This window comes from Sarcophilus harrisii, chromosome 1 (assembly GCF_902635505.1).
Source record: "Sarcophilus harrisii chromosome 1, mSarHar1.11, whole genome shotgun sequence".
Classification (NCBI taxonomy): Eukaryota; Metazoa; Chordata; class Mammalia; order Dasyuromorphia; family Dasyuridae; genus Sarcophilus; species Sarcophilus harrisii.
In genome coordinates, this window is record NC_045426.1 from 133,733,961 (window position 1) to 133,806,049 (window position 72,089).

General features: G+C 33.8%; 2 protein-coding genes across 2 annotated transcripts; both read left to right on the forward strand.

Moving 5' to 3' along the window:
- Positions 1 to 254: 254 nt before the first annotated feature.
- C1H5orf51 (chromosome 1 C5orf51 homolog) lies at positions 255 to 18,815 on the forward strand. Its single transcript, XM_012541421.3, has 6 exons — positions 255 to 489; positions 3,098 to 3,204; positions 8,231 to 8,377; positions 11,433 to 11,564; positions 12,383 to 12,497; positions 15,714 to 18,815. Exons 1-6 carry the CDS (start codon positions 384 to 386, stop codon positions 15,995 to 15,997), a joined length of 891 nt encoding a protein of 296 aa, XP_012396875.1. The 5' UTR covers positions 255 to 383; the 3' UTR covers positions 15,998 to 18,815.
- Positions 18,816 to 22,513: 3,698 nt separating this feature from the next.
- FBXO4 (F-box protein 4) lies at positions 22,514 to 48,486 on the forward strand. Its single transcript, XM_003759919.4, has 7 exons — positions 22,514 to 22,784; positions 34,268 to 34,503; positions 35,674 to 35,894; positions 42,100 to 42,175; positions 42,297 to 42,466; positions 45,048 to 45,223; positions 47,661 to 48,486. Exons 1-7 carry the CDS (start codon positions 22,596 to 22,598, stop codon positions 47,748 to 47,750), a joined length of 1,158 nt encoding a protein of 385 aa, XP_003759967.1. The 5' UTR covers positions 22,514 to 22,595; the 3' UTR covers positions 47,751 to 48,486.
- Positions 48,487 to 72,089: the final 23,603 nt, after the last annotated feature.

A 72,089-nucleotide genomic window follows, 5' to 3' on the forward strand; every position in this document is an offset into this window, starting at 1 on the left:
ACTACCTCCCGGCCTCTTTTCTGGGCCTTTTGATAGGGCCAGGATTAGGGTGGAGCTGGAAACGGTTTCCTATTGGTGGAGAGGAGAAGGCGGGGAGGGGGTGTGTCCTAGCCCTTCCGCCAGTCGGCTCTCGTTTCAGTCTGCGGAAGCCCCTGGGGCTTGCTTGGGTTGGGTGGAAAGGGAGTGGGGGGAAATGGGGCGGGACGGAACGGGTTTGACCTCTAGGCTTGGGTCCAAGCTTTCTTTTCTCCTCCTCTTCCTCCTCTCCGCGTTCTCTGGCGCTTGGGCCCTTTCCCATGCAGATCAGGTGACCCTCGCCGGTCACCGCCCCCGCCGCGTGACGGACTCACGCCGGGCGCCCCTTCCCGAGCCGCGGGGTCGTCATGGCTGCCGTCGGGAAGGGCTGTCGCGTGGCCCGCCTGGTGGGGCACCGAGGGCACTGGGCCCTGGCTCGCCTCCTGCCGCTCCGCGACGCGGCCGGCGGAGACGGTGAGAGGCGGGGGAGGGGAGAGGAGCCGGAGAAAGGGGATGAAGCTGGAGGGCGCCGAGCGCAGCAGGGCTGGTTCGTCATCAGTGACGGAAACCTACGGAACTCGGCGCTCCAGGGGCCACCCAGACCACACTTCCCCGCCCCCCCCCCCCCCCCCTCCCCGGCGCTGTGACCGAGAGTCACTTGTTGTTTTGGGCCGCAAGTGAACGCTTTGGCCTAAATCGGGGGTTCTTAACCGGGCGTCCGCGGACTATAGGAGGACTTGGATGGGGAAAAATTAGCATACATACCCACTGGAGAAACATAAACCTATGCACATGGCTTATATAAATCTGTGTAAATTTTAATTATATATTATGCAAGTTTTTATATAACTATACAAATATGTGCGTGCATATATATGTATTATAATATATAATTATTATAATTTATTATGTTATATAATGTCATTATGTAATATAATATATAATAATTATATAACAATATAATATATATACGTATATGCAAATTTTAAAGATAGGGGAACCAGGCGACACAGTGTTGGGGCTGAAGTCAGAAAGATGAGTCTTCCTGAATTCAAATCCAGCCTCAGCTACTAATTAGCTGTGTGACCTTGGGCAAGTTATTTAACCCTGTTTGCTTCAGTTTCCTCATCTGCAAAAGGAGGTGAAGAAGAAAATGGCAAATCACTTCAGGATCTTTGCTTAAAAAAAACCCCAATTGGGGTCACTAGAATTGGGTACAACTGAAAATGACTCAACAGCAACAATTCATATATTTGTATGAATATACACACATATATACATAATTTTCAAGCATTTAAAAACATTCCAAGAAGGGCTCCTTAGGTTTTATTAGACTACCATTAGGCTCCATGACACCAAAAAAAGTTAAGAATCACTTAGCTGAAAGATTTTCAATGTGCCTTTTCTTCAGAACTAGGATTTTATGAATTTATCCAACCTAGTAGTCTTTAAATGGGAGTGGTGATGGTGGTGGCTCAGCTGAAGCAGAAGTTAGGCCCAGATGGATTGTAGATTGAATTGGGAAAGACTTTAGAGATGAATTAAACCCCTTCATTTACTGATGACTTTTCAATCTTCAGCACAGAGCCTTGAACATAATAAACTATAAATGTTGACTCACTCCATTAGGTGCCAAATGAATGTTTAATTGTTGAATTCAATAACAACATTATTATCTAGCATCAACAAGAACAGTTTAATCTGACTATAATTGTCTGCCAATGGTATTTTTCGAAGCTAGAAGTCAGTTTGAAAGAAAGGAAATTTTATGGAAGGGCTGAGAAATTTGTTTCAATTGATTATATATTTAAGCTAAATAATTCTGATTTTAACTGATTTCTTATAGTTTGGTTTAGTGTCCTTTTCCTATTTACTAGTTTTTGAAATTTGAATTATAAAAGTTTATGTGAAATTAGTGATAAATTGCTTCTATTAATAGAAATTCAGTACTAAATTATTTTTATTCTGAATTGTTACACATCCATATATCAAGTCCTGTTGGTAGTGATGCATTTTAAGTTGTACACTCTTGTTTCCAAAAGTTTTTTATTTATGATTTTTAATCACACAATGTATATTTCAAAGATATCAAAATATATAACAAAGGTGTCATTAATGTAATTGTTTATGTCAAGAGATAACAAGGGAACTACTGACTGCTGGACTTATTCTTGCCTTTCTCCCATCAGTCATCATTTACTCTTAGAGGCCCATAGTATCCATTTTATTCCTGGGAACCTTGGATGAATGGACAGGGATATACAGAATAGCAAGAAAAGGAATAAGGTAAGGGAGTGTTAAGTTAGGGAAACAAAGAAAAAATAAGGTAGAATGGAATGAAAAAATACCTTTATTGAGAGGGACATCACAAAGGCATTATACTAATTTGTTTCTCCTATAGTTTTTTGGAGGAAAAATGGTTACATTAAAACTAAAAAAAAGAGATTTAAAAAAAGTGCTATTTATATATTTATATATCTCCTAAGGAAATTTAGTAAAGGTTTTTATTTGATCATCTATAGCCTGGCAGAAGATGGTTTTGAGTTGTAAGAGAAATTTATTACTTTTAAATTGAAATCATCAAATGTAATTATTACCATGCTATTAAACTTTTTAACTATGATTATTAAACATTTTAAAATGGGATAATATTATAAAAGAAATATTGCAGAAAAATACCAGACCTACAAGAAAAAGCAAAATTTGAAATGTTTTGCTACTAATATTATCTTTATTATTTATTTATTTATTTATTTTTTGCTGAGGCAATTGGGGTTAAGTGACTTGCCCAGGGTCACACAGCCAGAAGGTGTTAAGTGTCTGAGATCGGATTTGAACTCAGGTCCTCCTGACTTCAGAGCTGGTGTTCTATCCATTGCACCACCTAGCTGTGCCCTCCTCCCCCTCCCCCCCCCCCCATATTATCTTTAAAGCACAAGGTGTAACTAGTGGTAGTCCTATTACAGAAGATAAACTATAAAACAATACTTTTGGGAGAATAAAGAGAGATAATTAAGAAGGTTTTTAAAAATTGTTTTGGCAAAGATACTGAATAACCATTGTACTCATTTCTTCTTAACAGATATATTTTTAATTCAGGCTTCTACTTCTCTTGAAAAATTAAAAGTCCTTTGTGAAGAAGATGAAGAAAATGTGAATCCATCAATTCTTATAAAGCTTTACACACAGGTAGATTAATTTGTTAAAATAAACTTCTTGTGTAGTGGGGATGGTGGGTATGCATGTATGTGTTCACGTGTTAGCTGAAGCTAATTAATTGGTCAAAATTTATGTTTCATTTTGCTTGTTCAAGTGCTCTTATTGTATGGAAATAATTAAGTATTTTCTAGGTAAGATGGGAATTGATGTGGGAAATGAACAAAAAGATAATTTCTAGCACTTTTCATTGAATGGAGAGAGGGAGGTTAAAGATAGCTTTGTTCTGCACCCCCTCCCAAAAAAAAAAAAAATCCTCAAAGCACAGGACCTGGCCTTACTTCTTAAAAAAGCTTCACTATCTCCATAGTTATATACAAAGTCTTCTTTTTGGCACTTGAAGCTTTTCACATTTTGATTCTAATTGATCTTTTTAGATATATTCTTTATTATTCCCCCTCACATAATTTTCCTTTCAGTTAAAGTGGCTTTTACTTGCTCTTGCTCTTGTATATTCCATTCCATCTCACACCTTGCTCATTATTACCCTTATTTCTACAACATCACTCAAGTATCTGCCCAAATGTCATCTCCTGTCTGAGACCTTTTCTGATCAGTCAATCAGTAATCATTTATTTAGCACCTAATTATATGCTAGATATTGGGCTGGGTGCTAGTAGGATACCTAGCAATAAATGAATCAGTCCTGCTTGCATGGGAAGCCAACATTTGGGAAGACAACATACATATATAAGTATATAGAGAGTAAATATAAAAAGAAGAAATACAAAGTTAATTTCAGAAAGTTTGAAAAGGAAGGCATTCCTATTAAGATCAAGAAAGCCTTCATGTAGAAGATGTTTAAGGAAGGAAGAAAAGAATTCTGTGAGGAAGAGATGAAGAAAAAGTACATTTCAGGCATTGAGAAGGGCCAGAGAAGCACTGAGATAGAAAGTTGTTGTCATGTTCCCACCCAAATTACTTTTTATTTTTTTTCCATAAAATAATATTTCATCTGCCTACCTCCCCTGGGTTGTGAAGATCAAATGAGATATCTGCAAGAGAGTAATATGTGCCAACTGCACCATATAATCTGATTTTCTTAACTTTACAAATGAGGAAATCAACATTTAGAGTGCTTAAGTAATTTTATCAAGGGTACACAGTAAGCAAATGTTGGAGCTGTTTGTTCAACTATTATATCATGCTATACTTCTTTACAAAGCAGAGTAACAAATGTTTTCCTTTTTTTTTTTTTTTTTTTTTAACTTTATGTCAAAAAAGGGAGATTAGACTGTGGAAGATATTCTAAAATTATACTAAAGTCAGAATGCCCATACTTAACTTTGGGAACAAATGACCCAAAAGCTTTTACAGCATTTAAAGTTTTAGAGTCACTTATTACAGAATATTCTAATTGTTTTGTATATAAGTTTATAATTAGACTAAAATATTAAGAAGTTAGAAAAGGTAAGAAAGGGAAGACACACTATCAAAGGAATATAGTTTTCTTTTTCACTAAAAAAGATTTTATATCTTTAAAAAGATTTGTTATTATCTGTATTGATCTTTTGTTAAAATGTTTTTTTATTTGACTTTTAATCACTTTTTTTTAATAAAGGGGGTGAGAAATTCAGGACTATGAAACTATGGGGATTTGGGTATTCTATCTAGACCCTTAGCACAGATGTTGTATTACTGCGTGGTTGAGGTGTTTGTGGCACACTGCCTCCACTCGGAGGCAGCATATCTAAATTGTAGGAATTGTATTTGTGAACTATGGATCAGAACTTCTCAGAGATGAATGAATCATATGATTGGAGGAGTTAGGACTGGAAGGAACCTTAACAGCCATCTAGTATCAAACCCCTAATTTTATAATTGAGGGAACTGAAACCGTAGGTATCCCGCCAGCACCTAGCCCAATAATTACAAATTAAATGTTTTCATAAAGACCTAACTGTCCAAATTTGACTTAAATTTAGTACTTTATATTTTTCTTTCTTATTCAGAATGCCATAAAAGTCATGGGAAAGAAAGAGTATCCAGGGTGAAAGTGAGGTAGTGTACTTGACAGACTGTGGGGAATGCGCAAAGTCTGGAGATGACTTGTCAGATTCAATAAACAGTAGTATTCTGGTTCAACTGGAATTGAAATAAAACTAGAGAATTAGTTGGAGCCAGATAATAGAAGGCCTTAAATATTAGGCAAAGGAGATTTAGTCAGTAGAGCGCTAATGAATGATTTTAGCAAGAGAGTGACATGTATTGGGATTTTTGGGTTTTAGAATTATAGATTCCTTAGTATTAGGAAGATTTTTTTTTTTTTTTTGGCAGCTTTGGTAAGAAAAGTTAAAGCTGTGGGATGACACCTGGAAGCAACAAAATCAGGTAGGAGAAGCTTGAAAGAGTCCAGATGAGAAGAATGAGAATCTAAAATAAAATAGTGGTTGAATGGGGAGAGCTGTGGAGCTAGAATTGAGAAGGTTTAATAGGTGGTTAGATGCAGTGGAGAAGGGAAGGCCCAAGATGTCTCAGGTTTTAAGCTTCAGAAACTGAAAGGTGGTTGTGGTACCCACAGTAGAAATAGGGAATATTTAGTTTAGAAGTTTTGAGGTGTAGGGAAATTTATATTAACAGTCATACTATTTGGGAGTATTGTTTAATTGTCTTCAAGGAACATATTGTATAGTGTGTTGGGAAGTGACTGTTGAGTCAAAGAAATGTATTTTTTTTTTTTAAAGGAAGAGAAGAACCCAGCCCAGAAGAGGAGAGGGAAGGGGAGAATACCTATGTTTAGGGCAAAGGGGGAGATAAAGAGATCAAGATCTCTTTATAAAGAGAGATCAAGAAGGAAGAGTTAAATAGATAAATGCTGTAGAAGTTACAGGGAAGAAAGAATCCAGGATTTGAGAATAGTTTTGTGGGGAAGGGGGGTATCAAATGCTATATAATGGTCAAGGAAGGTAAAGCATTTGCATTTAAGAGACCACCAGTTTTTGGCTTTTTGTTTTTTTTAATAGTAATTTTACTAAAGTGGAAGCCTGATTGTGAGGGATTGAGAAATGAATAAGTAGTGAGAAAATGGAGGTAGTTCTCTCCTGTGTATGTATAAACATATATAATAACTAAATATAAGCATTTATTTCAATTTTAATTGAAAATTTTTTTCTTTTAAGGAAGTAAAATGCAGATTAAATGTTTTTGTGACTATCCAGACTTGACTTAAATTTAGTACTTTACATTTCTCCTTCTTGTATTCATATCCTTTAATGAAAAAGAAAGAGAGAGAGGCAGAAATAGAAAAAAGAAAACATAGCTAGGGGAAAAAAAGAGAGGGAAAGAGAGAGAGTGAAGGGAAAGGAAGATTAAAATTAACTGTACCCAAATCAAGATGGTATGAAAATTTAAAGGAAAGAACTCTGAATTTTAATGTAACTAGTTGAATTAAATAGTCTTCTAAGATTCATTGCAGTGCTTAGTCTAGAATCCTATGAAAAGTGAGACTAGAAGAGGAAGAGATTACAACAGATGGATGCAGAATGTCAGGTTTTGAAGATTTATTTAGATAGAGGACCACAGTCAAAAGCAGAAAACCATTAACTAGAAAACTTAATCAGTTTTGCTGTGCAAAGGTACACAGACACTCATTTCTTACTACCTTCTTATGCAGTTTAGAGTGGTAGAGGAATACACAAATTGGGGAATTTCTAGCCCACCAGTGGAAATGTTAGGTGTTGAATTGTAGTAAACCTCTTGGATAACTTTTCAGGTATTACTTTATACTGCTGATATTTATAAGAGTCCTATTATTCTTCTTTTTTTTTTTTTTTTTTTAAATTTTTATTTTTATTTAATAGCCTTTTATTTACAGGATATATACATGGGTAACTTTACAGCATTAACAATTGCCAAGCCTCTTGTTCCAATTTTTCACCTCTTACCTCCCCCCCCACCCCCTCCCCTAGATGGCAGGATGACCAGTAGATGTTAAATATATTAAAATATAACTTAGATACACAATAAGTATACATGACCAAAACATTATTTTGCTGTACAAAAAGAATCAGACTCTGAATTATTGTACAATTAGCTTGTGAAGGAAATCAAAAATGCATGTGTGCATAAATATAGGGATTGGGAATTTAATGTAATGGTTTTTAGTCCTCTCCCAGAGTTATTTTTCTGGGCATAGCTAGTTCAGTTCATTACTGCTCCATTAGAAATGATTTGATTGATCTCGTTGCTGAGGATGGCCTGATCCATCAGAACTGGTCATCATCTAGTATTGTTGTTGAAGTATATAATGATCTCCTGGTCCTGCTCATTTCACTCAGCATCAGTTCGTGTAAGTCTCTCCAGGCCTTTCTGAAATCATCCTGTTGGTCATTTCTTACAGAACAGTAATATTCCATAATTTTCATATACCACAATTTATTCAGCCATTCTCCAACTGATGGACATCCATTCAGTTTCCAGTTTCTAGCCACTACAAAAAGGGCTGCCACAAACATTCGTGCACATACAGGTCCCTTTCCCTTCTTTATAATCTCTTTGGGATATAATCCCAGTAGTAACACTGCTGGATCAAAGGGTATGCACAGTTTGATAACTTTTTGAGCATAGTTCCAAAGGGAGTCCTATTCTTCATTAGATTAAATGTCCAGAGATGTAGAGACCATTTGAGTTCATATCTTACCCAGTGCAATCAGTGCTTATATATGATGGGAACTGAATGTTTGTTAATCTAAACTTTTTATGGACTCAGGCTTGTTTCTCAGTCAAAAGAGGCTTACATAGCTGCTTTATGGAGAAATTATTACTGTATTATTACTTTCCCTAAAAAGGATAGAAAAGATTATGGAATATGAAATGGATGGTTTTGATTACAAAATCTCTGCCTAATATGTTAGCTCCATTTGTTTTTGCTTAAGTCAGTTTCTCCTCATCAGTTACCAACTCATATTGTGTATCACACATTTAGAAAAATCATCTCTTTGGATTTGAATTCCTTAATTAAATATCTTCTTCCCATTCCACTCCCCTCCCATTTCTGCAGGCTATATTGGACATGACATACTATGAAGAGAATAAGCTGGTAGATGAAGATTTTCCAGAAGACACTTCTTTACCAAAAGTAAAGGAGTTAATCACTATTCTTTCAGAACCAGAAGTTGTAGTTAAAGAAACTGATCTGTATGCAAAAGTGAGTATAGAGCTACTCTGAACTATATTTAAACATGGATAATTCTTAACTTTTATTATTCTTGTCCCTATGTTATGTATTCTATTTTGAGTAAAGATCGAATAGGAAGACCGTATCAGATCTCAAATTATACTCAAATTATACAGATACTCAAAATATACAGAACAATATTTATTAAAATGACTTGTTGATAGTTAAAATCTAGAGAGGTTGGTCAGCAGAGCAGATTAGATACATAGCACATAAAAGCAAACAAAAACAGTAGTAGAATGTTGTATAAACTCATAGAACCCAGTTATTAGGATAAGAATTCAATATTTGACAAAAATTACTGGGAAAAAAGTCTGGCAAAAATTAGGTCTAAACTAACATTTCACCCCAAGATAAGTTCCAAATCAGCACATGACTTAGACCAATGCTCTTATAAAGAAATTAGAGGAACAAGAAAGAAAATTTTTTTCTGATCTTGAGATAGGATTACTCTCCCTGAAAAAGGATAGAAAAGATTATAGAATATAAATGGATGATTTTGATTACATCAAATTAAAATCTTTAATACATGCAAAATCAATCCAATTTAAATTAGAAGGGGAACAAGCAATGGGAGGAAAATACCTATGTAGGAAGTTATTCTGACAAAATTATTCTATCTAAGATATATAAAGACCAGATTGAAATTTGTAAGACTTGAAGGCTTACCCTAATAGATCAGTGGTCAAAGAATGTGAAAAGGCAATTTTCAAAGGAAGAGGTCCAAGGTAGCAAAAAAACCATACCAAAAATGTTCTAAATCAATAATAGAGAAATGAACATTGTAAGGATTCTGAAATTTCACCTCTTTACTCATCAAGTTGGCAAAGATGGTAAAAGAGGAAAATGACAAATATTGGAGGGTCTGGGGATGTGCAGGCAAAATAATACACTGTTAATGGAGCTGTAAATCATTCTAACCATTTTTGAAAGAAATTAAAGAGTCATGATAGCATATATACCCTTTAACTAAGCAAAATCACTACTAGGCCTATACCTCAAAGAATGAGGAAAAGGACCCATATATAAAAAATGTTTATAGTCACCCTTTTTGTAACACTAAAAAAACTGGAAACTAAGGGGTTGACCACTTACTGAGAATGACTAAATAAAGTAAGATATATGAATGTAAGTAAAGGTTATTAAGACATTAAATATGAAGAATTAGATGATGTCAGAGGAATTGGGAATAATAATAGGTAGCTTTTATATCATGCTTTAAGGTTAGCAAAAGATACACACACACACACACACACACACACACACACACACACCCCTATACATATATATATATTTATATATATATATATTTTTTTTTATATATATGTATATACATATGCTTACACACACACACATACACACACACACACACACACATCTATTCTCATTCCTAATAACAATCTTAAGAAGTGCATGCTATTAATATCCTCATTTTACAGATGAGGAAATTGAGATTTAGAGAGAATAGGTAACTTGCCCAGAGTCACACAGATATAAAGTGTCTGAGACAGGATTTGAACTGAGGGTCTTCCCTCAAGGTCAAGAACTTTGTCCTCTCACCTAGTTTCACCGTGAATTGGTAAAGAATAGGATTAAAAATCATTTATACGATGATGACAGAGTGATAAAAGCAAAATGAAGGATTTTAGAACTTTTATCCATGCAGTGACAAAGCATTCCAGAGGATAGAGCTGAAGCACTATGCCCACCTCCTACCAGAGAGATGATGGCCTTACAAAATACAAAGTGAGACATATATTTTTGGACCTGGCCAACATAGGAATTTGTTTGGCTTGAATGTTATTTCTTGTAGGAATTTTATTTTAAACTTGTTTTAATTATTTAGTAGGGGGATAGGGAGGAGAGAAAATAAAAATTTGTTAACAAAAAAAAAATTTAAATTAAAAAAAAAGTTAAATTTTTAAAAATGTAAAATGCTAAGAAAAATGAAAAAGCTATATTGCAACCTGATCATACAAGTTTCTCATTTTTATATTTTACATATTTTAGAATATTAGTAAAACAAAAATGCATTAGAACCATTTCTTAATTTTAAAAAATATGATTATTCATTATTTTGTAAATTTTAGTATTCTTTATTTTCTCACAAAGAATGCTAATTAGTGGTTTTCTTTTTTAATATAATTTTATTGAATGTCTTTTTATAGCTAATATCCTGCTTTAAGAAAATCCTTAAAAGTAGTGAAAGGATTTGTCCAAGATCACTTATTTAGTATTTGAGGCTGATTTTGAACCAGGGTCTTTCTGATACTAAGTCCAATACTCTTTCCACTAAGCTATACTGCCTCTCAGGTTTCATTTAAAATAGATTTATTTTAAAAAAATTTGTCCTCAAGCTTTTTTTGGTCACATATTTCATTACTTTATTTCAGAGGAACTGAAATAAGTAAACAATGATATATTTCAGTGGAGTTGGAATAAATAAATAATGATAACACACTACATTTTAGGCAAGGGATGAGTTCCTGAAAAGTTGAGTATATAATTATAATTGAGTATAAAATACAGAAGTGTATTTTAAGTTTTTAAGGATGTATCTCCAACTTCATTGCACAGAGTTGGCATTCTATTCTATACAGTTCTATAGGAAAATGTTTATATTAATGATGTTTCCCAATTAATATTTCATAGGAAAAGAGGCGTGTATGGAAATGGAACAACTACTGTTCCTACTTTTAGATCAAAGATGATCTATTCTTCCAGACCTCTTGCTCTTTCGCTTTTAGGTTTTTCTCAAAATATTTCAAGCCCCAAAGTATTTTGTTGACAACTTAGTTTTGGAAAAAGCTACCTTAGAAAAACTTACTGTAAATATTTTAGTAAGAATAATTGTTCTTTAAAGTGAATGAGTACTCCATATTTTACCACTGTGCAAAATGCATTTTTTGCATGTTTAACATTATGAGGTACAAGTGTTGATGTAAAATTTGGTTGATTTAAAAAAAAAAAATTGTAAGCCATGTGAAAATTAAAATTTCTTCATTCAATAATGTTTTTCTTTCAGCACTCTGATATGCTTGGTACAGAACTACTAGAATGCCTTTATTGGAGAAGAGGAGCTTTACTCTATATGTATTGCCATACTGTCACAGAAAGAGAAGAGTGGCAATCAACAAATATAGGTGTGCTTAGAAAGGTAAAAAGCTGTCTGTCATTATGGATATATTGTATGATGTTGATGATCAATTTCAAGAATACTTCTTTTTTTTTTCTTTTATAAGTAAAATGTATTAATCTTTATGCCTATATTTAGTCAGGCCCAAACGTGTTTGACTAAATAAGATTTATCCATTTTCCAGTCTTTTTTAGTGGTTCTAACAAAAGAAAAGAAGAAATGGATACTTTAACAATCAGGATTTAGATTGGCAATAAGTAACAATTTTTTGACATTTAAATATTGATATTATTTTTTATGGAGGTTGTAAAGTCTTCCACTCGGATTGTGTTTTTTAGTCTGGATTAGTCTGGATATGTGGAGGAAGTAGGATAGTCAAGGAACTTTATTGGGTGATCTCAATATCTCTTTGAGTTCTAGGATTGTGTGGTTTTGTTAATTTAAGGAATGTACCAAGTGTTGTTATTGTGAACAAACAAAACCATTTCTTGAGTGCTTGTTGTCTTGATGGCTAATGCCATCAAATATTTATGTAATTGCTATATATGTTTAGAAGCAATTATCAGGAAAGGATCTGGCCTAGCAATAAATCCCGAAAGTCAGTATTCAACAGAATTAGGTCTTGCTGGGTGTAGTCTTTTTGTTAATGGAAGCATTAACTTTTTTTTTTTTTTTTTTTTTTAGTAATTGCCATGGCTAGTTTTGTGTTATTATATCATGGACATTTTGCATAGTGATAAAATGACTTTATGCCACTAAAATGAGCATGAACCACCAAAGTTAATATCTAAAATTTTTGTGACTTGGCATATAACATACAATTTTTTACTTTACTTTAGTGCCTCACTGATGGAATCAATTACTTGCTACAGATGTTTAAGTTTCGATGCCCTCTTCAACTGAATGAAGATGTATCTTTTCAAGACATGGATACAGCAAAGTTACTTAGTGAAGGTAACATGATCTTTATGTGTTTATTTAAAATTTAAAAATTCTATTGATATTGCATTTTTGGGTATTATTGGGAGCCAGATATATAAAATTATGCTTAAGTGTAAGTTGATTAGACTCCAAAATATTTTTTTCTTAGAATTTAACTGAAGATGAGAGATTTCTTATAATGTTAGAAATCTATGAAATTAGTATTATTTTAAAATTTCTTTTTAGGTCATACCAAGTATGTTCTTTTTTTTATTTGATTGTTTTTTACATTTTTCACATAAGTCATATTGGGAGAGAAAAATCAAAACAAAAGGGAAAAACCATGAGAAAGAAAATAAAAAGGTAAAAACAGTATGCTTCTATCTGCATTCAGTCTCCATAGTTCTCTCTCTGGAAGCAAATAGAAAATCTGTGATAGTATAAACAACAGTTCTCTTCAGTTGTGAGAACTAGATATTTAGATCAGATTTGGAATGAAATTTCCCATTAAAGAAGAGAAAATAGGATGAATTAGATTCCTTTTATACTGACTTTAATAAGTGATTTTTATAATAACCATAGTTCACATATACATAGAATTTTAAGGGCTTCAAAGCATTGCTGCATTACATTTTGGTAAGGCTCCTGGTGCTGGCTGCATCCTTTTGTTAATAGATGAGCAGAGTGAGGTTTAGCATTCACCATTAGTTGTTAAAATGCTGCTACACAAATTGTGAGTTTGGACTAATATTTAATGTCTTTCAAACTATTGGCAATTCTTTGCAAGGTATAACAAGTTTTTATAACTAGACTTTGTTGACCTTCATTTCAAGTGAATGATTATTCCGTGATTTATCATTGTATAAAAATAGATTTTCATATTTTCAGTTTGTCTAAATTAAGATTCCCATGAACTATCCCGTTATTTATTCTGATGAAGTTAAAATTCATGGTTTTAAAAACATTGGCTTTGGTTTTAAGTGAAGAGGCTTGTTTCTTCAAAGAATTATGCATGTGATGATTATTTAGGTATGTGCATTGTGTAACTGTAGTATACTGTGCTACAGCAATACGTTGAATTTCTGCTTTTTATGTACAAAGTACCTTTCATTTACAAAGTTCTAAGTATTAAATTTCATTTGTCTTTTTTACATCCTATGATTTTATTTTCTAAGATCCAAAATCTTAAGAGATTTTTACCTTTTAAATGCCCTAATTGAAAAAGCATGACTATGCTTTTTTTTTAATCATTTTTTTTGTTTGTTTTGGCTTTTTAAAAAATTTTATTAAAGCTTTTTATTTACAAAACATATACATAGGTAATTTTTCAACAATGTCTTTGCAAAACCTTCTGTTCTAAATTTTTCCCTACTTTCCCCCACCCCCTCCCCTAGATGGTAGGTACGACTAAACTTTTTCAAAATGATTATATTTCTTTAATCTTTATTAAGTACCTTTATACTTTTTACAGAAAAATTGTATATTAGACACTTACTAGATGTGTGACTAAGAATAGTCATTTAACCTCCACATAAGTGAGAATATCCTGTCTATCTAAATATATGGTAAAGTAAGGTATTCTCTTTGACTGTACTTTAGTTCCTTTGTCTGGCAATGATGAAGTCGTGAATCTTTCACATTTGCTGCCTCTAAATAGTTGATTCAGCTTATAGGGCCTACATCTTTATTCCTCGTCAATCTAATTTACTTTAGAGCTCCTACTCTTCCCCCAGCTGTGCCACTGTCATGTTTCTGAACTCTGAAAATTCCCTTCATCCATACTTCTGCATCCTTCCATCTTCATTTGCTTCACTATACATAAGCATGTTCTTCAACCTAACTTCAACCTCTAATCCCCCTGGAATTCACTTTTCTCTTTGTCTATCACTCCTTTTCTGTTCTTACATTTCTTTCTTTACCTTATTGATCCTGTCTCTAACAGGTTAACTATGTACTATATTCTCTACTGTAAGACCTCCCCTCCCCATGCCTGTTCATTCCATCAATTCACAGCCCTCAGTCAGTTGTGATCTACCTTCCCCTTCAATGCTAATAGGAAGAAGTCACTCTGCTTATAAAGATTAGGTATACTATTGTTTATCTCATTTGAGTCCTCTGTGCTTCATAAAGATCCTTTTGTTCTTCCCTGATGTATTCTCTACTATTTTCATTGTAATGACTATTCTAAACCTGTTCTTTAAATACTTCTTTTTCATCCTATTCAGTAAGTATAGCCTTGCCTCTCATCTATTACCATCTCTATAATCTCTCCTAGTTTAATCCCTTTATATCTCCTTTGCTTTAGTTTCTTAGAAAGAAGTGGTCTTCCTTACCCAGGTTCTCTTCTTTACATCATCATATATTTTTCCTCTAGTTAATTGCCCAATCAGTCATTTCTTTTTTCATCATTTTTACTGGCTCCTTCTTTGCCCCTATAGACACTGCCTGCCTGACAAGTACTTCTTCCTTTTCATCTTCCTTTATGTGCCATCCTCTCTATGAAGCCTTCTCAATCCTCTCAGCTATTAGTGCTTTCTGCTCAAATTACCATTTATTACTCATCTCTGTATATATTCTGTCTCTTCAATAGAATAGAAACAGAGAGCAGAGAACAAGATTGCTTTTGTCTTACACCCCTAGTATCTTTCTTTGTGCTTTTCTACATAATTAATACTTAAATAAATATTTATTGAATAGGTTTATTACATTTTGTCTCATAATTCATCAAATCTTAATTATTAATGACAGATAAATTATACTTGAAAACTTGATCTAGATTTAGTGTTTGGGATATTCTGGTCAATTTAGAAACTTGTTTTTGTTTCATCAGCTTTATATTTCTAAAATGTTTTAATGCCTTTTATCGCTGTAAACAGTAATGGATAGCAAAAACTTTTTTTTCCCCTTAAGTCTTGAAATGCTTTAAAGTCATGATTTTGAGCATCTATGAATTGCATAATGTGTTACAGAAGAAAGATTTATGATTTTGGACTAAATTTTGTATGTTTTGAAAATTTTATAAAAGTATAGCTCTGACAATTTGTTGTATTATGATATAACATTTTCCAAAAATGAAATATAGAGAAAAGAATGCCATTTAACTAAGTATTTTGATTGATCAAATTATGATTATTTGAAGTTTTTGTATATAGGAAGAACTAAAAAAATAGAGGTTATTATAGAGTCTTTTAAGGAAATATTAATAATTTAATTTTATTATTATAATCTCAATTTAAATGAATTTTTTAGGTGTGTTCAGTGACACGCATTTGCTGGCCATGATGTACAGTGGAGAAATGTGTTATTGGGGACTGAAGTACTGTGTAAATGAAGATTCAGAAAATTGTGACATAGACATTAATGGACCTGGGACAAGCAGCACTTCACTTGAAGAATCCTTGGATTTTCGAGAAATAGGAGAAAAAATTTTAAGAAAATATATATCTATTTGTGAAGGACCCTTGAAAGGACAGTCGTGGAATACAACAAATGCAAAACAAATACTAGATTTCTTCCAACATTGCCATCACTAATCCATTTTAATCTGTGCTAATTTTTTTCTTTTTTCCCACAAAGATACCTTTTTTCCCCCCAAGGACTCTGGAAAAAAAAAAAGACTTGCTTATTTTGAAGTAATGTAATTTTAATTCACATTATACAATTCAGTATGGTTATGGTTTTTATCTGTTAAGCTATAAATATCATTGATTTTTAAAAGATTTTAAACTTCTGAAATAACATCTCAAATGACAATCTGATTATATAAATGAATTGTTGAATATTTCTAACTTCTAAAAGAGACTTCAGCATACCCTGAATTTTAATGGGAAAGCTTCCAAATACCTCATGGTTAAGAATCTGATAGTTACTTATTTAGTTGTTTGAGGGTATGGTAAGTTTTCTGTCTATTCCTTTCCACTCCTTTTCACCAAAACCTCCTACTTCTGTATTTTTTGTAGTTGGGTTGAAGTTGCCACCATCTTTGTAGATGGTCAGGTTCATAACCTTATAAGCCATCAATTATTCTTCTCTCTATCTCATTTCTACCAATGGAGAAGTTGATCAGGGAGGACAAGCACTTGTGGTGTGAGGGCACTTGCCAAGATCTTTTGCAGAGAATGTTCATCTACTTTTGGTGTCTGTCTATCACCCAACTCTCATCTCTGTCTCTAAGAAGCTATAGCATACTGTATGGCCATCTCCTAGTAAAACCATCCAGGCCAAAGGGGCCAGACCACGTGGAACATAACAAGCCCCAAACCCCTTGGCCTGTTGGTGAGTTGGGGCGATGTCCCTCCAAGTACAGGAAGATTTAGCCCCACGCATGATGGGCCGATGAGAATATTTTGTCCCAGCGGCCATGAAGGTGTCTGGTGCAGGTGTTGTAGAGCCCTTCACTCTTGACATGAAAGATGTCAAGATAATGCATGGCACCCCAGGCCATTGCCAGTCACCCTGCCTTGTTTTTTGTCATTGAAGTTTGATGACTAGAAGAGAGTCTGATGATGACTTTGTACAGCTCTGCCTCACTTAAATCCATTTCACACTGGAGTCAAGACATCATCCTGTGATGTCACTGGTTCTCTTTGAAAATGAAGGATAAACAACAGCACCAGTTGCCAGGTCATATTGATTCTACCTTTACAATGTATCCATCTTTTTTCCATTTCCTTAATAGACTATGCTCCAATCAAACTGTTTAATTGACTTCACGAATTTATTGATGTTTGTGTCCTCCTAATGTACTTTCTCACAAACTTATTGATGTTCCATGTCCTTGTAATGTGCTTTCTTAGCTTTTAAAAAATTATTTTTTTCATCCCAAACTTGACAAATGCCAGCAGACATGAACATTTCAATATGCAAAGAACAGAAAACAGGATTGCATATGAAATCATAAATCTTTTTTATATCCCACTTGTTTCCTTTTTTAAAGCATATGATAAATTCAAATGTTAAAATCTGTCTTGCTTATTAGTGTCTCCTTTTGAATATTCATCTTTCTCTTCATTGATTCTATTCATTTTTTGCCATCACTGTAACTAGCTTTCTCTCTATTTCAAATATAAATATAAATCTTTACCCCCCCCCAAAAAAAAATTCTATCAGTCCTTTCAAAACAGATTCACACACAGATTATGTTACAAAGTAATATATATATATATATCATTTTGTTCCTTTAGTTCATCACTTTTCTTTTAGAAAGTAGGAGACATACTTCGTTACTGTATGCTGTTGTGGTTGTATTGCTCAGAGTTCTTAAGGCTTTCAAAGTCGTTTTTCTTTAGGATATTATAGTAACATAAATTGTTCTGGTTTTGCTCACTTCATTCTGTAGCAGTTTATATGAATCTTCCCGATTTCTCTGAACTTACTCTTTTTGTCATTTGTTTTGATACAATTATATCCTTAAACCAGAATTTGTTCATCTAGTCCCCCTTAGTTCATCACATCCCCTTAGTTTCCACTTCTTTACTATAACAAAAATTGCTGCTATAAATAGGGGTCCTTTTGTATATTTAATGTTTTTGAAGTATATGACTAATAGTGATACCATTGTGGGTCAAAGGAAGTTTAATTGAGGATAATTCCAAATTGCATTCAAACTCTGTCTCAGGTCTTTCATATAACCTGCTCCTGTAACTAGAAATGCCCTGCTTCCCCAATCCATCTTCTAAAAACCTCTTTTTTTCTCCAGGGGTCAGTTAAGGGACCATCATTTACATAAAATCTATTTTAATGTTTTCTCTCCTTCCTCGCCCCCTTGATTTTTGATGCTCTTGCTTTTTTTTTTTGGTTTACCATATATATATATGTATGTGTGTGTGTGTGTGTATTTGTGTATATGTATAAATGTTACATATTTATAGGAGAATATAATAAGCTTGCAGGTAGGACTGTTTTATGTCTTTATTCTCAGTATTTAATATAATGCCTTGTACATATTAGGTGTTTAATAAATGTTTATTGATTTGAATTTTGAGAGTTTATCTTTTTTAGTAAACTTTGCCATCTTTATTACTGTGAGAGTTCATCAAGTGATTGTTTTGATTATAGCAGGCACACTAAAAAGATTTAAATCTTACCATTGTCACTGATTAAGTATGGCCTCTTGGCCAAGTTACTTAAATTTTCTGAACCTTGTTTCCGTATCTGTAAAATAGAGATACTACTACCTGACTATCTATCTCATAATTGTGAAGCAGAATGAGATAATAATAAAATTTGATGTAAGGAGGCATTGTTATAATAACAATTGTCATTCTATAAAAAACAAAATAGCTTTCTTTCCAGTGTGACTATGTGAGAAATGTGTTTTGTTGAGGAAACAGTAAAGGCTGAAAATCAGGATGTCCAGTTTTTCATTAATTAGCTTATATGTGACAAAACTTTTAACAAATTCAGATTTGTAGTTTCTGGGGATTATTAATCAATCAATTAATTAATTTTTACCAATGAGAGAGTTATCAGAAGTGGCCATGTTTCCAAATTACACATGCAACAAAAGGGGAGGACCCTAAACTTCCAATCTCTAAGAAGGGACTATGGGTGTTTCAGGAATCTCCTCTGCCATGCTTATTGCATGTTATTAACTAGGGGACTTCTGACAAATAGTGATTTCCTATAACTATAAGGAATAGTTATATTCCACATTTACAATTCTTGTATAGCTGAGAACTACTGTGTGATTTTTAATTGAAGTGGGTGGGTATCTCTGTTTTCACCACCACTCACGCCCCTTCCCCCATTTGATCCATTTTCCATTTGGCTTCTAAATTCATATTCCTAAAACATGTCTGACTGTGTCACTCTACTACCCAATTTGGCAATTTGCTGCCATTAGGATAAAATAGAAACTTCTCTATTTGGCATCTAAACTTCTTCACAATCTTGTCTTTCCAGGTTTGGGGCACATCATGTTCTATATATTCTACCTTTGTTCTAGTTAGAATAACTCAACTGCTCCCTTCTGTATACAGAACTTCAAGACCTAGCTCAGTATCTGCACAAGTTGTTTCTCCCAACTGCTTAGAGAATGCTTAACTTCCATCAAGATTGCTCAAGTTTCAACTCACATAGCCTAGCTTCTTAAACTGTGGGTCATGAGCCCATATGGCATCTTGTAACTGAATGTGGGGGTTGAAATATTTGATATTTTATTTTATATACGTATATACTCAGGGTCATGTAAAAATTTGTTGGGTGAAAAAGGGTCTTAAGAGTGGAAAAAGCTTGGGAAGCATTGTTCTATAGAAGGCCTATTCTGATTTCCCAACCATCTCTAGTGCCTGTCAGAAGCAATATGGTTAGTATACAATAACAAAATTATGTGATGATCATCTGTGATGGACTTGGCTCTTTTCAACAATGTGGTGAATTCCATGACAATTCCAATCAACTTAAGATGGAAAATGCCTTCTGACCCAGAGAGAAATTTAAGGAGACCGAAAGTGGAATAGTATTTTCACCTTTTTTTTTCTTTCTCATGTTTTTTCCCCTTTTGGTCTGATTTTTCTTGCACAACAGGATAAATATGGAAATCTGTTTAAAAGGATTGCATATATTTAACCTATATTAGATTGCTTACTGTCTTGGGGAGGGAAGAAGTAAGAGTGAGAGAGAAAAAATTTGTTATGCAGAGTCTTACAAAAATGAATGTTGAAAACTATCTTTACATGTTATTTGGAAAAACAAAATTCCATTGAGAAAAACATTTACTTCATATATATATTTTTATTTCTATTTAAGTATGTGTATAATGTGTTTTCTCCTTCCTGCTTTCAAACCCATCTCCCAGTAAAATATCACCTCCTTTAGGACTGGTATTATTTGTTTTCTGTCTTTGTATTCCCAGTTCCTTGAACAGTGGCATGTATGTAGTAGCACTTAATGAATGCTTGTTGATTGAATGAATGAATGAGTTGCTATTTGGGACTTAGGAGGCAATCTGATTCATCAATCATTTATTAAATGCTCTGCTCTATGCCAGACACACTATGGTGATATGCCTACAATTATATGCTATTATTAATTCTGAAGTATCAAGAATTATGAAAGAATAAATTAACTTTATTTACTTGGAGTTTGCCAATTTATAAGTGCTTTACTTTTGAGAACTCTGATAGAATGTAAATATAAGGAGGGCAGGGACATTTTCCATTTTTGTCTTTGTATATCAAGTTCCTAGCCTTATACCTGTCTTGGAGGTAACAAATAAATGCTTGTTGAATGAATGATTGATTGATCTAAATTTATACCCTGCTTTGTCTTCATTTAATAGTATTTCTAGTTCTCCCTTTTACAAATTTGTGTCTTTGGGGCAAATTAAATCAGTTAACCTCTACTCTCAGTTTCTACAACTGCAACATGAAAGTTTTGAACTAGTTGATCTGTGGCTCTAAAGTTAGAGGCTCCAATAATTCTATTTTAAATATTCTGCTTGAAAAAAAGCACCATGGTTCTTGATACAATTATTTACTGTCTGTAATGATGTACTGTCATCTTTCTGCTACACTCTCTGCCTTCCTTTTGTAATTTCATTACCAGACCTTTAACCACGCAGCTTTCCTTATATAATTTCCTTTAAGCTGGGGAAAGAATGTGTGCTATGCTGATTGTTGCGAGCTTATCATATATAATTAGATTCAAGTCACCCAACCATAATTCATCTGCCTTCTTTCTATCCACTTACATTCTAATTTGGGCACAATTATTAAAACAAAAAGAAGTATCTGTTATATTCCAGATACTATGTTAGGCCCTGGTGATTAAGATTACCAAAAATAAAGTCATCTTTACTAACAGTAAGCTTACATCTTAATTGGGGGAGGGGGACAAGTATATATATAGACATAAAGTTTATAAATACCAATATATACAAAGTAGTTTGGGAGATAGAGCACTAGGAATTTGGGAATTTAGGAAAAGCTTCCTGTTTGGGGAGACATGAAGGAACAGAGAGAAGGTAGATTTTACTAGATCACAAAAATGCAGGATGGTGAGTTGATAATGTGTGATGAAAACTGAAAAACTAGATTGGAGTCCTGTTAAGTAGAGCTTTACAAGTTAAACATAACAGTATATATTTTATCCCAGAGGCAGTATGAAGTTAATAGATTTGGTTGAATAGAGTAATGAAACATTGAAGAGTGGTTAGAGACTTGAGGAAGGGAGGTAAAAAAAAAATGAGACTGTTATATAACAGGCAAGGGGTAGGGAATTGCTGAACTAAGGGGGTAGGTGAAGATAGAAAAGATTTGGCAATGAATGGATCTCTGGGCTTACAGAACCATTGTCCTTGTGCATTTGTAGAGATAGTTTCATCACCAGGAATTCTCTACACCAGTAAAATCACAGGTATGTATAAGGAATCATATTGGGGCTATTCCTGCCCCACTTTCCCCCATCAAGATCATATTGCTAGTCAGAAGGGCCAAAATTAGAACCCAGATCTTGATTCCAAGTGCAACAGAATGTTTCATTCCATCTACCAATGAAGATCAACTTTCCCGAATTTTTCAGTGGTAAGCTACTCATGTATGTATGTGTCTACCCATCCATGCCTCTGCATTATTAACCATGAGTTAGAATTTATTCTCATTATTTGATGTCAGTAGAAGGGTATAAGGGTATAAGGATGTGTGTGTTTCTTGACATTTGCAATGTTGAGCTACTCTGTCATGTATGTATGTGTAATACACACACATATATATATGCGCAAGCCATGCGCTAGATTTTAGACTCCTTATTTCCAACCAGTAGAAGGGTGTGTGTGTGTGTGTGTGTGTGTTTTCGCTTTCTTGGGTTCTCCTAAGATTCCAATCTATTGGTTCGCACCCTGGGTCCCCTCTTCCTGGGCACTGATGGCCTCCCTGACCAGGGGCTCACCCTGACCAGGGGCTCACCCTGACCAGGGGCTCACCCTGACCAGGGGCTCACCCTGACCAGGGGCTCACCCTGACCAGGGGCTCACCCTGACCAGGGGCGCGCCCCGCCCGCCGCGAGCCCTACGGAAGTAGGGCCTGCCAAAGTCCAGTCGCCTGCGCACGCTGGAATGTTGCCGGAGCTCCTCCTCCTCCTCCTCCTCCTCGTGGGCCCCGTCTCGGTGCTGCGCTCTCCATACCGGCCGCCATGGCGGAGACGGAGCCCGGCTGCAGCAGCCCCAGCTCGTCTCTGTCGCCGTTCGGGGACCGGAGCCGCCTAGAGGCGGCGATCGTGAGCGGCTGGAGGAGCTTCTGGCAGTCGGTGGGCAAGGAGAGGCCGGGGCACGGTGCCGCGCCGGCGGATGATGAGGAGGCCAGCGCTCTGACGAGGCTGCCGGTAGGTGAGGGTAGCCCACCTGAGGGAGTGCGCCTGCGCCCGCGGGTAAGGCCCTGGGCCGGGCCAAGCTCTCGGGCCCTGGCCCCCAGCTTGAACTTGAGCACTTTCGGTTCTGTTTTGTCTTGTGGGCTCCCTCCTTCCGGCCCCGTTACTCCCTCTCCCCAGTCACTTCTCCTTCCCGAGCGTGGCCCGGCCGAATCGTGGTCTTTGTTTTAATCCATCAGCATTAATTAAGCATCTGCTGTGTGCGGAGCTGGGCCCTGGGAGACAAAAATGAAACAACCCTCAGCTTTCTGTTGAACTCAAGTCTTTATCCTGAGGCCCCTTCTCTGTCCAGCAGGCCACATTGCCTTCTCATTCACCAGCACTGATTGAGTACCAACTGTGTGCCAGGCGCCGAACCAAATGCCGGGGTACGGAGATAATAAGCAGCTAACGTTTCTATAGCATCCACTGTGTGCTTGGCACTGTGCTAAGTGGGTAGGTGCTATCGCCCTCGTTTTACATGTGAGGAAACTGAACAAACATTGTGACTGATTATAAGAATGATAAAGATGATGATGGTGATGGCTAACAGTGCCCATCGTTGCAAGGCGCTGTGCTGAGCACTTTTTCGGGTTTTTGTTTTTGTTTTATTTTAAAATAAAACAGCATTGTCATGTGTCCAACAGAACATCAGGGAGGATTCAGAATATATAATAAATTATATATTTTCAAGAAAGTATATATATTAGTAGGAGAAATTATATTCATGAATATCCATCCTTTCTTCCTTGTAAATTGTTTTTTGGTGTCTGCTGCACACCCTTTTTTACTTTATTCTTTTCCACCCCTTTTCCCCACCTCCCACTCCCAAGCAGGCTATATAGTTAAGCAAAGATTTATTTATGCATACATATGCAGATATATACATACAGGAACACACTGGCTCTCCACATACACACACATCTTTCCTATACTTGCTCCTTAACTTGGCTTGTTATTGTTTTCTTCCCACGCCCTTTGCTTCCCCATCCTCCCATCCCTCTCCCTTACTTCTTTATAGATTTTGGAGGGTGCAGTACCCTTCATGATGTCTCTCTGTGTGTGTATGTGTATGAACCCATTCCCACTGGGTGTAGATTTTCAGAACTAAGAGCCTTCCTCCCCCTGATCCCTATTCTTCCTCTGCACCTCATTTGTATAACATAACTATTTTTTACCTTAACTCTGCCCCAATCTTTTTTTATTGTTGTTACCCCATTGCTGATGTCAATCTTAAACATATGGTATACATTTCCATGTAAAAAACAATTTGTCCATATTAAGTTCGTTGAAATTGATCTTTGATATTGACTCTTCTATGTTAACTTATCTGTTAAGTTTAGGTTTGGTTGATAGAAAATCCTGAAAATATGCCAGTTTGTTGAATAGCCATTTTTCTCATTCAATATATGGACGATTTTGCTGGATATGATATCTTTGGCCACAGGCTTAGTTATTTTGATTGATGCTATATATAATTCCAAGACCTCTGGTCTTTTATTATATATATATATATATATATATATATATATATATATATATATGTCCTGTGCAAGTCTAATTGTAGCTGCGGCATATTTGAATTTTATTGTTGTTGTTCTTGTTGCTTGCAAAATTTTCTCTTTGCTTAGGGGTTTTTGAAATTTGGAATAATATTTCTATGTGTTTTCCACAAAGGATCCTATCTCTTTGAGTGAGGTGATGATCAGTGGATTTTTTATATTTCTACTTTCCCCTCATGTTCTATCATTCCAGGACAATTTTCTTGTACAGTACTATCTTACATTATTGTGTCAAGGGCTTTTTTTTTTTTTTTTAATCACAGCTTCAAGGAATCCGATTATTCTTATGTTTTCTCTCCTTGATCTGTCCTTCAGATCTGTTGGTTTTTTTTTTTTTTAAGTAAGATGTTTCACCTTCTGTTCTGTTTTTTTCATTCTTTGTATTGTTTTGTTATTTCTTAAGCTTTAGAGCTTCACTGATTTCCCTTTGCCCAATTCTAATTTTCAGAGTTATTTTATTTTTGAGACTCTCTATTTCCTTTTCTTCTTTGTTAATTTTTTTCATAATCTTCATTTTAAAAAAATTCTGTAGTGTTTTCTTAGTGTCTCTCATTTGATTTTTAAATTCTTTTTTGAGTTCTATAAATTCTCTGGGTAGGGAGCCATTTCACAGTATTCTTTGGGATAGAAGAAGTGTCCTCCTCTGAACATGAAGTCCAGTCTTCCCTCATCCCATAAGAACCCATGGGATTCTTCTTTGCTGGTGTATTTTTTTTTTTAAATAAGAGATATTAGTATAAATTCTTCTAATCTTGGAGTAGGAGAATGGTATCTTTAGCTTCACTTGAGCTCTCCCCTCTGACCTGTAACTCCAAACCAAGAGACCCTCTCTCCTTCAAATGCTAGCAGCTAGCAGCATTCCTCCCTACTTCTTTTGCACTTCAGGTAGGCTAGCTCTTTCTCACTCAAGGGCCACATCACAGCAGCACAGTTGGACTTGGCATTTCTAATTAGTCAAGATTCTCTCAGTCTTCTGGAACTCAGGCCCCAACTCCACAAATAGTCCTTCCTGGAGGTGAAAGTTTCCGTGGTTCCTGCAAAGACTCCAGCCAAACCTAGCCAGCCTCAAGGCTCCCCACTTGGTGTTTCTGGGAGGTGTTTGCAAGTTCACAGAAGTTAAACTCTGGCCTGGGGGCTTTCTATGGATCTTCTAGGGTTGTGCTTTTCTACCCCAAGTCTTCCTGTTTTTTCCACCAGTCTAAGTTCGCCCTGAGGCACAAATTTATTCTGTTTGTGAAGAAAATATAGAGAGCTTGAAATTTACTGGCCTATTACATCATCTTCCCAGAATTTTCCACTTTAAAAATTATCTCATTTGAGTTTTAGGTTAACTTTGCATGGCTTTTGTTGTTCTGTCTGTATGTCCAACTCTTCACTGACCCCATATGGGGTTTTCTTGACAAAGATATTGGCCTGGTTTGTCATTTCCTTCCCCAGCTCATTTTACAGATGAGGAAACTGAGGCAAACAAATTAGTCCAAGGTTATACAGTTGTATCTGAGGTAAGATTTGAATTCAGGTCTTCCTGAGTCTAAGTCCTGCACTCTATCCACTGCCACCTAGTGCTCTGATCCATTTTTACAGATGAGGAACCTGTGACAAACAAATCATACCTTGGTATAATAATAATGAACATCTAGTCTTTATTAGTGTGAGTATTCTGCTAAGCAGTTTTCAGTGATTTCATTTGATCCTTCCAACTATTATACTAATGAAGAAATTGAGGTAGTGTCAGAAGTGAGGGATTCTGTAAGACTAAAGGAAGAAAGAAGAATATTTCAAGCATGGAAAAAGTGATTTACACAGGGTTAGACAGCAAAGAAATGAAACCTTGTTCTCAAGAAGCTTACATTCTATTGGGAAAAATACAATCTGGCCTTAGAGGTATAAATATGTATACATATTTATACAGTTATCTTGTTGCACAAGAAAAATCAGATCAAGAAAGAAGAAAAAGACAAACTAAGAAAGAAAACATAATGCAAGCAAATAACAACAGAGAGAGTGAGAATGCTATGTTGTGTTCCATACTCTGTTCCCATGGTTCTCTCTCTGGGTGTAGATGACTCTCTTCGTCAGTGCACAAGTAGAACTGTTTGAATCATTTCAGTGTTGAAGAGGGCCACGTGGGACATTTTGAATTTGATATATTCTCTATGATGTGAAATTTTCAATAGAATGATACAAATGTGAAGTTAAGGAGAGAGGTTAAAGCTGTATATATATAGATCCTCCAAGCTAGATTGCAGAGAAGAAAAAGAATAATGTGCCTAAGACAGTGTTGGAGTATCCCCAAAATCGAGAAAAGTGATAATATGGATGATGAGCCTTTAAAAAAGAAGACTAAGGAGAGTTTGTTGGACGGGAGAATCAGCAGAGACTAGTATTACAAAAATTAGGAGATTTTTGTAGCTAGACACAGAGAGAGGCAACAGTGTCAAATGCAGCAGAGAGATTAGATTCATATTTAAGATATTGGTAACTTGGGATAGAACAGTTTCATCTGAGTGATGAAACTGGAAGCTAGATTGCAAAGAGTTAAAGAGTTAGAGGAGAGGAAATGGAGGTAGTTAGTTGGATAGTTTTTTCTAGGAGGCAGTCACTCTTAATAACTTTGTTGAATAATTGTTTCAGTTACATTGATTCTTTGTAACTCTCTTTTGGATCTTCGTGGCAAAGTTACTGGAGTGATTTGCCATTTTCTTCTCTAGTTCATTTTATAGATGAGGATACTGAGGTCAGCAGGGTTAAGTGACTTGCTCAGGATCATATAGATACTAAGTGTCCAACATATTATTTGAACTAAGAAAAATGAGTCTTCCTGACTCCAGGCTTGGAACTTTATCCTCTGTACTACCTAGCTGCTGAAATTCTTATTAGTAATGAGTCATTAATAAGCAACATTAGTGCATTAGTGATTTTTGTTGTTGTTGTTGTTGAAGGGGCCAGAATTGCAGACTTGCTGTTGAATCTGTTTAAAAAACTGGTGTAGAAACTTGGAAACTCCTTCCATAGATGGCACATAAGCAACTTGTCCATGCCTTATAGTATTATATTTGCTTCAGGTAATGAGAGTTAGGTAAGTGACCGTAGTCACCCAGTTTGTGTTCAGGGTAAAAATCAGTCTGTTAACCAGAATTTATGAAGTACCATACTATGGTTACAAAAAGACTGTCACAGATTCTAAGGCTGGTCGCTTCTTATTATTTTCAGTACTAAAAGTAACTTGAAGAAGCCAGGATAGTAGAGTTAGAAGCAGTCAGCTGATCTCTTTCAAACTCCCCTCCAAACAACTCTCAAGTAATACCTCAAATAGAATTGTGAAGAAATAACAAAAAGTGGATTGAAAAATTTTTCCAGCCCAAGACAGTTTAGGAGATTGGAGGAAAAGGTGTGTTTCACCAGGATGATAATTGGGCTGATCTTGGAGATAGCTGCATTGGTGACAGCAACAGCTTCAGGAGCTCTCTGCCCACAGATGGCTGGTGGTGCTAATGGGAGGGATGATCAGACAACAGGTTGGAAGGAGATTGCAGGGGACTCCTGGCTGGTGCTGGGATCAGGTATCTGTTGCACTGCCTGTCACAGTCCTAAGGCCAAAAGAAGTGCTCCCCAGGGGAGTACAGGGACTTTGGTTGAGGTTCCAAGGTGGAGATGAGAGCCTATGGTCATTGATCAATGAGTAGGGATCTAGGTTTCAATTCTAAGACAGAGGAGAGCACAAGCAATTTTGCCTCTAGGACATTGGGGGACTTGGTCACAGTCACAGGGCTAGGAGAAGTGCTGGTAGCTATAGGAGAACAAAGTCCTTTTGTGAATAAAAAACAGAGCACAGGCCAGGGGGGCAGGGACCATACCTTTTCTTAGATCATACCATCTTGGAAGCCAAAAGCCCCCACACTGTCAGAGCTGGCTCTGAAAACAGTAGAAAGAAAAGTGTGAAGCTTGGGGTTAGTGTCCCCTCTATCCTGGGAGCAGAGTTCAACTTTAACAGAAAGTTAAAAGTTAAGAAGAGTTTGGAAAATTAGCAGCAAATAATGAGTGGGACTGGTTATAACAAATTACTATAGTGACAAGGAAGATCTAAACATAAACTGAAGAAAGTAATGATGTCAAAGCAACTAGAAGCAAAGCCTTAAAGAAAAATGTGAACTGGACACAAACCCAACAAGAATTCCTGGAAAAATTCAAAAAGGATTTAAAAAATCAAATAACAAAGGTAGAGGAAAAATTGAGGAAAGAAATGAGAGTGACACAAGAAAATCATGAAGACACCTCACTAAAAGAGGCATCATAAGGGAATCCAATAAGATTAAAATTTTTGCATTCCTATATATTTGATTGATTAGTTGTGTCCAACCCTTTGTGACCTCATTTGGGGTTTTCTTGGCAAAGATATAGGATTGGTTTGCTATTTCCTTCTCCAGCTCATTTTACAGATGATGAAATTGAAGCAAACATAATCAAGAGATTTGCCCAGGGTCACATAACTAGCAAGTGTCCAAAGTCAGATCTAAACTCTAGGATCAGAACACGTCCATTGCTTCACCTCATTGGAAGATGATAATTGTATCTCCAAAAAATCTTTACCATTATTAGGCAGTTAGAAGGAATATACATACAGGATGTGAGTGTGAGTTGATTAGACTAGGATGATTTCAAAAAAATAAAATTAAGAGATGAGGAAAGAGGGATATACGGGGAAAGGAGGGAAAGGAAGAATAAGGAAATTATCTCACATAAAAGAGGTATGAAAAGAGCTTTTACAATGGAGAGAAAGATGGGCTGTGACAGGCAACACTTGAACCTTGCTCTCATCAAAATTGGCTCAAAGAAGAAATAACATACACATTCATTTGAGTATAGAAATCTATCTTAACCTCTAAGGAAGTAGGAGGGGAAGGGGACAGGAAAGGGGAAAGGAGTTTATAGAAGGGAAGGAACATTGCAAGAAGTAGTGAGAAAATATGAAATAGGAGGAGGAATAGGGTAAAAAGAAGGATAAACAGAAAAACAGAATGTAGGGAAATATACAGTGAATGTGGTTGGAATAAACTCACCAATAAAACAAAAGCAGATAGCAGAGTCAATTAAAACCCTACAATATGTTGTTTATAAGAAATAAACCTGAAACACACACACACACACACACACACACACACAGAGTAAAAATAAGGGATTGAAGCAGAGTGTATTATGCTTTAGCTGAAGGAGGGGGGAAAAAAAGCAGGAGTAGCAATCATGATCTCAGATGAAGTAAAAGGAAAAGACCTAATTTAACTTTGCCAAAAAGCAACATGGTGAAATAAAATCAATACCAAACATACATATACCAAATGTGCACTGCATCCAATTAATAAAGGAAAAATTAAATGAGTTACAACAGGAAATGGACAATAAAACTATAGTGTGAGGGACTTCAAGTTTCTCCTCTTAGAATTAGATAAAATTAGCCATAAAATAAGCAAGAAAGAAGTTAACGAGATAAATAAAAGCCTATAAAATTAAATATGCTTAGATCAATTAACTGAACATGCAACTAAGAGAACTAGAAAAAGAACAAATTAAAAACCTCCAAATAAATGTCAAATTGGAAATCCTGAAAATCAAGAGTAATAAAATTGAAAATAAGAAAACCATTGAATTAATAGCTAAAACTAAGACCTAACTTTATGGAAACAACATAATACTATATAAACATTGATTAATTTAATTTAAAACAGGAAATAAAACCAGATTATCACTATCAAAAATGAAAAGGATGAATAACACAGCACTGATGGAGATGAAATTAAGACAATTATTAGGAGCTATTTTCCCCAGTTATATGTTAACTAAACTGACAATCTACATGAAATGGTTGAATATTTGCAACAAAATATAAATTGCCCAGATTTACAGAAGAGGAAATAAAATACTTAACCCTATTTTTGAAAAAAAGAAATTAAGTAAAACATCAATGAACCTTCTAAAAAAGAAACCCAGGACCACATGGATTCATAAATGAATTCTGCCAAATATTTATAAACAGTTCATTCCAGTACTATACAAACTGGAAAAATAGGCAAAGAAGGGAGTCCTATCAAATTCCTTTAATAGCACAAATATGGTTGGTGCCTAAATAAGAAAGAGCAAAAACAGAGAAAGAAAATGAAAGACCAACTTCTCTAATGAATATTGATGGAAAATTTTAAAATAAAATACTTGTGAGGAGATCACAACAATATATCACAAAGATTGTACTGTGTGACCCCGTGAAATTTGTAACCTGAATACAGTATTGGTTCAGTATTAGGAAAATTATCAGTGTAATTAACTATCTCAGTAGCAAAGCCAACACAAATCTTTTTTTTTTTTTTTAACTTTTTTTTAAATAGCCTTTTATTTACAGGTTATATGTATGGGTAACTTTACAGCATTAACAATTGCCAAACCTCTTGTTCCAATTTTTCACCTCTTACCTCCCACCCCCTCCCCCAGATGGCAGGATGACCAGTAGATGTTAAATATATTAAAATATAAATTAGATACACAATAAGTATACATGACCAAATCATTATTTTGCTGTACAAAAAGAATCAGACTCTGAAATATTATACAATTAGCTTGTGAAGGAAATCAAAAATGCAGGTGGGCATAAATATAGGGATTGGGAATTCAATGTAATGAAAACCAACACAAATCATATGATTATCTTAATAGATGCAGAAAAAGCTTTTAATAGAATACAACATTCATTCTTATTAAAAATACTAGAAAGCATAGGAAATAATTGAGTGTTTTCTAACGTAATAAGTAGTATCTTTCTAAGATCTTTATATCTTTAAATGCTTAGATCAATGAATTGGGCATGCAACTAAAAAAAAGTAGCTTTTTAAATACATTAATGGGCATCATCTATAATGGAGTTAAGCTAGAAGCATTTCCAATAAGCTCAGGGATGAAGCAAGGATGCACATTATTACCACTATTGCCCAATACTGTTCTAGAATGCTAGCTATAGCAATAAGAAAAGAAAAAGAAATTAAAGATATCAGGAGGTAATAAGGAAAACAACTTAAATTCTTTCCAAATGATATGATGGTATATTTAGAGAATTATCTAAAAACTAGTTGAAAGTTCAAAGAATATGAAATAAATTCTAAATCATCAGTCTTTCTACATATTACTAATAGCAGAGATAGAAAAGTAATTTTACTTAAAATAACTGCAGACTATAAAATACTTGGAGTCTTTCTTCCAAGAACCTAGGAAGCGTATGAACATAATTACAAAACACTTTTAACATAAATAAGATTTAGACAGTTGAAAAAATATCAATTGCTCAGTAAAAATAGTATTTCTTCCAAAATTAATTTATTTGGTGCCATATCAATTAAATTATTAAAATACTATTTTATAGTTAGAAAAAATAATATAATTTATCTAGAAGAACAAAAGGATGAGAATATCAAAGGAATTAGTGAAAAAAGTAAGAAAGAAGTTGGCTTAGCAGTACCAGATCTCATACTGTATTACAAAGCAGTAATCATCAAGACTATGTGGTACTAAGACATATAGTGGTTGATCAGTAAAATAGATTAGATACACAATATATATAGTAGTAGTAAATAACCATAGTAATGTGGTATTTGACAAACCCAAATATTCAAGATATAATCACAAAAATTGTTGGGAAAATTGGAAAGCAATTTGGCAAAACTGGATATATACTATCATCTCAAATGGTATATCGAGATAAAGTCAAAATAGGGTACATGTTTTACACATAAAGGGTGATAATCATAAACAAATTAGGGGATCAAGAAATATTTTGCCTGTCAGATTTATGGATAAGAGAGGAATGTTTGACAAAACAGGAGATAGTGAGCATTATGGAATATGAAGGGAACAATTTTGATTATATGATTTTCACAAATGGAACCAATGAAGTCAGGATTAGAAAAAAAGCAGGAAAATGGAGAAAATTTTTTAATAACAAGTTTCTCTAACAAAGGCCATATTTCTCAAATATATGGAGAACTGGGTCAATTTTATAAGACTATCTGACATTCTTTAATTGATAAATGATATGAACAGGCAATTTTCAGAATTTGTAACTATCAATAGTCATATAAAAATGTTCTCAAACTACTGATAAGACAAATGCAAATTAAAACAATTCTGAGTTTACTTTAAAAGTTTATTGATTGATTCTTCCATATTTAGTTCACTCTTTCAAACCTCTTTCTTGTTCCAGTTTCCCACACACCCTCTTCTCTCCTTTATGCTCTCTTCCTCTCCCCCCTTCTCCTGTTGTCTCCCTTTACTGAGAAAATCAAGAACATTTGATATGAGTTCAGTCTTCTCCCCTTCTCTTCATCTCAGAATGCCTTGACATCTGTCTTCCTTTCCTGCTTTTTAAAAATATGTTTAATTTTTTAATCAACAAAAATCTTTCTACTGCAACAACCTCTTAAATTTCTACATTGTACATGTCCAACACACACACACACACACACACACAGACACACACACACACACACAGACTCTCTCTCTCTCATCCTCTTTGTCTTTACTTTATCTTTGTATAAATTATTCTTCTGACAACATCTCTTGCATCCAACACTTTATTTTTTGTCACAAGCTACCATCTTAGTTCATGACCTCATCACTTCTTTGTTATACTATTACAAACTCTTCTAATTCATTTCCTAGCAATAGTTCTGACATATTGCACTCATATTCAGTCAACTACATTGACTCCCGTGCCTTTAGAAAAAGACACAAAATCTTCTGTTTGACTTTTAAAGCCCTTCACCAGTTGGCCTCAATCTATCTTTCCATAATTTTTGGTTATTACTCCTCTTTTTGCTCTGTAATCCTGCCAAACTGTCCCTTCTCCTGCTTGTCACACAACACTCCCTCTCTCATCTCTATGCCTTTGTACTTGCTGTTACACAACCATACCAAGAATGTGCTCCCTCATAGCACTCTACTCTTCCTTCTTCATGAAGCTCAAACATCATCATTCACAGGAAACCTTTCCTGATCTCCCAATATTTAGTGCTTTTCCTATAATCTACCTTGAATTCAGGTATCATATATATATATATATATGTATATGTATGAATGTGTATGTATTCCTTTATGTTTCTGCAATTTGTGATCTTATGTGTGCATTCCTTCCTCATTAAAATATGGTTCCTTGAAAGTTGGGATTGTTCCTTCTCTGTACTTATTCCTTAGTGCCAGTTACAGTGCCTGTTACATAGTAAACACCTAATAAATGATTATTTATTGGTAGAACACAACCCCATGAAAAAATTATTTTTGAACCAATCTTTGCCTAAAAGATGGGTCAGATTTCTATAAAACAGTAAATTAGATTTTGGAGGGTAATTCAAATAATAGATTTATATAGTGTGGTTTTTAAAAAATAAAGTAGTGAGGAGTTAAAATCATGATTGCTTATTGACTTGTTAGATTTCTACAAGAAAGACTGAAAAGAAAAATACTACAATTTATGGGTTAAAAAGAATCATAATGAGAGTGAAATAGTAACCAATGTTCTCCATTAAAGGCAGAAAAAATAGACATAAGTCATGGATGAGGGATTTGTGTTAGACTACATTATGTTATAGTTTCACCATAGAGAGAGGCAGCATGCTGTAGGGTTTAGGAAAGTTGGTCTTAGAATCAGGAAGCTCTGGATTTAAGCACTGCTTCTGATACATAATAATTTTGTGACCCTGTGAAAGGCACTAAACCTCTCAGTGTCCTTAGATTCTCTGGGATCAGGGGTTACCAAGGATGTAGTCCATCATCATCTGTGAAAGAAGGATCCAAGAACCATTGATCTAGACATGATTTATTGAAGTTCCAATTTACCCATTTTCATGTCCTTCTGTATTTCAGATTTATGTGCAGTTGTACATTATGTCATTTCTTTCACCTCATGATCTATTTGAATTGGGAAGGACATGTCGATATTGGAATGTAACTGTACGAGATCCTATGCTGTGGAAATTTTTCCTTTTGCGAGATCTTCCTTCCTGGTCATCTGTTGACTGGAAGTCTCTACCAGACCTACAAGTCTTAAAAACACCCTTATCTGAGGTTATTGACAATGAACTTTATGACTATATGACAATGTAAGTATTCAGTTTCATAAAAATTAAAAAAAAAAGTGACCGCTGCTTCCTGTGAAGGAAGTGTAGTGTCATGCCAGATTTGGAGTCAGAAGATATGGGTGCCATTCCTGACTGCCATTTGCTAGGTATGTGACCTTTAGCAAGTCCTTTTAAGTTCTATGGGCTTCAGTTTCCTTATTCACAAAACCAAGGTGTTTGGACTTTGTTATATATACATATAAAGTCCTTTTCAACTCTAAATTTATGTTTTCTTTCCCTGGGACTTAGGTCCTGCTGACAGGCTAGCAGGTGTCAGAGAAGGAAAGCTATGTATTTTCAAGATATCTGTAGTGAAGCGAATAAAGTTAACCAAGCCCCGAATTTTAGATATCTTAGATTTTAATTCTCTGTCCTGAGGTGTAGGTTCTGGGACTTAGACTAACTCATTAAATAGATTGGCTAGAACAGTTTTCATCAATAAATCTTGTACAACTGCCTATCCTTAATCATGTAACTTTCCCATTTCTCATCTCAGTTTAATTTGATTTTCTTTTACTGCGGGAGGGAGAATAGAGCATATAGCTTGGAGGTTAGGTTTGAGTGTTTTCTTTGCCATCAACAAATTGTGGGACTAGATTTGTAGTATTTGGCAGTTTGTGTACCCTCTTTTCCAGTTCTTTGCTGCCATAAAAGGGTTACCATGAATATTTTGAAATATATTTAACTTTTCTACATTTGACTTCTAGAGTATATTTGTGTGTGTGTGTGTGCATTTGTATATATATATGCATACTCATTAATAGAATCATTGGGTCAAAGGTTATAATAGTTAAATAAATCCAGAACACAGGGATAAAATCACAATTCTACTAATAGTATATTGCTATTCCTGTTATTCTAAATGTTCCCAGTATTGACTATTTCTGCATTTTTTATTTGTTTGTTTTGGTCATCTTTCCCAATTTTCTAGGTGTGAGGTAATGAGGATGACTTGTTGCCAACATCTGAAATAATCTGTTATTTTTGTTTCTTAACTATTGATTTTATAAACTTATTGATTAACAGACTTAAAATTCCTCATGAGTCTCAGTGGTTAATATATAATATAATAATAATGATAAAAGAAGATACATTATCAAAAATAAGATGTTTTCCTTCTTTTTAATTTCTAGTTATGGCTATCTTAAACAGGTATAAAATGAGCTGTCCACATACCAGAAGACACATGAAATCCAGCCGCCATATGTATGGAGCTGTTGCCTCTTTTTTGCAGTCACTGATTCTTCAGACAGAACCTCGATTTGCTATGTTTGGACCAGGTTTAGAAGAGCTGAATGTATCTTTGGTGTTGAGTTTGATGTCTTGCACAGAACTTTCTCCTACAGCTGGTTTACCTCAGAGACAGATTGATGGTAATTTCCACATTCATCTACGGTATATGAGAATTTGAACACTTTGGGCTTGATACTACCATTGAGTAGGCAGAAAATTGTTCATTATTTAATGGTGAGTTAACGCTTTGAAACAAATAAGGTAGATTAATTTGATGCAGTGGAACATCCAGTAGTACCAGCAAGCTAAAAGTAATTCACCTAAAAAATATTGAGCTTTTTCTTAGAAATTAATGAAAAAATAACTTTATGTAATTGACGATTATGACAACCTTCCTGTTTAGCAGATCATTTAATTTTTATAGTAGAGCAACAAATTAGAAAGAATTAGTAGCAACAAATATTTACTAAAATCTCACTCTATATCAGTCATTTTTAATAGGTTCTGGAAATAAATTAACATATAAGACTTGATTTTGACCCCTCCAGAACTGATACCTAGTTAAAATACAGGACATATGCATAAAAAGATGAATAAGATAATAGTTTCCAGTTTCTTGCCATTTCCAGGCCTTTCTGAAATCAACCACCTCATTATTTCTTACAGAAAAATATTATTCCATTACATTTAAATACTATAATGTATTCAGCCATTCCCCATCTGGGAGCATCCGCTCAATGTTTGATTTCCTTTCCAACAGAAAAAGCGTTGCTACAAACATTTTTGCACATGTGAGTCCGTTCCCCTCTTTTATGATCTTTTTAGGATACAGATTCAGTAGAGACACTGCTGAATCAAAGGGAATGCACAGATGTATATCCCATGGGGCATAGTTCCACATTGCTCTCCAGAGTGGTTGTTGGATCTTTTCAGAACTCCACTAACAATGTATCAGTGTCCCAGTTTTCCCACATCCCCTCCAACATTCATCATTATCTTTTCCTATCATCTTAGCCAATGTGAAAGATATTTCAGTTGTCTTAATTTGAATTTCTCTAATCAGTAGTGATTTAGAGCATTTTTTTTCAGATGATTAGAAATGGCTTCAATTTCTTCACCTGAAAATTGTCTATTCATATCCTTTGACCATTTATCAGTTTTGGAATAGACAAGCCTGGATCTTAAGAGAGAGATTAGGTTTGGATATAGATATTTATAGGAAGCATTTGTATTGAGATGATAGTTGACTTGATGAGAATGGATGAGGATACAGACGTAAGGAAATTTTTTTTTTTTTTTTTTTTTTTTACAATGCCCAGAAAGTTCCAGCCTTTATTATAATTTTTTTTTTATTTAATAGCCTTTAATTTACAGGATATATATACATGGGTAACTTTACAGCATTAACAATTGCCAAACCTCTTGTTCCAATTTTTCACCTCTTACCCCCCCCCCCCCCCTCCCCTAAATGGCAGGATGACCAGTAGATGTTAAATATATTAAAATATAACTTAGATACACAATAAGTATACATGACCACAACATTATTTTGCTGTACAAAAAGAATCAGACTCTGAATTATTGTACAATTAGCTTGTGAAGGAAATCAAAGATGCAGGTGTGCATAAATATAGGGACTGGGAATTCAATGTAATGGTTTTTAGTCATCTCCCAGAGTTCTTTTTCTGGGTATAGCTAGTTCAGTTCATTACTGCTCCATTAGAAATGACTTGGTTGATCTCGTTGCTGAGGATGGCCTGATCCATCAGGACTGGTCATCATCTAGTATTGTTGTTGAAGTATATAATGATCTCCTGGTCCTGCTCATTTCACTTAGCATCAGTTCGTGTAAGTCTCTCCAGGCCTTTCTGAAATCATCCTGTTGGTCATTTCTTACAGAACAGTAATATTCGTAAGGAAATTTTTGAAAAGTATTACCTTAAAAACCTTCAATACTTTCTCCTCCTTTACTCCAGTCTCTATTGAAGAGGTAGCCCTTTTCCTTGCCAAGGCCAACTCATCTCTTTATGCCATCCATCTCATCCAATTCTGCCTCCTCTAGGATCTTGACCTTGGGTCATTTATGTTCATTCTCTCTCCGTTTTTCTACTCTGTTTATCTTCAATCTCTCCTTCATTGACTCCTGACTATAAATGGTGATTTCTCTCTCAGCCTTAAAAAGTTCATTTCTGTTATTCCCATAAACTATCATCTTATAATTCTTTCACAGCTAAACTAAACCATTTCCCATGAGTGTTTCCAAGCCTCATCCTCACTACCTGTTAGGTTCAACCAGGTATTTAGGGAAGGAAAGAAATGTTATTATGTCAGAATCCTAGATTTTAACTATGACATTCCTGGAACTTTTCCTTTTGGGGTCCATTTTGGCAAATAATTGGTAGATTCTTTCTAGGTTTATTCTGCCCTTTAATTCTAATGGATCTGAGTTTTCATTTATAATTTTTTGAAATATAGTAAGTTTTATTTTTATCATGACTTTTAGAGAGTCCACTGATTCTTCTTATTTTTATTTTTTTGTGAAGCAATTAGGATTAAGTGATTTACCAGGGTCACACAACTAGTAAATATTAAGTATCTGAGGTCAAATTTGAACTCAGGTTCTCCTGACTCCAGGGCTGGAGACCACCTGGCACCATCTAGCTGCTCTGATTCTTAATTTTTTAATCTGTTTTTTCAGGTCAGTTGTTTTGATAGCAGATAGCTTAAATTTTCTTCTATTTTTGTTTCTTTCCCTTACCCCAGTCTTTTGATTTTGAGACCGCTAAATGGTACAAGGGATAGAATGCTACTTTTGAAATGAGGAACACCTGTGTTTGAATCCTGACACAGATTTCTAATCTGTCAAATCACCAGTTATCTTGACTTACGTCTTACCTCAATCCAATTCACCTACAAGTCTAGACATCACCCTCCTAATGTTCTTGGTTCTCTTCAAGGATAAAAGATGAATAACCACTTAGTTCTATAGATTTATCCTTTTCTGTTATTTATTCTCTTTCCAATTTTTCACCTCAGATCTTTTGTTTCATTTACTTGTCTCTTCATTTTTTCTTGATGTTTATATATATCTTGTGGAAAATTCATATTTTTCTAAGTTTCTGCTTTTATTATTATGGCATTATCTTTTCTCCTTTGGAAAAAATTTTAGCTTTATGGTTTTAATACTTGTCAGTGCTTTTTTTGATTTATTTATCTCTACAGAGTTAGTTCCTGAATCGGTGCTTTGTGCCAATACAGGCTTATTTCATGTTTTTGAGCAGAGTGGTTAGTCCTGTTTGCTCTTTCTGTGGGACTTCTAGATTTCTGCAGCTTTGCTGTGGTTGCTACTTTTCCCCAAGAGCCCTCTGATCATTTATCAACTTCTTGGGACTTTCTTATTGGGAGTTCTCCATTCTTTCAGAGAGCCATGGAGGTTTACTGTGTTTCTATCCCATTACTGAATTGGGAGGTTGTTGCCATGTTTGCCTAAGTTAGTTCTGGCATTGTTGTTGGGACCCTTTGCTAATGTCTCATAGCTGGCGATTCCAATACAATTGAAAATGAATCCTTTTAACAAATAGAAAACAAATTTGACCTCAAAAAAGAGATGTGAGAAGACACCTCCTCCTACTTCATTGCTTTACAGAAATGATTCTACTAATGTAGATCATTAAGTATACTGTAACTTTTTTTTTTTTTTTTTGGAATTGATCATTTTTTCCCTGATTTTTCCTCTTTTGTCTTTTTTTATTACAATTTTTTTTTTTTAGAATAACTCTCTGGGAAGAAGGAAAGAGATACAGGGAGGAATTTAGGCAATGTAAAAACAAATTATGTTAATACAATTTTATTTAAAAATTTTTTTTAGTTCAGACATTACCTTTTACATGAGTCTTTTGTGATAACTTTCCCGATATCCCCAACTGCTAGTGATGTTCTTCCCCAAACTATCCTGTATGCACTTGATATATATTCTGCATATTTTTGTACAGAATACAAATTCCTTCAGGGAAATGCTTTTGCTTTTGTCTTTGTATTTCCAGTGCTTAGTATAGTGCATAGCAGATTTGTTGTTCAGTCATTCAGTTGTGTCCTGACTCCTTCATGATTCCATAGACCATAGCCCAATAGTACTATGTGCTATGTGCTATCCCAAGAAAATCATGGGATTTTCTTGACAAAGATAGTAGAGTGGTTTGCCATTTCCTTCTCTAGTATTTAGCATGTAGCAGACATTTTGATGTTCTAGGATTGAAGGAATTTATTTGCCATTATTAATTTTATGTGAAATGTAGAATTACTATTTATTGGTTGTGTTTTTACTAAATAAAATCGTGTTACATTATTGTGAACTTCCTAAACTGAATATGCCTTATTAGAAAAAGCCCTCTAAATTGGAAGAACTAATTTTAAAAATGTATTATTTATTAAGCTAATATGTTCCCTTATGTATAAGAAGTAGGGGACTTAAATAATTGGAAAGGAGATGGACTGGTTATGTAGTGAGAATGAAAGAAAATAGATAACAACTTGAGTACTCTGGAACCCCCTGAAATAATAAAAGAACAAGGAGAAATATATCTGGTACATTGGAGTCGATACTCTATTGAAGATTTATGGGAAGACATGGAGAAAAACTGTATGGATGGTTTGTGTTCCTATTTTATAGGAGTATCGTTATTGATCAACTAAGGCAAAGTAATACACTTTTTTAAAAAAAAGCTCCCTTGAATGTTGGAATATTAAAGGCTTACAGTAACTCTTTATTTTAAAAAGATATTAACCTTGACTGTTGGGGCAGAGTAGTGGATATTTGTTAGGACATTATATTCTTTGAAACATAATCAAATAAATCGTTTAGTAATTTGTGGATTCACTTGCTTTGTACCAAGAAACAGACTTAAAAAATAAAATTTCCCTAACAATTGCAAAATAAGTAATGACTAGATCTAAAGAACAGTAGACTAAGAATTGAAAGGAAAAGAGTATCCTGGGTAACAATAATTATTTCACTATGGACAAATCACTTAATTTCTCCAAACCTCAATTTCATTATTTATAAAATAGTGATAATGGCACTACTTTGTAGAGTTATTATGAAATTCAAGTGAGAAAATATATAAAAAGCACTTTGCAGATTTTAAAGCACTGTTTATACTATTTTTGGCATTTTTTTGTATGTGTGTATATATATATATATATATATACACACATACATATATATATTGGAGAAGGAAATGGCAAATTGCTCCAGTATCTTTACCAAGAACCACCCCAAAGAAATTTACATTATAATTTTGTTGTATATAATATAGTTGTGCATAGTAGACTTGCAGTTTCATATACAATCATAGCTCATTATACTGTTATAGAAATGCTTGTTTTATTTCGTAAATTAAAAATAAAATAAATAATAACTGAAAAAAAAGAAAATCTCAAATGGAGTCATGGCAAGTCAGACACAACTAGGACAACTGAAGAACAATAAAAAATAAGTATATGTACATATACACAGATCTAGATATATATATATACATACATACACATATAAGTCATTGTTATTACTTCATACAATTTGATATCATCCAACTTCATTTTTATTAATTTGTGATCAATGTGTTTGACTCATATGTTTGCAACAGAGCAAAATTATAGAATTCATGAATTACATTAGCTATACTTCTAGTCTCCAGACTACTTATATATATAAGATTTTCCAGAGTTCTGTTTCAGTTTTGATTGAATTTTATTTCCAGGTATGAAATTAAATATCATTATAACATCATATTGCCAAAATGGGGTGTAATATAATCCCACCAAAAGATTTTTTAAATTTTAATATAAAGAACAATAATCTTGAACTTTAATATAGGTTGACATTTTTCATATTGCTCACTCTTTACACACACACACACACACACACACACTCTCACATACTTGCATTTAAAGATTTTTAGAATTGTTATCATTGTTTTTTTAAATGGTTGGAAAGGGAATATATAAATATTATTTATATTATCTTTTAAAATTAGTTATTTTAGCTTTTACCAAAAATCTTTGTAAACTTAGCTTAATGGCTTACATTGCTTTTTGCTAACAGGTAAAAGAGTATTGTCTAAGGCTAATTGTCCTTTGTTGTTCTCTATCCAGATTTTTAATACTGCATGAATGAAAGTCACATGCAGCCCCCCTTTTCTTCAGCTCAGGTATAATGTTTTATTCCAGAGCCACACATAAAGAATTATCATTTGGCTCTTTTTTGTTCTCACTAGGTGTTCTTTCTTTCAGTCTTTCTCTCCTACTGTATTCAATAATAAATTGTTTTGATTTTGTATTCTTCTTCAGGCATTGGATCAGGAATCAGCTTTCAGTTGAACAACCAACATAAATTTAACATCCTGGTATTATATTCAACAACTAGGTAAGGCTCCTTATCTCATAGCCTGCCTGAGATCTGGAATGAAGCATTTTTATGAGTTAGGGCCCTTTTGAATATCTCCTTGTCTATTTATTTTAATTTTTTTTTTTTTTTTACCTTTTAGGAAGGAAAGAGATAGAGCAAGAGAAGAGCAAACAAGTACAGTGAACAAAATGTTCAACAGAACAGGAAATGATGAACAGAGGGTCGCATACAGTGTGATTCCACAAATTCAGAAGGTGTGTGAAGTGGTGGATGGGTTCATCTATGTTGCAAATGGTGAAGCTCACAAAAGTAAGCATTTTTTAATATTTAAAAAAATTACACTGGCCATTTATTGTTTGCAATGCAAATGGGAAAATGTATTTTTTAAATGTGGATTTCTTAAGGACGTAATGAGTGACTGGTTAATTTGGACATTGTAATTACATGATATACTATAAAAAGTTCTTATTTAATCCTGCTTCTAAAGTGGGTTTTATACAGATTCTCTCATTCAGATAATCTTTGCTAATAATAAAATCCTATTTTTGCATTTTTAAATCACCCAGATAATAAAGGAAAAATTGGTAAAAGAGTACTGCCCCACTTGGGAAACTTAACTATCTGTACAATTGAGATTTTCTGTATAATTGTGAGCTTTTCCTTTTGTATTATGTAACCCTGACATCAGAATACAGATCTTAGGTTCAGTGTATTAATTATCTATTTAACTAGGATAAAGTGACTAGACTTGTGATTTCCTCTCCCTATGCAGGTCAATGCCTTCTTTGTAATTTATAATCCTAGGGTGTTGCCTAGAATATTGAGAAATTAAATGATTTATCTATATTTTTATTTCGGATTTCAGAAGCCTCTTTTTACAAAAGTGCTTTAGACTTTTAACCAGCTATGTTTTGAGAGAATTTATTCATTAGCGATTGAATGAAAATAGTAAGTACTGGAAAATAAAATACATTATTAAAGGCCACATAACTAGTAAAGAAAGGAATTTGAAAACTTTAAAGTTTGTTGATGTTATACTTGGCTGACAGAATTGGCATAGTCTCTGGTAGAAAAGAATAATAGAAAAATAGTATTAAAGAAATACTTTACTTTTGATTGCTAATTGCTGAAATGACATATAATACAACTTTGCCCTGATTGTTATTTTAGTTTAACATAAAAAATACAGAATAATAATCTTGAACTTTTAATATAGATCAACACTTCCCTTCTTTGCACTTCATTAGCTTGAATATAGGCTTAGCTATTTTTTTAATCTGGTGTGTGTGTGTGTGTGTGTGTGTGTGTATCTTGGGAAGTGTGTGATATTGTAGTGGAAAGAGCCCTGAATTGGAGTCAGAAAACCTGGGTTCACACCTTGTGTCTGATATTTGCTACATTTTTAGCTTCGAGTCTCTTCATCACTCTGAGCCATAGTTTCTTCTATAAAATCAAGATAGTAATACTTGAACTCGTTGTCTCACAGGATTTTTGTGAAGAAAGTAACTAGCTATTAACCTAAAAACATTGTATAAATGTGAGCTTTTTAATCTATTGTTGATGGTGAATGAGACAGAGCAAGAAGTGATTACATTGCTTCAGAAAAGATTTAAGTTCTGTTAGGACTCAGTTCAAAAGCCACATCTTTTATTAAGCCTTTCCTGGGCTCCCCACCCAGAAGTGACGCCTGCCACCTGAAAACCCCTCCAGGAATTTCCTTGATGAACTCTTAGGGAACTTACACTTTCATCGTTTCATAGGTAGTTACTTATGTTACTTATGCAAGTTTCATGGTCCCCACTTGGTTGTTGCGTTCAGAAACCATGTCTTAAACATCTTTGTTTCCCACACAATCCTGGCACAAAGATTCATACAGAATGGGCGCTGCATACCTGTCAGTGAGTGAAACAGTGAAGCTAGGAAGACTATCCTGACTCAAAGGGCACGAGAAAGGCTCCCTACTTAGTTATTTTTAAGAATACAATAGACTTCAATTTCTGTGATTTGATCTATGGAGCAAAGAGATGGGACTGATTGATTTTTCAGTGTTCCTCCCAGTAGAGCACTGTTACCTATAGATAGCTCTCACTTTCCCTAGTAGGTTAAGCACCTTCTGCAGTGCTTCACCCACAGTCCGTACTGTGCACACTGTCGGTGCTTGGTATAAATGTGATTGAATGAATATGAAGTTAACCTATTCATGAAACTGGTTAGAAAAAGTCAAAACAGTCAGTCAGAAGAGAGGAGAAAGAATGAAGGGAAACAGAATAAAAAATTTAGCATTAGAACCAAAAGAGGTATTGGAGATGATCTAGTTCAAATCTTTCATTTAACAGATTAGAAAACTGGAGCTTGGAGAAGTTTGCCTTATATGGGATTATAGAACTAATTAGTTAGTGCTAAAGGCAGGATTAAAGTTAAGATCTTCTGATTCCTAATCCATTATTTCTTCCAAATGAAAGAAGAAAGAATTGGAAAGAAATGAGTCCATACTCTAAATACCCAGTGGTAGCAAAGTGTACCACACAATGAGGTCAGTGAAAATTGAATTTAGTTATAGGTTAGGTATTTTAAAAAATATAAGGGAATGTGAATGACTTGAGTATTAGATTGTTAATATTTGAGACATCATTGTAATTCTTCAATTTTCCTTAAAAACTTGAAATCTCATAATCAATAAGCATTTATTAAGCACCTACTATGTGCTAGGCCTTTTATTAGACATTAGGCATATAAATACAATACAAAGAGAAATACTTTCAGGTATGCTCAATACTATTTTGTCAGAAAAGCAGTTGAGCATAGAAAATGAACAATTTTCATTTATTTTATGTAATTATAGTCATTTTTCTCTCCCAAAGCATACAAATGTTTTTCCTTGTTTTTTTAGGACATGAATGGCAAGATGAATTTTCTCAAATTATGGCAATGACAGACCCAGCCTTTGGATCCCCAGAAAGACCTTTGCTGGTTTTATCTTGTATTTCCCAAGCTAATGTAAAAAGGATGCCCTGTTTTTATTTGGCACATGAGCTGAAACTAAATGAACTTCAATTACCATGGATGGTAATGTCTCATTTCTTTCTCATTCACTTAATTTTTCTCTTAACTTTTTCTATAATTGAATAACATACTAAAGCCATTTATTGAAATCAAAAGCTACAGAATACATTGATTATTTGTGATCCATGAAAATTAATTGCTAATCCTCTTCATTCTTTTATATGAGAGTATAGAAGAAACAATAAAATAGCAGTTAAGTACCTACTATGTACATGTATGTGGCAATGTATTAGACTCTCAGGAAATGTAGATACCTATGGAAAAAGGAACTGTGATTTCATAAGCCTAGGACTTCCAGGTGTGGAAACAACCTCTATTAGTATACCTTGCAACCCATTTATGACTAGATGATCATAGTATCATAGAGCTGGAAGGCATCCTGTTTCTATTTAGTCCAAATCCTTAATTTTATAGATTTATATATATATATATATGATTTTTACAATTTATTAAAGATGACCAAATTTGCATACTAATGAAATGGGCATGTTTGTTTACTTTTACATAAGGAATTAAATATTGGTGGAATTTTGATGCCTTTTACTACTGCCAAATTTTTTACAATCCCCCACAATGAGTTATGTGATTCCATATAGGATCATGATCCACAATTTAAAAAACTTTGACCTAAAGCACATGGAAATTATGGAATTTGGTGCCACCCTCCTAACAAATATAGGGGCTATAGTCATAGATGAGATAATCATTTTTAAGCCTTCATCATTAGAATTTTTTAATAAGTACTACATAATTTTGTTAAAATATATACATGATCTATAATATTGATAGAAATATGGTTTGGAGGAAGGAATTCTGGATAAGAGTGAGCGAACTTATATTCAGATCCCAATTTTGTCAATTACTACCTGTATGACAAGTTGCTTCATTTTTTTTGGCCTCACAATAGTTTACTTATTTGTTAAAAAAGACAAAATTAATAATGAGAGGATTGGACTAGATGGACATCTGAGTTTCTTTCTAACTAAATCTATAACTTCTATGTCTCTTGTGTTTAGAAAGGAAAGTATCCAGAGTGCTCTTGGTAATAATGTCATTTTAAAAATCATTTATAAGCTTTGCTTTTTCAAGGCTTTGGGGGTAATTTTTTGGAATTTAAAGTGGACCCCTTTGGAATAAATTTTCTTAATTCATATGCATTAATGATTTAGAAATTTAGGAACTACCATGTACCCATTTTATGTGATATAATAAATTATGTGCATTAAATTAATAAAAATAAATTTTATGTATTTATATGGGCAACATATTGATTTAGTTCATTAATTTATATATATATATATATATATATATATATTTATATTTATATATAATAAACACTTCAATTGAATAGTGAGAAGGGCCTGAAATTAAATAAGAGGAATTAGGCTTGGTTGCTTTTGGGAAATTGTGCATTGGGAAATGATCTCAAGTTCTTCTTCTTTCTGACAGAAATAAGAGAATTAATCTTTCAACAACAACAAAAATCATTGTTTTGGTGATGCTACATAGCTATACATTACCACAATTTCCAAAGAATCAGAATTGCAGATGATATAAAGAATAATAGAGAGACACATGATAGGGATATATGTCAGCTTATAGTATATTACCACTAATGACCTGCATGTAAAAGATACTATAAAAGATGTTATTCAGGAAATGTAGAATCAGAAAAGGAGGCAATCTGGACATGATTGAGGGAAGATTAATGGACCTATTAAGGAGAAAACAGGACTAAAGTTTGACTTCTCACTTCTTAGGTAGTTTCTGTCTGGAGGATTTGGGGGAAGATAAGAATTGTTCAGACTGAAAGGCAAGGATGAGTTCCAGTCTCCATCTTTAGAGGGAATGCTTACCTTGATGAGATCACAAGTCAGTTGAAGTTATTGACTGGGTTATTGACTAGAAATTATTATAGTACCCTCCTATCTTGATAAAATTTGAGTGACCCATTATAGCTTCTTTGTCTTTAAAGACATTTTATTTTTCATGTATTTGTGTAAATGCCAGCTTAGTTTAAGTACCAATACTTTTGAAAACTGTCTTCCTTTACATTAGATTTAAAGAAATATGGTCTCCAATTTTTTTTATCTTACCCCTTTACCCACTATATAAGTTAGTTAAGTGCCTTTGTCTTTTTCTCACAGCCACCTCGAGATGTCACAGTTCTTATACTTAAGAACCTAACAGACATCTTGCTACCCAGTGTTCCCAAATACAGTGTTTTCTCTTTTCCTTTTGATTATTGTATAAAAATATTTAGAACACTGAGGCCAATGAGAGTTTTTCAGAGACTGATTTTTGAATCTAAACTCCAAACATTATGACCTACCAACTATAGCGTTCTTTGTTCTGCAACTTTGAGAAAAAACTTTTATTTCTTTTTGGTCATAGAATCTTGTTTTATAAAAATTAAAATATTTTTTAAATATTTTCTTAGGTGCAGGATATGGAAGCTGAGACTTTAACAGGATTTTTGAATGGCATTGAGTGGATCCTTGGAGAAGTTGACTATAAACATCCACGGTGATCCTTCTTGTGCATTGTCTAAAGGACTAAACCATTTGAAACATGATGTAGGTGTTTCCTCAATCTTGTTTTGCCCTTATTTTGGTTTACTACCAAGTAAGGTTTAAATGGGAATACCTGTAACTGCTGAGTTTTCCACAATAAATCTAGCTTTAATCTTAAGTGAATTTTAAAGGAAATGTTTGTGTGATGGCACCTAATCTCTTGCCAATGAATCTTTTTGACAATTTTTATTTTAATTTATTTTACAGTCCATAAATTCAGAAATATTAGTACATTTGTAAGGGTCATTGTTCTCAACTTTTCACTTCTATCTTCTATTCTATTAATTCAGAGATTGTAATTTTAGGACGTATCTAGTTTTCCAAACTTTCCAGAGACTTTCATGAAGATCCATAGAGCATTATCAGGGAAGAGATGCCCAATATTAATATGCTATTGGAAATAATTGGTTGGTATGCAGCTCTTATGCTGTACTAAATTCCATGTGCTTGTTAAACATTAATGGAAACAACTTTTTGGGGCAGATTTTTCTGATTTTTTATAAAGTTGGGAAAGCTCATGATGTATTAAACTCACATTTTATATATAAATGTGGAAAATATATTCTGGGGTTACAGCTGTATCATCAGACTTTTTTTTCGTATGCTGTTAATAGCAGTGGAAATTTAATACTGTAATTGAAAACTAAGAAATGTAAAGATTTTAATAAAAGTATAAATATATACATTTATTTATATAAGTGTAATATTTAAATTTGTTTCTAATAGGAAAAAAATTATCACTTGAAATTAACTTTTGAAATTTATGATCTAACCTCTCAAATTTATAGCAGCAACACTTTTCACTAATGAAATTAGATTTTGTCTGGTCAATTTGCAGAGTTACCCAAAGTGTTTTTAAAGCCCTAATGTAGGAATAATTAGCACAGGAAAATTAGTGAAAGCAGTAATCAAGATAGAGGTGAGGATAAGGACTCACAACTAAAGAATTCATGCTCATTCAGTCATTCACTGAATTACATTTTGCCTATACTCTGAACAAACATTTTTCCAGACCAGGGGTTCTTAATCTCTTTTGTTTTATGGACCCTTCAGTGTGATACATGTTTTTTAATGGCATAAAATAAAATACACAGAATTACAAAAAGAGATGAATTACATTGAAAAATGGTTATTAAAATATATTTTTAAAAGTACATGGACCATAGGTTAAGAATTCCTATTATAGATATGGAGAGATCTAAAAAGATAGTCATGGGAAAAAAATGGACTGGAGTGAGTAACATCATAAAAAATGATTTAAACTGTTTTCATAACTCTTGATATAACTTCTCTGCATGGCCATACACAATACCATTCTTACTTTAAAAAAAAATAATTAATTAAATTTACAAAACATATGCATTGACCCTTGCAAAACTTTTTGTTCCATTTCCCCCCACCTTCTCCCCTAGCTGGTAGATATTCCAATATATGTTAAATATTGAAATATATGTTAAATCGAATATATGTATACATATTTATACAGTTATTTTGCTGCACAAGAAAAATCAGATCAAGAAGGAAAGAGAAGACAAACTGAGAAAGAAAACAAAATGCAAGCAAATAATAACAGAGAGAGTGAGAATGCTATATTGTGTTCCACACTCAGTTCCCATGGTTCTCTCTCTGGCTGTAGATGGTTCTTTTCATCACTGAACAAGTAGAACTGGTTTGAATCATCTCATGGTTGAAGAGAGCCATGTCCATCAGAATTGATCATCATATAATCTTATTGTTACCTTGTACAATGATATTCTGGTTGTGCTCATTTCACTTTGCATCAGTTCATGTAAGTCTCTCTAGGCCTTTCTGAAATCATCCTGTTGGTCCTTTCTTACAGAATAATGTTCCATACCATTCATATACCACAATTTATTCAGCCATTTTCCAATTGATGGGCATTCATTCAGTTTCCAGTTTCTGGACACTACAAAAAGGGCTGCCACAAACATTTTTGCCCATGTGGGTCCCTTTCCCTTCTTTAAGGCCTCTTTGGGATATAAGACCAGTAGAAATACCCTCAAAGGGTATGCACAGTTTGATAACTTTTTGAGCATAGTTCTAAACTGCTCTCCAGAACGGTTGGATCAGTTCACAATTATCAGTGTCCCAGTTTTCTCACATCCCCTCCAACATTAGTCATTATCTTTTCCTGTCATTTTAGCTAATCTGAGAAGTGTGTAGTAGTATCTCAATAGTTGTCTTAATTTGCGTTTCTCTGATCAATAGTGATTTGGAGCACCTTTTCATGTGACTACATTTAATTTTAATTTCTTCATCTGAAAAATTTTCATAATCTTTGATCATTTATTAATTGGAGAATGGCTTGAACTATTATGAATTTGAGTCAATTCTCGATATATTTTAGAAATGATGTCTTTATCAGATCCTTTGGATGTAAAAGTGTTTTCCCAGTTTATTGTTTCCCTTCTAATCTTGTCTGTATTAGTTTTGTTTGTACAGAAACTTTTTAACAATATAATCAAAATTACCTGTTTCGTGATCAGTAATGGTCTCTAGTTCTTTGGTCCAAATTCCTTCCTCCTCCACAGATCTGAGAGGTAAATTTTCCTATATCCTTCTAATTTATTTATAATCTCATTCTTTATGTCTAGATCATGAACTCATTTTGACTTTATCTTGGAATACAGTGTTAGGTATAGGGTCTATGCCTACTTTCTTCCATACTAGTTTCCAGTTTTCCCAGCAGTTTTTGTCAAATAGTGAATTCTTATCCCAAAAGCTGGGGCCTTTATGTTTGTCAAGTACTAGATTGTTATAGTCATTGACTATTTTGTTCTGTGAACCTAACCTGTTCCACTAATCAACTTCTCTATTTCTTAGCCAGTACCATATGGTTTTGATGACCACTGCTTTATAATATAGTTTTAGATCTGGTACAGCTAGGCCACCTTCATTTGCTTTTCTCTTCATTAATTCCTTTGAAATTCTTGACCTTTTGTTCTTCCAGATGAATTTTGTTGTTATTTTTTTAGGTCAGTAAAATAGTTTCTTGGGAGTTTGTTTGGTATAGCACTAAATAAATAGATTAGTTTAGGTAGTATTGTCATCTTTATTATATTTGCTCAACCTATCCAAGAGCCCTTGATATTTTTCCAATTGCTTAGATCTGATTTTACTTTATAATTACTTTGTTGTCCAGGGCTTCTCTTTCCCTTTAATCCATGTTTTCCATTCTGCACTCTCAAATTAGGTTCCATCTTATACATTCCTTGTTTATAGATGATCCATTGTGTCTAATATGAAATCCATTGTAGTAGCTGATGCATAGTTATTTCTAGATACATCTGCATATCCTATTCCATCTTTTTCATGTTAGTCAAAGGTTTTCTCTTTCAGTATAGACCTTGTTCATGTACAATTTTAATAGGGAATGAGAACAAGAACTTTTATCTTAAGAGTGTTACAAATACACATTTAAAGGTATGCCATTGAATGACAAAGTTTTGTAAACACAGATTCTAAATGATTAAGTGGACACAAAGTGGAATTTTTTCAAGTGCCCCTGAGTAATAATAATAGAACACTTTAAATTTGCTGAGTTACAGAAAAAGAGGAATTCTCAAGTGCTTCATATCTATATTGATTCCTTCCCCCAAAGTTGGGACATTCTATTGGATATAATACTTAAACAGATAAGTTATAAAGATATGTTGTATATACATATACACATACATATCTCTTAGACTTCATAGTGAAATTCTCAGAATTATTTAATCCTAATATAAGCATTTAAGATGCAAAAAAATATTAAAATCTTTATGAGATCATGCTTACAAAGACAAATTTTATGGCATTTATTCTTTGACTCAGCAGATGATATGTTATCTTTAGTCAATATCTTGTTGCTAAACAGATAAGAATTGTGTAATGTATATTATGTAAAAGTGATTCCTTCTTTTAAAAAAATGGACAACTTCTATTTTCCTAACATAATTTCTCGATTTATCTTAAAGGACCTAAATAGAGGTCTTCCATAGAGAACATAAATTAGATGGAAATAGATGAATCTATCATATCTAGAAAAATAATTCAAAGCATAGGTTCCTGTTGTAGATAAAGACCTTGGTACCACATGGCCGTAGCTAAATGCTATACAATCATGATAAATAGTTTATCTCCTTCTTAGGAGTCTAATTGGAGCTCTTTGTTTAATAGAAACTCTCAATTGAAATAAGTAAGCTCTTCCTGGAGAAATTTTAATGTTGGCGGTCATTCACATACTTAGGAAATGTATAATAGAACAGAATTCTATTAGCTTAATCTTAAAACATGACTTTATCATGTCACATTCCCATTCAAAATTCTAGTTGATTCTGCACTGCCAATGGGGGTCAGGGTCTTTGGAGAAAGTGGGTTTAAACTTAAAGTGACTATTATGAATATATACTCATGGCTTCAATCAATAAATCACCAAGTATTTATTTGGCTCTTGTTATATATCAACTACTAAACTATGTGCTTAAGATGAAAATAAAAACAAAACAGTTTCAACTCTTAAGAAGCTTATTTTCTATAGAGGGAGGTAATGTATATATATATATATGTATAAATAAATATGTGTATTTATTTGCACAATCAATTCAAGGTCATCGAGTCAGAAGGCACTAGTTAGGAGTATCAGGAAAGTTTTCATATAGCAAGTGGAATGATTGCTGAGCTTTATAGGAAATAGTATTCTAATATTAGGAGGGAGAATAGGAATGGAGAAGAACTCATGTGAAGTCACAGAGATGAAAAATGAAATATTCTGTGAGATTAGCTATAAGAATAATATACAAATAGCTTGGAAATGTATTTGGAGCCAGGAGGCAAAGGACTTACAGTGTCATATGAAGGAGTCCCCTAGAATATGTTAAACACAAGACATGGGCAGATTTGTGCTTTGTGGAGAACCACTCTGGCCACTGTTTGTAGGTCAGATTAGAAAGGAAAGAGACTAGAGAGAAGAAATCATTTAAGAGGGCCTTGTATCAAAATAAGGGAGAGGCAATGAGGGCCCAAAACATGATGGTATTTGAGTGGAGAGAAGGCAAAGAAGAATGTGAGAAGTGTTGAGATAGAATCAACAAGACTTCAGTGGATGAGGGAGAATGTGATTCTTGACAGGAATTTCAGAAAGATGAGTTCAGGTCCAGATAATGAGTTCTGTTTTTGAAAAGTTTACGTAAGGTGCTACCCATTGCAACAATTCCATTGTCTTTTGTGATATTCTGACTTAGATTTCTCCCCAAATCACAATGTGCCTTGGTTTGTAGTCATAGAGTGTAATGTTCTTTTTGGGTTTTCTTGGAGGTCTTTGGGGCAGCCTTCTTTTCAGCGGATTAATCACCACAAGAGTAGCCTGGTGTTAAAGTCCAAAAGTCTTTATTGTCTCCTTCGCCTGGTGCTCAGCTAGCTTTCTCATGGCCTTCAGAGGGGACTAGGTTTCAGTGGAGAAAATGCAGGACGAAAGGCCAGCCACCACAAGGCTGATGAAGATGGAAATGAATCTCTCTGAGTCTGAGGGCTTGAGCTCCTGCCTCCAGTCCACTGGAGTTCTCTGGCTTTCTCTCTGAGCCTCTCAGTCCCCCAGGAGAGGCACTGAAGCTTGAATGAAGATGGAATGAATCTCGTCCGGTCCTTGCTGGCTGTTATATACTCCATTATCATAGATGTGAATTTTGTGGAACTATATTAAGTACTAAGTACATGTACTGAACTAGAGAACTATTAAGCACCATGCTAAACTAAATAACCATTGTATTTATCAATTCCACTGACTTAACACTTTGTAAGAATCCTTGTTTCAAGTTCAAAGTTCTAGCCCATAACAATAGAGCAACAGGCAATATTGATATGAGAGTGATAGACTGTTATATGGTCAGCAAGTAGTCTGCTTATTAAAGCCACCTATTTCCCTCTCCTCAGCCATTCTGGGCTTAGCTCATGGTTCATGATCTTATTGGTGACTCATATATCTAAATTTATATTCCTTTTATTAAAGTCTGGGCTATGTGTATTTTTAATTTGCTTTTACTTAATCATTGACACTAGAATCATAGGTCCTGTCCTCATTGCTATCTATGGACTTATATGTATTTGTTGGATTCTTGAATTTGATGTAACTAGTGTAATGTCATCTAGGCCTCTGAACATTTATGAATCCTTGCCATTAAGAAGAAATTCTTTTTAAGTTTGGACCTTTCATAGGACATCTCCCATCACCTTGGCAAATATTGAAGAAGAACAAATCACTCTCTGTTTTATACCATAATTTAATACCATAATCTTAGCAGATAAATGAAGATAGTTATTTCTGTAGCCAAATCAGAGCTGACTTTTGTTTTACCAAGTTAAATGCTTTTTTTTTTAAAAAAAATCTGTAGGGAGGGTAGGAGATTCAAGCTCAAGATTTTCTATAGAGGGAGGTAATGTATATATATATATATATATATATATATATATATATATGTATAAATAAATATGTGTATTTATTTGCACAATCAATTCAAGGTCATCGATTCAGAAGGCACTAGTTAGGAGTATCAGGAAAGTTTTCATATAGCAAGTGGAATGATTGCTGAGCTTTATAGGAAATAGTATTCTAATATTAGGAGGGAGAATTACTTTAAACATTGTAGCTTAACTTTGTACTTAAAGCTTAAACATTGTAATTGAAATGAAAAGCTTTTTTAGAATAAATAAATAATTGGTCAAATGGTATAATGAATGGATTAAGTCTGTACTTGGGTATCAGGAAGATTTGAATTACAATCCTACGTTAGACATTTACTAGCTAAGTGACCCTAAGAAAATTTCATTAAAAAAAACTTTTTAATAATTGCTTTTTATTTTTCAAAATACATGCAAAGATAGTTTTCAACATTCACCCTTGCAAAACCTGTGTTCCAAATTTTTCTTCCTCTCTCCCCACTTTCCTCCTCCCTTAAATAGCAAGTAATCCAATATAAGTTAAACATGCACAATTCTTGTAAACATTTCCATATTTATCATGATGCAAAAGAAAAATTAGACCTAGGAAAGTTTCTTAATCACTAAGCCTCAGTTTCCTCATCTATAAAGTGGGGGTGTTCATAACACCCACTTCATAGGATTGCTGTAAGGATCAAATATTTGCTTTTATTATTATTATTACTATTGTTGTTGTTATTATTTGTATCTTCCATCAATTTATTCTTTGACTGTAAAGATATGTTCTGCAGAAAATTGCTTGTGAACATTTATATGTTTCTTTGTCATGACCTTTTTCAAGGGTAATAACAATAACCCTTGAAAATTATAATTAATTATTTTATAATATATGTTTGTTCTCATGTTCATCAATATTTTTTAATTTATGTAAGTTTTTGGATACATGTAATTTGCATAATCATATAATTTACATAATCTTAAATGCAATTTGCATGATTTTTTTGTGAATTGTGCTATTAATATTACCTATTATTACCATTAATATAATTTTTTTGGTCTGTAGAATAAGCTCTCACCAAACCACTGTACTACTTACAACTTCACCTTGTTGAAATTTTAATTTTAATTTGTTATATTTAAGCCCTCTTGCATTAGTAACATGTCATTTCCTTTTATATTTCTTGCTTTAGTCACACCTCATGGTCATAGTTCTTGGTCTTAAAAGTACTATATTTATGAGATAAACTTGTTTTTAGTTATATTTCACTAGAGCCTAGTAAACTGATGTGAAAAGAATGTTAAAACATAGCTAATTGTAATCACTTACTATCAAAAAATAGTCCTTATATTGTTTTTGTAGGTAGCTTTGTAAAAATTGTATTGAATCTGTCTTTAAAATGTTGATATTAATAACATAGCCTTTTTGAAACACTATGTTAAAGTTTTATGGCATTATGTCTCATGAAATAATAACTTTCTGTTGACTTCCTGGGTCTACTTCAAGAGCATGCAAGAATCATAGATGAAAGATAAGCTACATTGCTTGAAGAAAATATCAGAGGAGTTGTGTAGTCTCCCTCCAAGGAGATTTAAAAGAAATTAGACATCAGTTCATTGAATTATTAAATGCTTGTTTTTTTGCTAGACATTATTTGTCAAGAATAATTTAAATACGTTTTGTTCCTGAAGAAGCCCAAGTAAGATAATTCTTTTCAGTTTGCATGTATATGATTCTATTTTAATAGTTACCATAGCCATATTTTGAAAAATGAAAAACATACTAATTTTTAAAATTACATTTCCAGTAGGTGGCACAGTTGCATCATGATAAAAATAAATGAGAGGAATAATGGGAACAAGATGAAATAAAGTACAAAAGTTGGAACTTTTCATAAAATTAGCATTGTAATAGTTACTTTAGCAATATGACAACGCATAAACCTGATCTTGACAAAGAGTCAATGTACTAGAGAGATGCAGAATGAGGTGAACATTCTCAGATATGACCCATATATTGATTTGTTCTGCTGGATGATACATGGATGATACACTCTCTTGTAATAAGAGGGCTTCTTCTCTGGGGAAGGGGTTGATAGGTTAGTAGGTAGTGATAGGCAAAAAAAAAAAAAAAAAAAAAAAAGACAAGCAATTAAATCTATTTTTTAAATAAAGAAAAATGTAGAAGGGAAATAAACTTATTAAGCCTTATTAAATTTAATACATGTGTAAAAAACTATATATAGCAGTTCAATTTCCTATAAAAACTTCTTGATTTTTAAAAAATGTATGTTGAAATGTTTGCTGATTGCCAAATTCTCAGAAATAAAGAAAACAAAGTGAAAACAAAACAAAATGAAATTTGATTATGACATGAAAATAAGGTATGTAGCATCTCATCTAAGGATTTTTAAAACTGAGCTAAGCATAAGTTTGAGATTTTATATATATATATATATATATATATATATAATCTCAAACTTATGCTTATATATAGTCATATTCATTTATGTATGTGTATGGATAAATAGATAAATCCATATATATGTATATATACACATGTGTATATATCCATATTCATTTACATATATGTGTGTGGATAGATAAATCCAGAGACTGATATCCCCCCCACTTCCTTTACATGGAAGCCATCTCTTGCTAGCTAAAGGTAAGATTAACTCCATGTATCAATCTGAAGAACAGCGTAAAAGACAGGCATTTAGAGAACAGTCATTTAGAGTTCTTCAAATACAGTAGCCCAAGAAAAGCATGATAATAAAAATCCTGAAAAATAGAAACTTGAAATGTCTTCATTTTGTGTTAGAGTGATTATTAATCAGGTTCTTCTCAAATATGTTTTTCACTTTTGTACTGAACAGGAAAAATAGTTAATTTATCCTAAATTCTCTTAACCACATGTACTAAGTCAGCTGTAGAAGAGCTTGGATAACTCAAGTATTAATGCACATTTCAGTTTGTTATTTAATGCTAAAAGAGGCTGCTAATGAATTGTAAGCATGGTCCATTGAGTCTTTCTCAATGGAATATTATTGTATTGTAGGACTGCCAGTGGTTTTATTATAGACTCCTGTGTAGTAGGAAATAATAAATGTTGGTAGGGGACACAGGAAAAAATTCAGTCCTATTTTGTGGATGTAGTAGTTAAAAATGATATTATGGGCACCATCCAAAATGAGCAAAGAAATAGTAGGAAACAAATGAAACCAACAATGAAGAATGGAATTGAGATCCTAAATGATCCTCATCTCAGTGCAGATTTACTCACCCTATATGAATTCCTTTGTTTTTTCTTTTCCTTCATTCTTGTGCTGATTAAGACACTTAAACCTTAATTTTAGGGAGTTTTGAAAGGAGTCCAAGAAACTTTTTACTGATATGCAAAACCACATTACACTTTTAGAAGTGTAGTCTGAAAATTCAGTCTGAAATTCAGAGGACTGGGAGACATTCATTTTTAAAGCTAATTTGTTTTGAGTAAGCAAATATTTTTTCTTAAAGAACAGTAGGATAGTTAGTTGCCTAGGCAGTTAAAATTTGGCACTGATATTGCTACAGCATGTTCTGTAATGTGACATTTCATTTAATATAGAGTAGGACTGGAGAAGCAACAAGGCAATTGATGGTCTTTGGTGTGATACTTATTGATACAGGATGAATCTTTTTTTTTTTTTTTAATAGCCTTTTATTTACAGGATATATACATGGGTAACTTTACAGGATTAACAATTGCCAAACCTCTTGTTCCAATTTTTCACCTCTTACCCCCCCCCCCTCCCCTAGATGGCAGGATGACCAGTAGATGTTAAATATATTAAAATATAACTTAGATACACAATAAGTATACATGACCAAAACATTATTTTGCTGTACAAAAAGAATCAGACTCTGAATTATTGTACAATTAGCTTGTGAAGGAAATCAAAAATGCAGGTGTGCATAAATATAGGGATTGGGAATTCAATGTAATGGTTTTTAGTCATCTCCCAGAGTTCTTTTTCTGGGCATAGCTAGTTCAGTTCATTACTGCTCCATTAGAAATGATTTGGTTGATCTCGTTGCTGAGGATGGCCTGATCCATCAGAACTGGTCATCATCTAGTATTGTTGTTGAAGTATATAATGATCTCCTGGTCCTGCTCATTTCACTCAGCATCAGTTCGTGTAAGTCTCTCCAGGCCTTTCTGAAATCATCCTGTTGGTCATTTCTTACAGAACAGTAATATTCCATAATTTTCATATACCACAATTTATTCAGCCATTCTCCAACTGATGGACATCCATTCAGTTTCCAGTTTCTAGCCACTACAAAAAGGGCTGCCACAAACATTCGTGCACATACAGGTCCCTTTCCCTTCTTTATAATCTCTTTGGGATATAATCCCAGTAGTAACACTGCTGGATCAAAGGGTATGCACAGTTTGATAACTTTTTGAGCATAGTTCCAAACTACTCCCCAGAATGGTTGGATTCGTTCACAACTCCACCAACAATGCATCAATGTCCCAGTTTTCCCGCATCCCCTCCAACAATCATCATTATTTTTTCCTGTCATCTTAGCCAATCTGACAGGTGTGTAGTGGTATCTTAGAGTTGTCTTAATTTGCATTTCTCTGATTAATAATGACTTGGAGCATCTTTTCATATGACTAGAAATAGTTTCAATTTCTTCATCTGAGAATTGTCGATACAGGATGAATCTTAATAAATCTCAGAATTCCAGAATTGGGGGTGGACCTCACAGGTGATCCAGTCTATTCCATATCTAAAAGATCCTCAACATTTGGTCATCCGCACCACTTTTTAGACTTACAGTGTCAGAGAACATATTTCTTAAGTAATCTTATTTCATTTTTGGATGACTATCCTCTTTAGAAGTTTTTTTTCATATAAATTTGGAATTCGCCTCTTGTAATTTTCATACATTAGTCCTTATTCTGCTCCCTGAAACCATGGTAAATGTATCTAATTCTTTTTCTTCTTAACAGCTCTTCAAATATGTTTCTTCTAAGTATTTTCTTTGGTCTAAACATCCCCACTTCCAATTCACAATTTTATGTAGATTTTTTTATATATAAAAAGATAGCATTTTACTTAAACATATCTTTGTGCCAAATATTATATATTAGTGTCAAAATTAATACATTTTATATAAAAAGTTAATTTTGATCAAGTAGAATTGATGAGTAATACAGGGTGCTTATTATTAGAAATTAGTATGCTAAATCATACTAATGTGAAAAGTCATAATTATATTTTTATAAATAAATGCAGATATCTTTTGTTAAAATACAGTATACCTTAATGTTAACACTAAAAGCGATGCTGTCCCTAGTTGTGGCATGAACTGGATAGCCTTTTCAGGTCAAGGGTACAAGAACATAATTGAGAAACATAAATGTTAACTCTTACAGTCGGGCTAAAAATGATCAAATCTTGCCATTCTACCTTTGCAACATCTTTCATATATGATCTCTTCTTTCTATTTAGACAGCTGCAGCCTGAATTTAAACCTTCATCACCTTTCACCCAGATTATTTACATCTCTCTTATTTGGTCTCCCTGACCCAAGTCTCTCCCCTCTCCGATGCTCCCTATATTGCTATCAAAGTGATTTTCCTTTAGCATAAAAACTTCTCTGCATCTTCCCATCCTCATTGAATCTTATTTCCCTTTTCACCCTCTGAGCTCCAACTTCCATCTCCCATCTCCGGTATTTGAACTAGCCACCCCAATACCTAGAATGCATATCTTCCTTAGTTCTCACAGTCTCTTCTTTACTATATCAAGCACCATTTTCTGCATAAAGCCTTTCTCGATTCTCACAACTGATGATGCTCTCCCTACAAGCTACCATAAATGTAACTGGTTTGTATTTATTCACTCTATATTTATGCTATGTATGATTTACATATGTAGTTGAATTATCTATCACTACAATATAAGCTTCTTGCAAAACAGGATTATTTTATTCTTTGTACTTGTACCTCTATCATAATGTTTGGCAAATAGTAATTAGGTGCTTAATAAATGATTAATTAAATAAACTTCACAAGGGCAAGTGGGAAGAGGTATACGTGAATAGCAATTTGACTAAGAAAAGATCCTTAGGTTTTAGTGGAAGCAAGCTTAGTATGAATCAGTAGCGTGTTAATAAAGCTAAAGTGATCTTAGATTATATTAAGAAACAGAACAAGGGAAAGTCAATCTTGTACTCTGCATTGTTCAAGCCACATTGTGATATTATGTTGCTTATATCAAGTCTGGGAATATTACATTTACAAAATTTGATCACAGTTATTCAATAGAGTGAGTCAAGTGGATCCATTCAACATGCATTCATCTCTTTCTGCCTTTGTGTATTTCTTTGTTTTTGTCTCTGTCTCTGTCTCTGTCTGTCTGTCTGTCTCTCTCTCTCTCTTTCTCTCTCTCTCTCTCCATCCCTTCTTCTTCCCCTCCTCTACTTTTCCCCTCAGTTCAGTTCTAAATGCTATATTATAGGAAGGAAATTGATCATCTCAAAAGTGTCCCCAGGAAGGCAACCATGTTGTTGAGAATATTTGAGGTCATGCTGATTATCTATAATAAATTGAAGAAATTGATGACATTTATTCAGGTGAAGAGAAAAAAAGTGTGTGAGAGGTAGGGTAAAGAAGATGGCTTTGCATACTAGATATCTTGAAATATTTTGTAATACTGTAATGGGAAAAAGATTTCAATATATTTTGCTTGGACTCAGAGATCAGAATTAGGAATAATAGGTGAAAGTTTCAAAGAAAAAAATTTAGGTTTCTCATAAGGAAAAGCTTCCTAACAAAGGTATCCCAAAGTGAAATGGGCTGCCTCAAGAGCAAAGGCTAGAATATCATTTGAGTACATTGTAGAAGGAATTCACATTCAGGTTTGAGTTGAATTAAATGTTTTTTGAATTCTCTTTTAATTCTAAAACTCTGATTTTGTAAATGCTCTATTCTCCATTCCTAAGATAAAAAGATCTTAACTTCAAGGATACTTCATGAAAGTGTAAATACAGATTCTATAATCATTTGAAAGGTTATTGAAATACTTTAATAATCAGTGAATTGCAAGTTAAGCAGTGTTAAAGTACCCACACTCTTAAAGACTTTCTGCCAAGGAGGCATGAATTTGTCAAGATTATGGAAAATTACTTATTATACAGATGAAACAAGACAAGAAACTCCCCAAAAGTATTGCTTGCCAAAAGTATTAACTTTTCATAGGAAGGAGAATTTCATACAAAATGTTTGAATGGAAGAGGGAATCCCTATAGATGTGTTCTTTGTATGCTATGTGCAAATGATTTTATATTGAATAAATCAAATCTTGGAATATTGAATTTTCAAAACTTGATCTACAACCACTGAATAAGTCATACACATAGACAAAACTAAATGGATTCATTCATTCATTGAAAAGCATAGATTTATTCAAAGAATGCTGATTAAACATATACTGCATGTAAAGTTCTAAACTCCACATTTGGAATACAAATGTGATGAATGAAAACTCAAAAGATAGAGTTTCTGGGCAATTGATAATCGATTTATCAAATAGTCTATTTAATAATAAATTGATGATCACTGGTTTCTTTTGGAAAACCAAAGTAAAATAATGAAGACACTAAATGATTTAAAAACCTTTGTAAAAGTGTATGCTTTTAATAGAAGAAATCAACCCTGATTTGTGGACATTTAACGAGAAGATGGGCTAGGAAGTTTTCAAGCTCTTCCAGCTGAGAACATAGCTTGATCATGAGAAACTCAGCTGCCTCCTGCAATCTGGACAGGAGAATCCATCTCTACCCAGACCATTCCAGGTGGTTTTCTCCTTCATGAACTGGGTCATTCTCAACTGATGGAGAATTATAAGAGCAGGGCTGTTCTCCTTGGGGCAAGAACTCAATCAGATCAAATTCTACTCATACTTCTCTCTATCTTGGTTGGATGGGATCTAGCCCAAGATTGAGGAGCATGTTTCCATAGAGTTAGGGGTAATTCAGTCACTCAGCTTTATCCTTTAGAGACTGACTGACTGACCTTTTTAGAGGAGTTGGGTCCTAAATGAGGAAATAAAGGAAAAAAGGCCTTGATCCTAATTTAATGATTGGTTATTAATATAATAAAAATGTTTTGTCCACAAAAGGTGAAAGATAGTCCTGCTATCTAGGAGCTCACAGATTATGTCTTGGGCACTGTTACAGGTTCCTAAAATACAAATGCAAAAATGAATCAGAATTCCCTCAGGATCCTGGATTAAGTATCCCGAGCCCTCATCTAGGAAAGATCATGGATTCAGCCCTTCACCCAGAAAAGTAGTACTGAGTATCTTCAAGAAGGGCTATGATAACAACTCTGAAAGAGCTCCCAGTTTGGCCAGGAAATCTGGGTTGCTAAGAGCAGAATGTTGGCAGAATGACTAGATAAACAAGCAAAAAAGATAAGAAGCTATTGAGGTTAGGGATGCCCACAACAAAACTCAGACGAGTATACTTTTAGAGTCATACCTAGAAGCAAAGCCTCAAATTAAAACACAGTTAAAATGCTAGTGATCAATAAGAATTCCTTGGAGAAATTATGTAAGAATTTAAAAATTAAAAATAAAAAAATGTTATAAATGAAATGAAAATGATAGAGCAAAGAATTGAGAGATGAGGAGAGATTTGAAAAGGATTAACAGCTTGGCACAAGAGACAGAAACCTTTATCCAAATAATAGACTCCATGAACATAAGAAGAAACTAAAAATTAATGACACTATGAGAAAACAAAAAAAATTAAGACAAAATAATAAAAAGATTGGAAAAAATGTAATTTATCATGTAAACAAATAAAGCATAAAATAGGTCAAAGAGAGACAATATAAAAATCAGTAAATTACCAGAGATCTATGGTCAGAAAAAGAGACTATATTATCATATTTCAAGAAATTATGATAGGAATTTACCTAGCTCTCTTAGAACCAAGGGACAAAAGTAAAAAAAATAGAAAGTTTCTATCTGTCATTTCCTGGAACAAACTTCAAAATAAAAATTCCTAGGATCATAGACAAAATCCAGAGCTTCCCTGTTGAAGAACAATGAGACAAGCAACCAAAAAGAGAGATTTTAAATTCTGAGAAAACAATTAGAATCACATAAATTTAACAGCTCCCATTTAGAGGAACAGGGAGCATGGAAAAGCAAAAGACTTACAACCAAGAATAATTTCTATAAAGGGAAAAAATGAACCTTTAATGAAATAGAGCACATTCAATGAAAACACTGGAATTTGGTAAAAACTTTGAAATAAAAACACAGGAGTGAAAAAAAATGAAAGTAAATAATCAGAGAAGATTTTATAAGAAGGATTGTGATGGATAAAGAGATAATGAACATCCCCTAGGTATTGTGAAATTAGAAGGAGTCATGGAGAAACTCCAAAAAGATGGAAGTTCTAGAAGTGAATTTTGTTATGCTTTAAGAATTGAAAGGGAATGAAAGAAAGGATACTTTATGAAAGAAAGGAAAAAGAATGGGATATGTCATATAATCAAGTGGGTATAAGTAAAAGTTTGTATAAAAAAGAAAATAGGACAGGAGGACCTGAGTTCAAATTTGATCTTAGACACTGAATATTTCCTAGCTGTGTGACCTGGGCAAGTCAATCCTAATTGCTTCAGAAAAAGAAAGAAAGAAAGAAAAAGGAAGGAAAGAAGGAAGGAAAGGAAGGAAGGAAGGAAGGAAGGAAGGAAGGAAGGAAGGAAGGAAGGAAGGAAGGAAAGGAAGGAAAGAAGGAAAGGAAGGAAGGAAAGGAAGGAAGGTAGGAAGGAAGGAAGAAAAGGAAGGAAAGGAAGGAAGGTAGGAAGGAAGGAAGGAAGGAAAGAAAGGGAACGAAAGGAAGGAAGGGAAGGAAGAAAGAAAGAAAGAAAAGAAGGAAGGAAGGAAAGAAAGAAAGAAAAAGAAAAGAAAGAAAGAAAGAAAGAAAATAGGAATTTGGTGTTTTTTGAACCTCACTTTTTAAAAAAAATTATTTAATAGCCTTTTATTTACAGGTTATATGTATGGGTAACTTTACAGCATTGACAATTGCCAAACCTCTTGTTCCAATTTTTTCCCCTCTTTCCCCACACCCCCTCCCCCAGATGGCAGAATGACCAGTAGATGTTAAATATATTAAAATATAAATTAGATACACAATAAGTATACATGACCAAACCGTTATTTTGCTGTACAAAAAGAATCGGACTCTGAAATACTGTACAATTAGCCTGTGAAGGAAATCCAAAATGCAGGTGGGCAAAAATATAGGGATTGGGAGTTCAATGTAATGGTTTTTAGTCATCTCCCAGAGTTCTTTCGCTGGATGTAGCTGGTTCAGTTCATTACTGCTCCATTGGAAATGATTTAGCTGATCTCATTGCTGAGGATGGCCAGGTCCATCAGAATTGATCATCATATAGTGTTGTTTTTGAAGTATATAATGATCTCTTGGTCCTGCTCGTTTCACTCAGCATCAGTTCGTGTAAGTCTCTCCAGGCCTTTCTGAAATCATCCTGTTGGTCATTTCTTACAGAACAATATTATTCCATAATATTTATATACCACAATTTATTCAGCCATTCTCCAATTGATGGGCATCCACTCAGTTTCCAGTTTCTAGCCATTCCAAAGAGACCTGCCACAAACATTCATGCACATACAGGCCCCTTTCCCTTCTTTATGATCTCTTTGAGATATAAGCCCAGTATGAACCAGTATTTTTTTGAGGCAGAATGAAGCAAATAGAATCAAGAGAGCAATTTAATACAATAACAAGAACATTGTAAAGACAAATAATTTTGAACAACTCAAGAACTCTGATTAGTTCAGTGTTCAAGTACAATTCCAGAAGATTAATGATTTAAGATGCTGCCTACCTCTTAACAGAGGGATCAATTAAACAGAATCAGACAAATATTTTTAGCCATGGTCATTGTGGGAATATGTTTTGCTTGTTTATTTATTTCAGAGATTTTATTTTCTCCTTTCCCCTTAGGGTGGGGGAATAAGTGGGTGGGAGGAAAAGAGCACATGTTTAATAATTTAAAACAAATTTTAATGAAAAAAACCCAAATATATTAAAAGTAAATGCAAAATAAATCCCACTAGCAACTGTGGATATCGAAGGAACCTTAAGTAGAGGCTACACTTGACTTAAGCTTTAAAGGAAACTAGGAACTCAGTCTTTCAGCTATATAAAACAGATTATGCAAAGGCAGAAGGATTTCTGTTAGAATAGATAGGATGTTAAATGATGAACATCATAAAATGGATATTTATTTTGGTCAAAGGTGTTCAGTACTGTAATAGAGGATGTCTATCACAGTTAAAATGAAAAAGGAATTTCCTATAAATCATCTCTTCCAGATGATTTTTTTGGGGTAAATAACAGTATCCTGATTGCACTAACTCCCAAATTTTGCAGTACTTATTATATAAGATCCATAATTACTCAAAATAATTTGACCTAATAGTTGCACAGGAAAATACAAGTTGATGAATAATGGCTATTGTTCAAACTATGATATGCTAGTCCTCTGCTCTAATTATAAGAGTCTTATCCACTTGCTGTATTGGTGTTCTGCCAATCAAGTGAAAACCATCACTTAATGTTAAGTAACAAAATTCATCCAGTTCTGAAAATGCTAGTTCATTATGATCAGTCATTTCTTTATTCATGAGGCTATTTTAACTCAAATTAGAACTTTTATTAATTATGAAATAGTATTTTTAAGAAAAACATAGGAGTTTATATTTATTGGAATCTGTCTAGCCCACTCAAATTTTATTCTTTGATTAATTACAGGTTTTACTTCCTGTTTTTTTTTTAAATATTAGAATATATAGAATAGAAAGGAACTATGAAATTATCTATTCTAACAAACTCAAGGATCAAAAAGATTGTTACTGATTCAAAGTCACACAACTAATGTAGAACCACTTGGTAGAGCCTAGACAAGAACCTAAAATTAGGTTCTAGTTATTAGGTCAGGACAATCAGCTCACTTAGCTTTCTAATGTCATCATTGTTTTACTAACTTTTACTAATGTGAAATATTTCTGTCTTTGACCTCCTTGAAGTGAATGCCTAACAGGATTTCCAGACCATATGATATGGACATTTTAATGACTTTTTCAGAGCAAAACTCCTATGTGAGTTATTCCCCAAGTGATAAATTTTCAAAGAATATGAACAGGCAGTTTTCCAACAAAGTAATCAAAACAATTTGTAGTAATATAAAAAATGCTCCAAATCATTATTGATTAGGGAAATTCTAATTAAAATAAACCTTGAGATATAATTTTATACCTATCAGATTGTCTAAAATGATTGAAGGGGAAAGCAACAAATATTTGAGGGGATGGGGAAAAATTGGGACACTAATTCATTATTGATGGAATAGTAAACTGATACCAACCATTTTGGAGAGCAAAGAGTTATTAAACTATCTTTGACTCAGTAATTAAACTACAATTCTATTTCCAAAGTTGTTTAGGGGAAAAAAAGGAAAAGAACCTATATATTCTAAAAATGTTTATAGAAGCTCTCTTTGTGGTGGCAAAGAATTGCAAATTGTGGGAATGCTTATCAATGGGTGAATGGCTGAACAAGTTGTAGTATATGATTGTGATGGAATACTGCTGTGCCATAAGAAATGATGATCTCAGTGATCTTAGAAAAACAAATAGATTTGCATTAAATAACAAAAAGGAAAATCAGCAGAACCAAAAGAATATTGTATATGGTCACAATAAATATTGTGTTAAGAACAACTTTGAATGAATAACTTATTTTTACTGTCATTAATACTCGAATGAACCACAAAGGACATATGAAGAAAGATGCTAATTCTATCCAGAGAAAGAATTGATAAATATAAGTGTGTTTAGAATGTTTTTACATATCTCTTTCTATCAATCTATGTTTAATGGTAGCCATCTCTAGGATGGACTAGAGGGAGGGAAGAACACCAAAAGGATAAAAAGGGAAATTTACATGATAAAGTTTATTTACAAGGAATAGCAAGCTGCATATTACAGAGTTGTAGTTTCATGTGCAATAAATATTTTATTATACTATGTTACAGAAATACCTGTTTTATTCCATAAATTAAAAATATATTTTCTTAAATTTTATTTTTTCAGCTGAGGCAATTGGGGTTAAGTGCCTTGTCCGTGATCACACAGCTAGGAAGTGTTAAATGTCTGGGGCCGAATTTGAACTTAGGTCCTCCTGACTTCAAGGCTGGTACTCTATCCACTGTGCCATCTAGCTGCCCCAAAAATAATTTTTAAAAAATTCTAAATTGCTTTAAAAATTTCTGAAGCAATTCACACTTCTATCAATAGAAGTATCTATCTTACTGTAGTTCCTTTAATATTAAATATTTCCATTATTAGTCATTTTTTTGACAATTTTCTGGGTGTAAGTCAAACCCTCAGTTGTTTTGTTTTGCATTTTTCTACTCATTAATGATTTGGACTACAACATCATAGTTTGTTAGCACTATAGTTGTAATTTTTTTTGAGATGTTTGTTAATATTCATTGATCATGTATCCATTTAGAGATCTTAGGCTTATGTGTTTGTGTTGGTTTCCTATATATCTTGGCTATCAGATACTTAGCAGAGAAATTTGATGCAAAGGTGGTTGCCTCTTCCATTTTTTTTTTTTTTTGAATTGAAAAATTCTCATTTTAACCTTGCAGTATTGCTTTTATTTATGTAAATGCCTTTCAATTTCTTATAATCAAAATGATCTATTTTCTTTTATTAGTATCTCTATTTTTTTAAAAGAATTCTCTCCCAGCTATAATTTTGAAAAGTAATTAATCTTGTTCTTATATTTTTTTCTAATCATGTAAAAAAATCTTGTATTTGAGCTTACTATAGTATTTGGTTAAAGTAAGGTATCGGTCTTAATCTGATTTCTGCGCAAGCTGCTTTCCAATTCTGGTAGCTTTTGCCAATAGAAAGTTCTTCTTTAAGTAATTTTTGTTCATGGGTTTATTGAAGGCTATTTCTGATTCTCCTTTGTCTAATTTTATATTGATCTCCTTGTTGATCTTTTTTTTTTTTTTTTAAATATTTTTAACCAAGAACAAATAGTTTGATAATTATTGGTTTTTAATATAATTTGAGGCATGAAAATGCTTATTTGTCTTTTTCCTACTTAAAAAAATTTCTCTTTGAGATTATAGATCTTTTGTTCCTTCAAATGACTTTTGTTATTATTTTATTTCATTCTAAAAAATAACCTATATCCCTAAATTAATTTAGGTAATATGTTCAATTTTATTATACTTGTGTGTTCCAAGTATGAATAATGAATATACTTCCACCTCCAATTATTTAAATCATCTTTTATAATTAAATTTTACTGTGTATTTTATCACTCTTAGCTACAGTATTAAACATATTCAAGGGCAATGGATAGCCTTTCAATTATTTGACAGTCTTATTATTATTATTTTGCAATTAATTCTTACTGTGAAGTACACTAGTTGCGACCATAATTTGAAACATATAAAACAATCTGAGGATACTAGCTCTTGACTGATATTGTGCCCTACTATAGATTTGTGCTTCATCCCATTATGCTGCTTTGTTTTGTCTTTGACCTCAGTTCTTCAAATCCTTTGAGGTGTGAAGCTTGTGATACTACATCCTTTTGCATATAGTTAGGTTCAGACCTAGTCAAGAAACCTCTCTGTTTTTCTTTGTGTCTGTCACACACATACCCCCTGCTTCTCTTGAAAGGTGAAGAATCCAGAGAAATATGGAAAGACATTTGAAAACTATACACCATGTTGCTATGATAATGTGAAAGGAAAGAACAATATGACCAAACTAAATGCTATGTAATTAGAATGATTAGTCTAGGGTGTAATGGACCAGAACTCTGGAAAAATATACTTGAAACAAGGTAAGATTTATATCTTGCATGTCCACTCTCATAGTGGACTTCCAAGTTCTATTTTTTATGGAAATTCAAAGGCAGATAGCCTTCTAACCATGTTAGCCAATATTGCTTTATTTCAGGCAGCCCAAGAATCTCATTCTAAATATCATCAGGCTGCTCAAGTTTTATGTTTACAATTTAGAATAACAAGAGAGGAAGCTAGGAGCATAATAAAAGCCTGTACAGCTTGCCTTCCTTTCCACGCTCCTATGCTCCCTCCAGGCAAGAACCCTCTTGTAGTTTGAGACCCAATGAAATTTGGCAAATGGCTGTGACCCATTATAAATCTTTTGGCCATCTGTCTTTTATCCATGTTGTAGCAGACACCTTTTCGGGATTTATTTTTGCAGTACCAGCAGCAAAAGAGACAGCTTGAGTGGTCACTGAATTCCTTATACAAGCATTTGCAATTATGGGTGTGCCACAAGCAATAAAAACAGATAATGGATCTGCATATACTTCTAAACCTTTTACACACTTTTGTGCACAATATCAGATTTTACACCACTGGAATACCTTTTAATCCTTAAGGACAGTCAATAGTAGAGAGAAGAAGCAGACATCAAGACACTCCTTCAAAAACAAAAGAAGGGGAACCACAGGTAACTCTTTAGCTTTTAAATTTAGCTCTTTGCACTATTAATTTTTTGATTTTTGATAAAGATGCACTGGCTCCAGCAGAAAGGTTTTATAACCAACCAGAAGGGCAGTGTTCAGTGTGAGCAGTTCCACTATCTTTAGATAATCACCAGATGATGTGGAGAGATCCAGAAAGTGGTGAATGGAAGGGACCAGATAGGTTAACTGCTTGGGGGAGAGAGTTTGCTTGTATCTCTACAGATGGAAAAGGAATCAGATGGGTGCCAATGAGCTGTATTTGCCTTGTCCATCAGAGAGAGACAGAAAAAGAGAAAAACCTCAAAACAAAGGAGAAAACTCAAGAAACATTAAGTGGTTCCATATCTGAATACATATGCCACTGAAAAAGCATGACTGTTAATCCAATGTGTATGGAAATTGACTCATGAACATCAAAAATTGTTGATAAGACTGTTTCAGGACTTCAAAACTTGCAGGAATCATTGGATTCCATGAAGTAATGGACAATAGATTGGTTTTGGACTATTTCCAGGACTTATGGACATGTATAATTTCTCACGTTGATTCATGTTGTTTATTACATCACTACTAGCCTGTGTTATATTACTATGTGTTTGTGTAATATCTCCCATGCTGATAGATTTATGTATACCTGTTTCAAGTGAGACCCTTCAGAAACCCACTAACAAAATCTGGTTTGACTCCCCATTTCCCTTTGGTGTTTTCACCTCCTTTCCTGAGACACCAGGGAGGGTGTGATCACCTCTTTTTTGGGGTGCTCACCTCCCTGAGAAGTCAGGGAGGGTGTGACCACCTGTGTTCTAAAAGGAAAGCAGGAGATGTAATGGGCCAGAACTCTGGAGAAATGTACTGGAAACAAGGATTCTTATAATAAAGTATTAACTCAGTGGAATTGATAAGATAATGGTTATCTAGTTTAGCATATGAGTTCTCTAGTTTGGTATGATTGATTTAATCTTATAACAAATAATGGTTCCCTAGTGATATAATGATTGGTTTATACTCAGTATGATGGATTGATTTAATTGTAATAGATTATATAAATTGGGAACAAACTTAACTATAGAAAGAAGACTTGACCAGCCTCATGATGGCTCTCCTGCCTTCATCACTTCTCCATAAGACCAAGGACTTGGGCTGGTCCCAAGATCCTCCAGAGAGCTAGTCTGGACACTATATTTTAATCCATGCCAGTGTGGGGGCTCTAGAAAGCAACGGTACATTTTGTCACCCCAACTTGGGGGCTCTAGAAAGCAGGACATTACATTGAGATGTACAGACTGATGACTGGCTGATTGGCTGAAACTGAAGGAGACAATAAAGACTTTGGACTTTATCCCTGACTATTCTCTTGGTGATTATTCTGCTGAAATCAAGGCTGGTCCAAAGGCCCTTTTGGAGGACCTCCAGAAAGCTAATCAGAACATTATACTAGGGTTCCTGGTTCCTCCTCTTACTTTACTGTGAGACCATCCTTTGCTTCTGATATGGGGAGACATTCAACCTGTTTTCCCAATGAGCATCAAGGGAAAAACTAGAAAATAATAGTATCTGGTTGATCAGTAAAATGATGAGCTTAGTTTTTTTTTAAGTTTTGCACATTACTCCCTCCCCCAAGTCCTGCAGTAGAAAGCATTGCCTGAATTATGCGAATAATTGCCTCATCTTTTTTTTGTTCTTTTCATTGCCCCTATAGACTCAATCATGATTGAATACTTCAAAACTTCAGCTGCTTGATTTTCCCAAGCCATTTTCCTTGAAGAACAAATTAAACACAATCTATTATTATACCTGCCTTGTAGAGAAGAGTAAATGGTGAATGTCAAAGCATTTGGAAGATGAAAATCTTTATGTAGTGCTGTGATTAATATTTATTAATATGAAGGCCTAGAGTAATAACAAAATTGAGAAGCAATTTTTGCTTTCACTCCTACACGTTATGCTTTTCTCTTTTTTCTTCCTATTTCTTTAACATAGGCCATGCTATCTGAATTTCAAATTAAGACAGGCAGCCCACAGGACCCTAAAACTGCCTTCCCTTCAACAAGAGTTCTTGATGACAATTCATGATCATAATCACAGCTTACTGTTCACAGTCAGCCAAACCCACTATCTTAGAATTGAGGAAAGTGGTTTTGCCATTATTTGAGCACCAGCTGGTGGCCTGTTCTAAAAGCTGTGAATAAAGCAGCATTCATTCTGCTGTTGGACAGGGTTGCACTGCTGCA

What these genes read in the sequence shown, in the direction of transcription:
- C1H5orf51 (XM_012541421.3), top strand. Translation starts at nt 384, where the DNA reads ATGGCTGCCGTCGGGAAGGGCTGTCGCGTGGCCCGCCTGGTGGGGCAC. An exon ending in TTATAAAGCTTTACACACAG is followed by an intron (nt 3,205 to 8,230) that starts GTAGATTAATTT and finishes CCATTTCTGCAG; the next exon opens with GCTATATTGGACATGACATA. An exon ending in AGCAAAGTTACTTAGTGAAG is followed by an intron (nt 12,498 to 15,713) that starts GTAACATGATCT and finishes TGAATTTTTTAG; the next exon opens with GTGTGTTCAGTGACACGCAT.
- FBXO4 (XM_003759919.4), top strand. Translation starts at nt 22,596, where the DNA reads ATGGCGGAGACGGAGCCCGGCTGCAGCAGCCCCAGCTCGTCTCTGTCG. An exon ending in ACCTCAGAGACAGATTGATG is followed by an intron (nt 35,895 to 42,099) that starts GTAATTTCCACA and finishes ATTCTTCTTCAG; the next exon opens with GCATTGGATCAGGAATCAGC. An exon ending in AAATGGTGAAGCTCACAAAA is followed by an intron (nt 42,467 to 45,047) that starts GTAAGCATTTTT and finishes TTGTTTTTTTAG; the next exon opens with GACATGAATGGCAAGATGAA.